This window comes from Cantharellus anzutake (genome assembly GCF_015039405.1).
Source record: "Cantharellus anzutake strain C23 chromosome Unknown EI90scaffold_93, whole genome shotgun sequence".
In the NCBI taxonomy this organism is placed as follows: Eukaryota; Fungi; Basidiomycota; class Agaricomycetes; order Cantharellales; family Hydnaceae; genus Cantharellus; species Cantharellus anzutake.
The window spans coordinates 1-63,194 of record NW_024067043.1 but is presented as its reverse complement, the minus strand read 5'-3'; the positions used below and the strand labels follow the sequence as shown (position 1 = coordinate 63,194).

General features: G+C 47.8%; 9 protein-coding genes across 9 annotated transcripts; 5 read left to right on the top strand and 4 right to left on the bottom strand.

Moving 5' to 3' along the window:
• Positions 1-11,258: 11,258 nt before the first annotated feature.
• Positions 11,259-11,532, top strand: EI90DRAFT_3132801 (uncharacterized protein; the record flags this gene model as incomplete). The annotated part of the gene is made up of 2 exons (XM_039064506.1): positions 11,259-11,315; positions 11,368-11,532. The coding sequence occupies 2 exons, from the start codon at positions 11,259-11,261 to the stop codon at positions 11,530-11,532; spliced, it is 222 nt and encodes a 73-aa protein (XP_038909942.1).
• A 21,784-nt stretch (positions 11,533-33,316) lies between these two features.
• On the bottom strand, positions 33,317-35,233 carry EI90DRAFT_2978655 (UDP-glucose dehydrogenase; the record flags this gene model as incomplete). The annotated part of the gene is made up of 8 exons (XM_039055946.1): positions 33,317-33,349; positions 33,409-33,605; positions 33,666-33,729; positions 33,791-33,913; positions 33,970-34,293; positions 34,354-34,696; positions 34,751-35,042; positions 35,185-35,233. The coding sequence occupies 8 exons, from the start codon at positions 35,231-35,233 to the stop codon at positions 33,317-33,319; spliced, it is 1,425 nt and encodes a 474-aa protein (XP_038909941.1).
• On the top strand, positions 35,232-37,375 carry EI90DRAFT_3147262 (uncharacterized protein; the record flags this gene model as incomplete). The annotated part of the gene is made up of 4 exons (XM_039065513.1): positions 35,232-35,234; positions 36,755-36,881; positions 36,941-37,169; positions 37,231-37,375. 4 exons carry the CDS (start codon positions 35,232-35,234, stop codon positions 37,373-37,375), a joined length of 504 nt encoding a protein of 167 aa, XP_038909940.1.
• A 5,790-nt stretch (positions 37,376-43,165) lies between these two features.
• Positions 43,166-44,779, top strand: EI90DRAFT_2978650 (putative alanine transaminase; the record flags this gene model as incomplete). The annotated part of the gene is made up of 3 exons (XM_039055945.1): positions 43,166-43,390; positions 43,447-43,618; positions 43,672-44,779. The coding sequence occupies 3 exons, from the start codon at positions 43,166-43,168 to the stop codon at positions 44,730-44,732; spliced, it is 1,458 nt and encodes a 485-aa protein (XP_038909939.1). The 3' UTR covers positions 44,733-44,779.
• Positions 44,773-46,957, bottom strand: EI90DRAFT_2978648 (uncharacterized protein; the record flags this gene model as incomplete). Its single annotated transcript, XM_039055944.1, has 13 exons — positions 46,718-46,957; positions 46,448-46,667; positions 46,364-46,395; positions 46,021-46,312; positions 45,802-45,965; positions 45,652-45,754; positions 45,473-45,599; positions 45,351-45,417; positions 45,276-45,295; positions 45,205-45,226; positions 45,040-45,151; positions 44,965-44,988; positions 44,773-44,900 (listed from the first exon to the last, which is right to left on the bottom strand). The coding sequence occupies exons 1-13, from the start codon at positions 46,946-46,948 to the stop codon at positions 44,773-44,775; spliced, it is 1,542 nt and encodes a 513-aa protein (XP_038909938.1). The 5' UTR covers positions 46,949-46,957.
• A 642-nt stretch (positions 46,958-47,599) lies between these two features.
• On the bottom strand, positions 47,600-54,638 carry EI90DRAFT_2978645 (uncharacterized protein; the record flags this gene model as incomplete). The annotated part of the gene is made up of 30 exons (XM_039055943.1): positions 47,600-48,102; positions 48,154-48,174; positions 48,230-48,306; positions 48,368-48,568; positions 48,624-48,659; positions 48,706-48,852; positions 48,904-49,212; positions 49,269-49,384; positions 49,435-49,589; positions 49,643-49,843; positions 49,896-49,982; positions 50,037-50,223; positions 50,272-50,551; positions 50,602-50,797; positions 50,847-51,038; positions 51,091-51,122; positions 51,176-51,432; positions 51,488-51,540; positions 51,591-52,674; positions 52,726-52,814; positions 52,873-52,897; positions 52,946-53,046; positions 53,096-53,421; positions 53,477-53,771; positions 53,821-53,912; positions 54,028-54,069; positions 54,123-54,195; positions 54,252-54,401; positions 54,458-54,477; positions 54,533-54,638. The coding sequence occupies 30 exons, from the start codon at positions 54,636-54,638 to the stop codon at positions 48,031-48,033; spliced, it is 5,022 nt and encodes a 1,673-aa protein (XP_038909937.1). The 3' UTR covers positions 47,600-48,030.
• A 1,095-nt stretch (positions 54,639-55,733) lies between these two features.
• On the top strand, positions 55,734-57,745 carry EI90DRAFT_3132793 (WD40-repeat-containing domain protein; the record flags this gene model as incomplete). Its single annotated transcript, XM_039064505.1, has 2 exons — positions 55,734-56,351; positions 56,405-57,745. 2 exons carry the CDS (start codon positions 55,734-55,736, stop codon positions 57,743-57,745), a joined length of 1,959 nt encoding a protein of 652 aa, XP_038909936.1.
• Positions 57,746-59,948: 2,203 nt separating this feature from the next.
• EI90DRAFT_3082549 (uncharacterized protein) lies at positions 59,949-60,934 on the bottom strand. The gene is made up of 2 exons (XM_039062016.1): positions 60,801-60,934; positions 59,949-60,145 (listed from the first exon to the last, which is right to left on the bottom strand). Exons 1-2 carry the CDS (start codon positions 60,869-60,871, stop codon positions 59,962-59,964), a joined length of 255 nt encoding a protein of 84 aa, XP_038909935.1. The 5' UTR covers positions 60,872-60,934; the 3' UTR covers positions 59,949-59,961.
• Positions 60,935-60,989: 55 nt separating this feature from the next.
• Positions 60,990-62,446, top strand: EI90DRAFT_2686114 (uncharacterized protein). Its single transcript, XM_039053467.1, has 4 exons — positions 60,990-61,109; positions 61,166-61,239; positions 61,330-61,531; positions 61,586-62,446. Exons 1-4 carry the CDS (start codon positions 61,000-61,002, stop codon positions 62,106-62,108), a joined length of 909 nt encoding a protein of 302 aa, XP_038909934.1. The 5' UTR covers positions 60,990-60,999; the 3' UTR covers positions 62,109-62,446.
• Positions 62,447-63,194: the final 748 nt, after the last annotated feature.

The window sequence follows — 63,194 nt, the reverse complement described above, 5'->3', positions numbered from 1 at the left end:
CCACCACCCAGATGAAATCGCAGAACGACCCCTCAACCCCCACCCGGGCCCGGAACTTGTAGATGGAGAAGAGGAGTACGAAGTTGAAAAGGTATTAGACTCCAAATGGCTATGCCGGAAACTCTGGTACCTGGTAAAATTCATGGGCTGGCCAAACTCGGAGAACCAGTGGCTCCAGCGGGACCACTTAACCCACACCCCCAACCGAATCGAGGAATTCCACAGAACGCACCCCCAAGCCCCAGGGAGAGAGAGGGAGAACCACCTGGCCACTTCGAGGCGAAGCGGCTTAAGGAGGGGGTGATGTCAGGGCACACCTGCCTGACCCGGCCCCACCTAACCCGGTGCCCCACCATCCACTCCTCCCAACCTCCCCCTCTTCCCCTTTTCTCCCTTCCCTTTCTTCTTCTCCTTCTTTTCTATTCTCTCTCCTCTTTATTCCTTTCTTATCACACGGACGACTTCCTTTGTATCAATGTACCATTGACCCGGCTGCAGTGTAACGTGCCCGAACCCGGACACACCAGACGACCCCCCACATACCGGATGCTCCTAGGACCTCTTACGGAGGTACCCGGACAGAGGTGGCTGTGCGCTTGGATGACGTGGCGCTTCCCACGTGGCCTTCAACCACATGTATATAAACACAGCCTAAGTGGGAACTGAGAAGCAACCTTCTTCTCACATTTCCCACTTTAGTCTCAGTGGCCAGGGACCCTTGTCTGCTTCGGGCCCGTTGTTACACATGCCCGCATCATACCTACCGGGCCCTCAGCCTCAGGTGATACACCCAGGCGCTCTCGACCCCGGGTCGGTCCCTGACATTATTCCCTTTGGCCTACAAGCTGTTTTTTGTTGAAGTTTTTTGTTTGTCTTCTTGTTTCCAGTAAGCTTTTCGGTCTCGCTGAGGGGAAGGTGTTGTGACCTTCGGTTACTTGGTGGGTGGGATCCCGATTGCTTATTCAGGGTTTTTTCCTAGGTTTCATTACCTTCGGTTGTTTCCTTGCTCTTTGTAACCTCTGTTCTTCTCCCTCTTGTCCCTCATTATCCTTGTTTTTCGTGTTATATCTCATTGAAACCAAGGTTTCTCGCATCTAAAATCATCTGGGAAAAATTCATGTCCAGGGAGACTTCTGTTACGGAGGCACTTGGATTTTCAGGTGTAACGGACGAATCTACAGCGAAAAGCATCTCAGTGGCAGGACCGAGTGCAGAGAAACAGAAAGATCAAGAGGGGACTACATCAATCTTCGATAAAGAACCCAAAGATGGACTTGAGAAAATTCTGAAAGAGGCGTCATCAACCAAAGATTATTGAAAGGTGCGACGAGAAGTACTTGAACTTATTGAACAGTTCAATCTACAGTTGGCAACAAAACTGTTCACATGTTTTGCTGTTTTGAAAAGACACACTCATACAGGCTTGGGAAAAATTCTGAAATTCCTGAGAAATTCATAGAAGATTCTCTGACATTTCAAAATGTTGCTTACATCAGCACAGGGTCATACACCCATTTATGGCAATGTAATTGTAAGATGAAATCAGCCATTGCATGTGAACAGTTTTGTTGCCTTGGCTTTCTTCATGCAGAAGCAGGGCTATACTTGACTCTGGTCACATGACTTTGTTTATTACACACAGGTATCAACAAAGTCACATGATTGGTTTGTTCCGCAGCATAAATACTGGCCCTTTTTTGATTCTTTCCCTCACACTCCGCCATGCACCCTCTTGCCCCTGCTACTTGTGAACACATCATTACTCTGCTACTCTCTGGCACCTCTGGGCACTCCATTCATAAGATTAATGGTGCTAGCATTGGAGCTATCTCAAAAATACGCTCTGCATATTGCCCTGATGCTGCCAAGTCCACTGGTGGTCATCCAACCAAGCTTACACCTGCCAACATCACCTATGCAAAGCGTCTCATTCGCATGCAGAAAGCTGATAATGCAGTCCAAGTGACCCAATCTCTTCAGGATGTCACAAGCCTCTCTGTCTCTCCCCAAACTGTTCGTCATCATCTTCGGAAGGCTGGTCTAAGGCCTGTGGTGAAGAAGAAGCGCCCATTTCTGAAACCAGCCCATCAGAAGGCAAGGATGCTGTGGGCTGAGAGGCACCAGGAGTACACTGTGGATGACTGGAAGAGGGTGGTGTGGTCTGATGAGACCAAAATCAATCGCCTTGGGTCAGATGGCAGGAAGTGGGTGTGGAAGGAGGCAGGAGAGGGTCTTACTGATAGGCAGGTTGAGGGAACATTGAAGTTTGGTGGTGGAAATGTGATGATGTGGGGTTGCATGCTGTGGGAGGGTGTTGGGTATGCCACTAGGATTGAAGGGAAGATGGATGCACAGCTTTACTGCTCCATTTTGGAAGATGAACTCCAGCAATCCCTCAAATTCTACAACAAAACCCCTGAGGACATTATCTTCCAACAGGATAATGACCCAAAGCACTGCAGCAAACTTGCTCAAAAGTGGTTCCAAGGTCATAACTACACTGTTATGAAGTGGCCAGCACAGTCCCCAGACCTGAACCTCATAGAGTATCTCTGGTGGCATGTGAAAAGGAGGTTGGCTGACTATGAAACTCCTGCAAGTGGTGTGGGGGAGCTCTGGGATCGTTGTCAGGTGGAATGGAAGAAGATACCAAAGGAGGTGTGTCAGAACTTGATAGAAAGTATGCCTAGAAGAGTACAAGCTGTAATTAAGGCAAAGGGGGGGTATACCAAGTATTAATATAGTAGAATTATTGCCTGCAACAAAACTGTTCACATGCAATGGGTGACTTCATCTGACAAGTACATTGCCATAAATGGGTATATGACCTTGGGCTGATGGAAGCAACATTTTGTGATGTCAGAGCATCTTCTATGAATTTCTCAGGAATTTCAGAATTTTTCCTAAGCCTGTATGAGTGTGTCTTTTCAAAACAGCAAAACATGTGAACAGTTTTGTTGCCCACTGTACATGACCAAAGGGAAGTCATCTTCTCATTTGTTGAACAACTTGAGAAAGGGAAAGGTGGAGCAAAGATTGATGATGAAGGAAAAGGAAAAGGATGAGACCCCACCGAAAGACCCAGGAAGCGCAAGCTTGAAGTTCCCCCAAGTCAGGATGATGGGAAGAGACGGAAGAGATGGACTTTCTTCCAGGATGCCGGTCTTGACCTCTCTGACGGTGATGAACCAGGAGGGAGCTCATCCAGGAGTTCCTCCGATTCCTCAGACGATGCAGATGTTACCTTCGCTGGCACCAAAAGGTCAGATCATCACAGGAATTACTGAAACCTTCCCCTGGTGATGCGAACCAATAAGATTTCCTGGAACATAAGAAAAAGGCCTTACGAAGGCTCAAAGGACAACTTAAGAAGCCCCAATTCCTGGAGTCTCTCTGGGAAGCAGTCTTGCTCAACAAATATGTCGACTTCAATAAGGTCCATGCGATCTGAGTTGACAGAGCCCCCGAAGAAGAAGTTGTACACATATCTGGACCCTTCAAGTTTATCTACGACCAAGCCGGATCTAAGAAGGCCATCCACGGACAAGGGGCATGGATCACAGCGTTTGACGCATATGCGGACACAGTCATATACATCTACTCATACTGGAAAGGGGAATTATGTACCTACAAGGAATATATCCATGACTTTTTTGAGAGTGGGGGACCCTACAAAGAACAATCTGTTATCGACTTTGACGTCATGTTCCGAAAAAGACTGGCCGAGGATGCAAGACTTACCCTCGACGATGTTGAGTCATGCCACCCTTTCTTCTATGGAGGCGGAAGTGGAGGAAAGGGAGTGAAAGGAGCTTTTTGGAAGCAAGGTAAAGTCGACAGGGAAATTTGTAGACGTTTCAATGCAGGCATTCCCCACCACAATTGCCGATACCGACATGTATGCAACAAGTGTGAGGGAGAACACTGAATTCAGGTCTGCTTGCCCTACAAAAGATGTCAAAAAGACAGAAAAGAATTGAGGAATGGAAGGCCATGATAAGAAACCCGTGATATCTCAGGGGTTTTATTTGGGGAAAGGAAGATCCAATCACTCCTTCCGTAACGTCCACACTTTTTCGGGAACCTCTTCTGTCTGTTCCTGTTGATGACTTTGTTCACTTTTTGGTATCCAAAACAATTGAGGAAAATCTGGATCTTTTCAAGATTGTAATGCCTGTGAAACCGGATAGGCTTGACAAATTATTGCAGCGTCACCCAAATCGCGAGCTGGTAGAGTCAGTGGTGTTGGGCTTTTGATCAGGTTTCTGGCCTTGCGTGCAGCCGGGTTTACTGATTTCATCGAAAAGGGGGCATGACAACCTGCATCAAGTGGAGGAAAAGGACGAGGAGAAAAAGACGTTTATGAGGACTCAATGTGATGTCGAGATGTCGTTAGGTCGTTATTCTCCATCATTTGGCTCATCTTTGCTCCCAGGGATGGTCACGCAGCCTTGTTTCACAGTACCTAAGCTGGGATTGGCCAAATTTCATCTTGTCAACAATCACACTGCTGGTAGTTTTTCCTTGAATGCAGCGATTGCCCTGGAAGATGGGTCTTTCAGACCTGACAATCTCCAAGATTTGGGAAAACAATTGCTTGCCTTTCATGCAAGTTTTGGTTGATCGCCAGCATGGTTGTTTAAGTCAGATGCAAGTTCAGCTTATAGACTACTGCTGTGCCATCCTAGATGGCAAACAAGACAGGTGATGTTGATCGATGGCGAATTTCATGTTGATCAATGTTGTGTTTTTGGGAACCATGCTTCAGGTGCAATTTGGTGCACATTTTATGCGCTCGTCCTTTGGATTGCCATTTATGAGAAAAGTATACCTGATCTTCTACATTATGTTGATGATGTTTTTTCTTTCGATGCCCAGGAAAGTCTTGAGCTCTATGCTCCTTATGAAGCTCAGTACCCAAGGAAGCAGGTCGCACTACTCAGACTTTTTGATGAGCTCGGAATACCGCATGAGAAGAGGAAACAGGAATTCGGAAAACAGCTTACTATAATAGGCCTCCACGTTTGCCTTGAGACAATGACGATTTCGATGCCTGACAATAAATGAAGGTCTTTGATCGGAGATGTGGAATCATTTCTAGTTGGGAAACTTTGTTGTCATCCACTGCAGGAATGGCAGTGGCTGTTAGGCTATTGCAACTGGGCATTAAATGCTTACCCCCTCCTAAGGCCCACACTTCAATCTTCATATGCTAAGATATGGGGTAAAAAACTGGCCTTGGCTCCTATTCGGCTGAATAAGTTGGTTGTTCAGGATTTATCTTGGTTTATCCAATGGATCGTGAGTTCACTGGGAGTCAACTTTTTGGGTGCCTGTTCATGGCAAGAACAAGACATGGATCTAGTCTTCTTGACCAATGCTTCGAATGTTGGCCTGGCCTTTTGGTCCCCGACTCTGGACCTAGCGTTTGTCGCATCGATCAAGGAGTCGGATCTCCGATTTGGGGACACCTTTTTCAACGAAGCTTTAGCAGTAGTCTCAGCAATCGAGTGGGCTGCTCACCTACCTGATAAACCGTGACGAATCCTTTTACGAACAGATTCGATGAATACCGTCAATATCTTTCACTCTTTGGCAGCACAACTGAACTATGTGTTATTGCTTTTCAAGGTGGTCGAGACTATGATGGACTTTGGATTAGATGTGCAAGTGGTCCACATCCAGGGTGACAAAAATACTGTCGCAGATGCTTTATCATGTCAACTGTTCGATACTGCCCAACGTTTGCATCCTGGGCTCAACATTGCTCTATTCAAACCCCAGCGGGAATCGCTGGGGGTCCTCCAGGAATGAATTCACTCTTGAGTGTTAGGGCACATCAGCCCAAGCGTGCCCCGTGGACAATGGATTGTCTTCGTAGTCAGCAAGCAATTTATTTGTCAAATGCTCTGGATGTGTCAACAAGATCAGCATATCAATCTGGTATTAATTCATACATCACCTTTTGTAACATCCATAACCATGACATTGATCCAACTCCTGAAACAATCAGTTTTTTCATTTGTTACATGGCAAAGCAGACCGGGAGGTCCGGTAATCCTATATCCATCCACATGATCATCTCATACCTATCAGGTATTGTTCATCATCTCCAACCTTTCTATCTGGGAGCCCGAGCCGTCAGGAGGCACCTGCTCGTTGTTGGGGTCCTTCATGGTGCAGAATGAACAGATGGGGAACCAATCAGGTGGAAGTTACCGATTGAATCACAGCACCTCCATCTTCTAAAGGAAATAGTAATAAAGGAATGTAACTAACCTCAGTCTCAGCTAATATGCGTGAAGAACTGAGGGAAAAGGAAATGAATTCAAATGAATGAATATATCCGTGGCCTGGCATGGGTTAGTCCGAAATAATATAAAAGAGGTGTTGTGACCAAGTAGTCATGCTAGTGCGGGAATGTGGCTGTCCGGGCGAGTTCCTCACTCGGATGTGGGAATGTGGCTGTACAAAAACTTGTCTGGCCTCCCATAGCACATGGTTCCTCCAACAAAATCTATGTAAGGCAACTCCTGTGCAGGCTGCATGCTTAGTAAAATCCTCCACATTATCCTCACATGCACCCTGGATATCTCCGGTGACTCGCATTGCACTCTAAATGAAACTATAAAGTATTTCAAGTAAGAGAGTGAGACCATGAATCATCTAAGTAACAACGTACCCAATCATACTCACACCCAATGTAAGCACATTTTTGCCCCACTGAAATCTCATTCTCAGATGGCGATTTACCACAGTAGCACCCACCAAAGATATCCTCCTCCCCAATAACCCATCGCTGCTGGCCAGATCTAGTGCTTCACTTTGTACTAAAATGAGCTTCAAGACAAGTCAGTATGTGGCATTAATGGAAAGAAGTTCAAGGGACTCACATCCAAAATCGTAGTTTACAGGGGATGCTGAACAAGTGCTGGGTTCATCCTCTGTGTCAGAGACCAGGTTGAGAGGAAGGAAAGTCTCCGTGGCAGAGGGCTTCGGCCTCAGCGACTTATGCCAAGAGCGCTGTGCCTAGTAACATGTCCGTGCCCTAACTTACTAACTGGCAACCAGAACTGAAGGGGGTTAACTCTAGTCGATTTTATTACTGAAGTGTAACCTATGTACAAGTTGGGTATATTGTCAGGGCACACACCCTGACTAGCCCGGACCCGGACCTGCATGTGCGCCTCCGCCCTGCACGCTCCGCACACCGCATGCTCCGGGCCCGGTTCCTACCCTTCATGTGACTTCCGGGTATCCCCGGAAGTTTTCGCCATATTGGGGCCACTGTGGGAAAGTGAGAAGTTAACCTTCTTCTCACTTTCTTACCCACAGTAGGCAAGTGTAGCCTACTTCCTATTTATCTATACACTTTCTTACCCACAGTAGAGTTATTGCCCAGGGCAGGGCTGTTCACAGATTAGGCTGTGGGCTATAGAGAGAGGGGTCATGGGGACCCGGGGTCCGTCCCCTGACATATATATAGTTACAGCGAAGATGGGTCCGCAAATGGCGGAGCCAAGCAGAGTGGAGCTAATGGGGTTAAACATTAGCCGACTGAATATTACCAACGAGTCAGGTTACGGGGTTAATGGAAAGGCAGGCGATAATCCAGAAACGGAAAGGAGGGATAGGCCCAAGGGTGGGCTCTGCAGGGCAGGCGAGTGTATTGCCCAACAGAGGTGGGAGTGCGCTAGCGGACGTCGGAGCTGTCCGGAAGTCTTCAGGGCTCCGTACTTAGGGAGGCATAGGTAATAAATTGAAAGGAGGGGGTGGTGACCATCGAGGGGTACCGAGGGGATTGCAGAATATGGGAGCTCCGAGGTTAGTGAAGAAGGAGCGGGGGTAGACCGGAGGGATCGGAGGGACCAGAAGTCGATGGCTGGGGATGGATATGACACTCTGGATCAGAGATGGGTTCACTAGCGGGTTCACTATCCTCCAATATTTGTAACATTATTCGCAAAAACACACCTGAAAACCACCCATGAAAACTGATGTGAAATGTGAGTTTTGAGGCCATTTTGAGGTCGGTTTTGAGGTCGGTTTTTTGAGGTCGATTTTTGGGGTCGGTTTTTTGGGGTCGGTTTTTGGGGTTGGTTTTTGAGGCCAGTTTTTGGCATCATTTTTTGGAGATTGCTGTCCAATGGAAAAATATGGGAAAAAAAATGAGATAAGTATGGAGCATATACAGTAACATTATTCACCAGGACACACCTGTAAACTGCACATGAAAAACCACATGAAAGTGAAATTTGTTGACTTTTAAGGTCATTTTTGAGGTTCATTTTTGAGGCCTGTTTTTGAGGCCCACTTTTTCAAGCATGTATGTTGCCTCTTTTTGAACTCAGGGTCCACATATTCTCTCCTGCCACACAACCGCATTTCCCATGCCTATGTTGTAGTTTAGCACATTGCCAATGTTGCTGATGTTGGCAACAACAATCTTATTCATTTTTTAGATATTTCCATCTGTAATTACAATACATCTACGGTATAGTGAGAGGGTAGGTGGGAAGGGGTACTGGGGCATGCAGACACAGCATCTCAACCAGGAGAGGTGCCATGTCGGGGGTGCACACTGAAACCAAACTGCATGTGTCAAAATGGATGCATCAAAACCGATGCACATGTGTCAAAACTGGTGTAGGCACTGAAACGGATGGTGTGGGGATGTGGGAGGATGCAGTGGGCAGGGGGAATAATGTGTTATTTCAGCAGGGAGGGTGGAAGGAACTGGGCTGGGGCTCTGGAATGACTTTGTGGGCATTGGGGACCATTACTGGATAAATCCTACACAGTGAGGGTGTCATATCCATCTATGGCCATCGTCCTCCACTACCTCCGATCCTTCCAGACTACCTCCACTCCTTTGTCACTAACCTCAGAGCCCCCATATTCCGCAATCACCTCCGACTCCCTTGATGGTCACCACCCCCTCAATTCAATATATTATCTACGCCTCCCTAAGTACAGAACCCCAAAGGCCTCCGGACAGCTCCGACATCCACTAGCACACTCCCGCCCCTGCTGGGCAATTCACTTGCTTGCCCTGCAAGTCTACCTTCGGGCCTATCCCTCCTTTCCATTTCTGGGTTATAGCCCGCCATTCTGCTAACCCCATAACCTGACTCATCGGTAATATTCAGTTGGCTAACGTTTAACTCCGTTAGCTCTGCTCCACTCAGTCCCACCATTCATGGGCCTGCCCTTGCTGTAACTATATATACATAACTTGTAGATAGGTTACACCCTAGTGATAAAATCGACTAGGGTTAATCCCCCTTTTTAGTTCTCGCTGCCAGTAAGTAGGCACGGACATGTGACTTGGCACAGCACTCCTGGTCTGAGTCGCTGAGGCTGAAGCCCTCCACCATGGAGACGTATCCATTGTCTTGCATCCAGTCTCTAACAGAGGGAATCATCATCTGGGAAGTGATGTTGTTAAATCTTACCTGAGTATGGGAGCTTCCTAAGTGTCTCCCAACATTGTTGTGTGTCAGGGACGCATCCGGGGTCGAGAGGGCCCGGGGGTAATATCCGGCACTGAGGCCGTCGCGGGGTGTGGAGCGGGTGTGCGTACTGGCGGGCCCGATCCGGGACAGTGGTCCCTGGCCACTCAGACTGAAGTGGAGAATATGTTATTATTATTAAAGGGGAAAACTATACTACTTACCTGAAGTGGAGAATATGAGAAGAAGGTTACTTCTTCGGTTCCCACTTCAGGTACATTTATGTACATGCGGCTTGAGTCACATGACAGGTGCCACGTCATCCTCGGAGGCAGCCGCAGGCATCCGGGTGTCCCCGTGGGGGATCCCGAGAGCGTCCGCTACATGTGCGCATGCTGGGCACAGCGGGAAGCCGTCCGGGGTGTGTGGGCCGGACGGGTCAATAGTACATCAATACAAAGGGGGGTGGTCCGTGTAGATAGAAAGAAATAAACAAGAAGAGGAAGATGAGAAGAATGAAATAAAGAAAGGGGAAAGAAGAGGGGAAGGAAAGGGGAGGAGAGGGAGGAAGGAGGGGGGAGGGGGATAGACAGCGGGGAGCGGGTGTGGTGTGGCCGGGTGGGCCCGGGTGGGCCCGGGTCAGGCGGGTGTGCCCTGACATTGTGGCACAAAGGATGTCACGAAAAAAGTTTGCAGGCACATGACTTCTCAACAGCAGAAGTTTCTGGGTTTGGTCGAACTAATTCTATTGAGTTGTCCATGATTCCAGTAACTAACTTTGTCAACAAGAATACCCACTTTCCACTGCCATGGGTTTGAATATAACACCCTACCATCCACACTTTATCTAGTTTTTTTCCCCTTATTTTTCTGTTGGACAGCAACCTCAAAAAAATAATTCCAAAAACCTGTCAGGGCAACCACACCTGACCATACAACCCCAGAACCACCTTCCCTGACTTCCCCCCACTTCCCTCATCCTCCCATCTTTACATACCTCTCACAACTACAGCCTGCACACAAACCTGTGGGAAAAATCATGTGGGTCAAGGTGAGCAACTTGCCTTAACCCATGTGACACCTTTTCCAAATCGTGGGAAGCTTCTACCCATAGTCACATTATGAACTGTACAGTACATTTTCCTTTTATAGCAGCCAAGCAGGGAATAGGGAAACTTACCCTTCTTCTCAACTCAATCCCCACTTAGGCAAGTTGTAGCTACCTTCCATAATACATGACAACTCAATCCCTGCTTAGTGAGTTTGAGATAGGATCCAGCACCTGGCTGCCTGGGACACTGCAAGTGTCCAGCTCTGAGGTAGGGCCACCCCCAGACAGAGGCCAGGCCCTGACAAAAATACCTCCCCCCACTGCCACAAGTTTGAATATAACACCCTACCATCCATACCTTATCTCTTTTTTTTTTCCTTATTTTTCCATTGGACAGCAATCTCCAAAAAATGACATCAAAAACTGGCCTCAAAAACTGACCTCAAAAATCAACCTCAAAAAACCAACCTCAAAAACCAACCTCAAAACTGACCTTGAAATGGCCTCAAAACTCACATTTCATGTCAGTTTTCATGGGCAGTTTTTCAGGTGTGTTTTTACAAATAATGTTACAGAATATGCTCCATAGATAAGGTATGGATGGTAGGGTGTTATATTCAAACCCATGGCAGTGAAAAGTGCATATTCTTGTTAACAAAGTTAGTTACTGGAATCATGGGTGACTCAATGAATTAGTTCAGCCAAACCCAGAAGCTTTCCAACATTGAGAAGTCACGTGTCCCAAAACTTTTTTCATGACATCTTTGTACCACAACAGTGTTGAGAGACACTTAGGAAGCTCCGGTATCCAGGTAAGATTAACAACATTACCCCCCAGATGATTATTCCCTCTCACTTGTCTAGTATGGTCCCCAACACCCACAAAGTCGTTCCAGAGCCCCAGCCCAGTTCCTTCCACCCTCCTTGCAAAGTAATGCCTCATTCTCCCTGCCCACCACATCCTCCCACATCCCTGCACCATCTGCTTCGGTTCCTACACCAGTTTTGAAGTGTGCACATTGGTTTTGACTAGGGCTCCTAGTGGATCAGATGATCAGTGGATATCTGCAACTGCATCCGAAAATTCACGGATCCGGTTTTGGATTTTCAGTGGATAATATCCGCGGTTTCTGATCCGCAGATCGGTGGATTATCGGCAGATTTATTGTCGCCTACTGTCCTAGATACCCCTCCTATGTTTCTATACTTTTTTCCAATTTTTCCAAGTCTTATTTGACCACCCAGGCCCGTTATTTCCAAATTAAGCATTTGACCTCCAATTTTTCCACCATTTTCCCCATATTTCCATCAGTTCTCCACCAATATGGAGAAATTTGGTGTTGTTAGAAAGCTCTCGTCAAGGACATTCTGACTAAATAAAATTTCGGAACATTTTATCTACAATCCATGGTTGATCTGCATATCTGTAGATTTCTAACTGCCAGATACGGATTTTGTTTCAAACCTCTAAACATCCGCAGATTCTGATCCAGATCCGATCTGCTAGGAGCCATAGTTTTGACACATGCATCTTAATTTCAGTGTGCACCCCCGATGTGGCACCTGAGATGCTGTGCCTATATGCCCCAATACCCTTCCCCACCCACCCTCTGCATCATCCTCATGCTGTCTGTCTCTGAGTCAATGCACCATGCTTGTCCAGCCATGCCTGCCCCCACCACCATCTTACTAGTTGTACTGTGAATGTGTTGTAATTTAAATTAAAAAATGAATAGGATCGTTGTTGGCAACATTGGCAATGCACTAAACTACAATGTAAGCATTGGAAATGAGGTTTCATGGCAGGAGAGAATATGAGATTGAAAAGAGGATACATACTCAAAAAAGTGGGCCTCAAAAACAAGTCTTAAAAATGGGTCTTAAAAATGGGCCTCAAAAATGACCTCAAAAGTCCACAAATTTCACTTTCATGCAGTTTTTCATGTGTGGTTTACAGGTGTGTCCTGGCGAATAATGTTACTGTATATGCTCCATACTCCAAGCCAGGGCTCCCTACATTGGCTTGGGGTCCATAGTTATGTGGTTCATATCTTTGAATGTTATAGTTCTGCAAAGCCCAGTAAGCCATAATTACATGATTGGTTACTCACTCAAAGACTACCTGAGAACTATGTGCATCTGAAATGGTGAGCATGGCAGACTGGCTGCTTGAGCCATTTGTGCATTTACTGGACAACTTCTGTAGCAATGGTGACATCTTCTCCCACCTCCCTTTCATTCTTGACATTTCCTCTGTGGATATTGCATAGTCTAGTGAGTAGTGAGCTAGATTGGTAGGGTGAGATAACTTCAAGTGTTCTTCCATATTGTATTCCACACAACTGTTTTGCATAATGGACATTCCACTGGCATGTTTGAGCATGGTGAGTGCGACATAGATTTGGATGTGGGTGCATATCTGAATGATGAAGTGGGTAGGTGGTTGCAATGAGAGGCATTGTCAGAACCGTGCGAATCTTCGCCGAAGGTAGCCGTAGGCGACCGAGCGTTGCCCGCTAGTGGAATAGGCGTCCTACACACGACCGAGCTTTAGCGAGGAATAAACCCCACCGATCTCGAGGCCGAGGCTACTTAGGCGAGCGAGCCGGGATTTCGGCTTCAACGACTCGAGGAGGAGCGTTGCGCCTCGTTCTCGACGCGGTCCCGATACTTAGAAGGTCAGAGGTCTCGCGGGGACAGAGGTAAGCTCTAGGGGGTAATTCTAGTTGATTTCGAACTACAGTACAGGCATTAGTTACAAGCCGTATATAAGCGCTAGGGAACTGAATAAGGAATAAGTCACCAGATCTCGCGGAGATTGCGGGCGGAGAAAAGAAACAGGAAAACAAACAAAGAGCACGTGCTCAAGACAGCGAAGGTCAAGCGTGACCTTCGCCACGAGATAACAAGGTGCGGCGAAACATGGAACAACGGGTCGCGGCGCTCTGCGCCGCTAGGTCGTTCAATGACAAGGAGGAAAGGTGTTGTGGAGAGGTGGCAGGAAGTGGCTAGACGGCGACGGGCGGCGAGCGGAGTGTGCGGGGAGTGTTCGGGCGTGGGAGAAGGTCAGGGAGGAGGTCGTCTGGCCCCGGGGAACGCCGGGTCGTGACAGGCATGTAGATCAATTTGATAAGGTTGGTGAGCCTTGATTATGAGTTTAAAGATGCATTGGCCAGAGGGACGAAGACAGAATCCACATGGTTGATCTGAGCACATCAATCGGCCATCATAAAGAATGTGTGCCTAGGGCTCCTAGCGGATTGGATAACACTCGGATATCCGCAGATTTATCCAAAAATCCGCGGATGCAGATTTGGCTTTTGACAGGATGATATCCGCAGTTTCTAATCTGCAGATCTATTGTCGCTACTGTTCTAGATACCCCTCCTATGTTTCTATATTTTCTTCCAATTTTTTCAAGTCTTATTTGACCACCCAGGCCTGTTATTCCCAAATTAGGCATTTGACCTCCAAGTTTTCCACCGTTCTCCCCATATTTCCATCAGTTCTCCACCAATATGGACAAATTTGGGATTGTTAGAAAGCTCTCGTCAAGGACAATTCTGGAGAAGTGCAACTTTGGAACATTTTATCTACAATCCGTGGTTGATCCGCATATCTGCGGATTCTGATCCAGATCTGATCTGATCCAATCCACTAGGAGCCATATGTGTGCCCCATGTGCACCAACATGCCAGATGGCTTATTGAAGTCCAAGGAGATGTTGCATAGGGGGCAGAGGTTGCCATGGATGTCAGAGATTGGTCGTTTGCTGTTCATGAATTCCCCAGCAAAACACACTACCATCTTCAGCTGATGTTAGCATCTGCAACTCATGACCAAACAAGTTCAGGCTTACCACCAGGGTTTCTGTAAGTGTCATATCCCAGAATCCCAACCCTGCACTCTCCCACCCCACTACACCTTCCTAACAACTTCATCATCCCCTACACCATACCTGCCTACTTCCCGATGTCACCCTCCACTCCATACTGTCTCAGCTCCAGCCTGGACTTTGGCATGTTCACCCTTAGCCACCCCTATCCTGGAAGCTCAGTCCTGAGTTGGAACATTTGGAACCTCCAGATTTGCTCCGACCTCCCAACGAACCTCTGACATCTTGTTATATACTTCTAAACCATTCCTCTTTCCATTTCATTTAGTGGAGTCACCCAACATTCTCCAGATATGTAATTCCGACTTTGGAGCTACCCGTATCCTCCAGTGACCCTGCTCTCATCATCTTAAATTAGTCATCTTCCATTTATAGTACAACTGTTGTCTTCTTTCCATTCAGTCAGCTAACTTCCCCTTACCCATTTCTCATTCCCATTTATCCCCTGGCCTTTTACTCTGCCCTCCTCAACCCAACACCTCGGTTCCCTGTTAAAGATATTGTTCAGAACCTTTTGGTACCTTTTGGTATCACTTGGACTTTGACTAGAGTCCTTCTCCTCCTCCCTCTATATATACCTGTAGATTAGAACCCGTTGTACCTCAGTTCTAATCTCAACTAAAACTTACCCCAAGTCCCCCTATGAGTGATTCCTGACCCCCTCCTACAAGATACCTCAGACATCTGAAATAAAGGACTAACTGAGATGTAATGGAGGTACAGCGCTCCCTCTGAGTCACTGAGGCCACATCCTTCTTAGAGCCTCTTGTAACATGCAGCAGACTCAGGCTTCCTGGAGAAGCTCCAGTTCACTACTGGAGCTCTTGGAACCCCTCTAGTTGAGCCCCATCTGCACTCAGACTCGTCTCTTGGGTTTTTGACAGTAAGGAAATGTAGAAGATACTTTCACCTTTGGTAGGTCATACATTCCTTAGAGTCCACAGGCACTCAACAGTGACAGTTTTTTTGAAGATAAATGTTGCACATCCAGCCACCGCATCTTGCTGGATAGTTGGATTAATAGGGTGAAGGTCCATTTCTAGTTTCCAGTCTTTCCATAGCCAATCCTCATCACCCTCACAGACTGTCTCTGTCAATTTTCAAAGTGGATATTTGAACCACAGCTAGGAATGGGGTGTTTTTGACAACAACAAGAGTCACTGCTGGATCCTCAATGCAAAGGCTGTCACCAACATCAGCAAAAAATTGTTATGCTCCTGAGTGTCAGGGCACACCTGCCTGACCCTGCTCCACCTGGCCCGGACCCACCTGATCCCGTCATCCTCCACCCAGTACCTCTACCCTCCCCCTACCCTGCTTCCTCCCTTCTCCCTTCTTTCTTCTTCTTCCTTTCTTCTTCCCTTCTTTCTTCCCTTCTTTCTTCTTTCATTACAAAGATGACTTTCCTTATATCAATGTACCATTGACCCAACTGCAATGTAACACGCCCGGACCCGGATGCACCGGGCAACTTCCCATGCACCGGATGCTCCTAGGATCTCTCGCAGAGATACCTGGATGGGCATGGCTGTGTCTGTAGATGATGTGGTGCCTCCCACATGGCCTCAACTGCATGTATATAAACATAGCCTAAGTGGGAACTGAGAAGTATCCTTCTTCTCACATTTCCCACTTCAGCCTGAGTGGCCAGGGATGTCTGTCTGCATTGGGCCTGCTGCCATGCATGCCTGCATCACACCCTACTGGGCCCTCAGCACTGGGCGATACACCCAGATGCTCTCGACCCTGGGTTGGTCCCTGACACTGAGTGCTCCAGAGTATGGAGAGCATGGAGAGAATCAGGAGGAGATTGGCTGGTCCAGGAACAGCTCACACTTCTACATTTCCTCTGGAGTTAGCCAGGTACTCCAAGGCACTCCCAGGAGGGCATGGAGCATTGCTTTGTGCACAAACATATTGTCAAAGACTGGATTTGGAATGAGTGAGAACAGCTCAGTGTTTCAGAGGGCTGTGGCCTCAGCGACTCAGCCAGGAGCACTGTGCCCACTAACATGTCAGTGCCCTAATTTACAGACTGGGAGTCTTCTGGAAAGGAGGGATAATGTCAGAGACCAGGTTGAGATGAAGGAGTGTCTCCATGGCAGAGGGCTTCGGCCTCAGCAACTTATGCCAGGAGCACTGTGCCAAGTAACACGTCCGTGCCCTAACTTACTAAACTGGCAACCAGAACTGAAGGGGGGTAAACTCTAGTCGATTTTATTACTGAGGTGTAACCTATGTACAAGTTGAGTATATATATAGTTACAACGAGGGCAGGCCCGCAAATGGTGGAGCCGAGCAGAGCGGAGCTAACGGGGTTAGACATTAGTCGATTGAATATTACTGACAAGTTGGGTTACGGGTTTAATGGAATGGTAGGCGTTAACCCAGAAACGGAAAGGAGGGATAGGCCTGAAGGTGGGCTTGCAGGGCAAGCGAGTGTATTGCCCAGCGGAGGTGGGAGTGCGCTAGTGGACATCGGAGCTGTCCGGAAGCCTTCAGGGCTCCATACTTAGGGAGGCGTAGGTAATAAATTGAAAGGAGGGGGTGGTGACCATCGAGGGGTACCGAGGAGATTGTGGAATACAGGAGCTCCGAGGTTAGTGAAGAAGGAGCGGAGGTAGACCGGAGGGATCAGAGGGAGTGGAAGTCGATGGCCGGGGATGGATATGACAGATAACTTTGGTTGATTTTCTAACTAGGGTACAGTTTTTCACCCCCCCAATGAGACCGATTTCACTAATCCACACCTCAGAGTTGCAAAACATCATTAAAAATTTCATTAAAATTGTAGAGTAACAAGAATGTGAATACCTGCCAACATGACCCAAAATTATGAACATGTTCTGTTGTGAAGTACATGTGTGAGAAGGCCTCCCAAATACCCTCAATGATATTGTGTGACATCATGTGACATTGTACAGCCATGGGCATCCGGGTGTCCCCATGGGGGATCCCGAGAGCATCCACTGCATGCGCACATGCTGGGCACAGCGGGAAGCCGTCCGGGGTGTGTGGGCCGGATGGGTCAATAGTACATTGATACAAAGGAAGGAGGTCCGTGTAGAATGAAGGAAATAAACAAGAAAAGGAAGATGAGAGGAATGAGATAAAGAAAGGAGAAGAAAGAGAGAAAGGAAAGGGGAAGAGAGGGAGGAAGGAGGAGGGAGAGGGATGGACAGCGGGGAGCGGGTGTGGTGTGGCCGGGTGGGTCCGGGTGGACCCAGGTTAGGCCAGTGTGCCCTGACAGGCCGCGCTGCTGGGTGGGTATGGGAATTTGGTCTGTGGGGACTGGGAATGTGTCTGGGAAAATGGGAAAAAATCATGGAAGGGTAGGAATAGTATATGAGGACGTGTATGATGTGGTTTGTGAAGTGGGGATGTGCTGGGATGGGGGAATTGCAATATTCAGTTTGTTTGTGCAGTACCAGCTGTGCCTGTCAAAAAACCTGTCGGTTATGGAAGAGGGGGTAAATGCGTGAGTCCGAATGCAGGCAGGGCTCAACTAGAGGGGGGTCCGAGGGCTCCAGTAGTGAACCGAAGCTTCTCAGGGAGCCCGGTTCTGCTGGATGGTACAAGAGGCTCTAAGGAGGACGCGGCCTCAGCGACTCGGAGGGAGCGCTGTGCCTCCGTTACGTCTCTGTTAGTCCTTGTATTTCTTATGTCTGAGGTGTCTTGTAGAACAGGGACAGGAATCACTCAGAGGGACTTTGGGTGGCATTTTAGTCGAGATTAGAACTGAGGAACTCCAGGTTCTAATCTACATGTATTTATTTAAAGGAGGATGGGGAGGACTTTAGTCAAAGCCCAAAATGACAAAATGGGGAAAACACCGAAAGGTACCGAATGATACCGAGAGGTACCGAAAGGTTCCGAACGATATCTAAAACGGGGAACCGAGGTGTCAGGCCAAGGAGGGCGGAGTTGGAGGCCGGAAAATGAATGGGGAAGACAAATGGATAAAGGGGGTTAGCCGACTGAATGGTAGTAAGAAGGTAGTCGTGCTAAGAATGGGAGATGACTAATAAGTGATAACGTGAGGGAGATCACCGAAGGATGCGGGTAGCTCCGAAAGCGGAGTTGCGTATCCGAAGGATGTTGGGTGACTCAAATAAATGAAATGGGTGGAGGAAGGGTTTAAGGGCATGTCACGGGATGTCGGAGGTCCGTCAGGATATCGGAGCAAATCCAGGATCTCCGAATGTTCCAACTCAGGACCGAGGTTCCGGGATGGGAGTGGCCAAGGTTCGGTGTGCCGCAACCAGACCAGAGCTGAGACAGTCAGGAGGGAAGGTGACTTGGAGAGTGGGGAGGCAAGGTGTAGGGGATGGTGAAGTTGTTAGGAAGGTGTGATGTGGTGGGAGTACGCGGGGTCGGGATTCCGGGATATGACAGTGCCCACCTACAACAGACACTCCTCCCACAAAAGTGGTTCTGCCAAGATCATAACATTGTCCTTTACCTCCTACCATCCCACTGTACCCATGCCCTTCAGCCCCTGGATGTAGTGTTATTCTCACTGCTGAAGAATGCATGGGCAAAAGCAGTTCTGAATGCAGAGTTTATTGGTCAGAATGTCATGAAGGATAATTTCCTCCAAATCTATGGAGAAGCTCACCTGCAAGCCCCCACAGTGGAGAACATTTGCAAGTCATTTGAAAAGACCGGAATATGGTCACTGTAGGAGAAATAATATTTGGAGAATAAAACAATGATGTATCAGAATAGTCAACAATCAGCCAACAAGTTCAAATGTTTAACAGATCTCATGATCTTTATGAGACTGGATGCACATTAGAAACTCATTGTAATTATCCGCACCCATGTAGCATACAAGCATGCCTAGAACCTGGCATAGGTGTAGGGAAATATAATATTCAAAGAATATATCCCTACAACAAGAAAATAGCACATAGATGGCAGAATAAGAGGGAACAATGGAAAGGAAATGTGAATATCTCGGGAACCAAAAAGCCTTTGACTGTAATCTTTTTACCATCTAAAAGGACTGTTTCTTAACTCTATCTACGGTTTTGTTTCATTCTAAAAGCTTCAAAACTGACGAAGATATAGCTCAAATGGCGAAACACCTTATAATTCAGATATATTTATTTGCTAATTCTTACAAAAAAGTAATGTGACTCAAGGGAAATATATTGACGCCCGGAAGTCTGGCGGACCGAATACCATATGGCAGAGTATTCCCCGGCGCAGACAGACACTTTTTGATCACATCAGAAGAGGAGAAAATGCTAAAAAACTGGATCTTGTATATTTTCCCATGATTCATCAAAACTTTTTGATTTTAAGCTCAAATAAATCGGAACAAAGGAATGGTTGATGATCTGAATCTCGGATCATAAGCATGAAGTGAAAAGTCCACGGAACTTTTAATTAATTGGGAAGGCTCTAGAACATTGGTAATGATGCAGCTCCACAAAAAGGGGGTGAATTAGAGAACAGTCTAGAAAGTTCCTTTATAGCTGAGTCATTTCTAAAGATAAGCGTTCGTAATTAAGGCGGTGTAAAGCATAGCTTTATCACTGCAAGGCCCTGCTAAGATCAGCCCGAAAGACAAAGAACTGAATTACTTATTGCTGAGTCATGTCCTAAGTCCATTATTAAGCTTGCACAGCCCAAGTGCCCATATCATTCTAGAACTATTGTTAGACACTGGTCTGGGGTTGGCACCGAAGGTCACCGTTAGTGGGCCACTATAGGCCGCAATGGCTGTGATGCCGTGAACAAGGCCCGAGGGTAGGGCATTTGGCCTCAGCGACTCTAAAGGAGCGCTGTGCCCCCTAGCTGTCTCTTGGCCCTCATTTCAGACTTACTGGGGTTGCCTTGCTGGGGTCAGGACTTGGGGGTCGTGGTCAAATCGATATTAGAGCTAAGGTACAATAAAGTATCATACAGGATATATATAGGGAGAAAGAATGAATAGAAGCGGACCCGGGCCGAAGGCTGAAGGGTCCAGAAGCAAACATGAGTAAGGAGCGGGGTTGGCCGCATAGCGGCCGGCAATGACTGAGGGTCAAAACAAACAATAATAGATAAATAAAGGAAGGAGCATAGGGCCGCAATAGCGGTGATGGTATCGTAGCGGTGCTGGACTCGGAGTTGGGCCAGAGTCAGGCATGGGAATGGTAGCGGCCCTGTAGGGACCAAGTGGGTGGGGTAGAGGAGTCACACTGGGCATGGTGCCGGAGGTGGACTTGGGGCAGGAAGGTTGGAGGGGAGTGAGCAGGGAGTCCTCAGGGAGGATAGGGCTGAGGTCAGGGCTTGCGCTCATGCTCGCATAGCGGGAATGGGCTCGGGCAGCATTGGGATGGGTGGCTAACGGGCTGGAATGCACGGCTGTGACAACTATCTATAATACAAATGTAGCACATGTAACTAGTGTGAGGCGTGGGAGTAGAGAGATCTCTGAAAAGCATAAAAGGCCACCGCTTCTGCCCCCTCTCAAACCTCAGGTAGAAATATAAGTTAAATTCTCCTCACCAGTGGTTGGTTCATTTGCTCCAAAAGATAAAAGCAAATATTAGTTGTTAGCTAATATAAAACTAACACATCACTCTAAGCGTGAGTTAGGGTCAGTTAGACACAGCTGAAAAAAAGTGTCATAGTGAGAATTAGTGAGAATTTGGTGGAGGGACTTCTTAATTGAATAATCTCTCAGTAATATTTAGTTATCACACCACAGGAGAAAAGTGAGCAATCCTGAACCTGCTAGATAACTAGCATGCACTCTAAGCAATAGAAAGAGCAGTTTGGTCACTCCTGTATTGAGTAACATTTATTGTGGAATTATTTTATTAGTAGTTTTTCTTCAGTAAATTATCAGGAAAATCATGTCCTACTGAAAAGTGGTATTTTTAGGTGTAATATTGACTAGAAATTATAGTAAAGTCAATATAGAATTTTATCCATAGACGATCTACTGTATATGTCAGGTGAGATCATTGGGGGGTGTTTATTGTTGTTTATACAGTGAACAATTATATATTTGGCAACCAAAACATGGTCAGTAAGCAAATCAGCACAAACTCTAATATCGTTATTGGACGTAGGAAACTGGTTACATAAGGTGATCCAGCTCCACTCCTTCACCACTTAACCCAAATGTCATCACCACAAAGATGATGCTCCCTAGTACAGTCACATCATTGGACACATCAGCAGCAGTACCACTTACACTTTCATCACCAATCAAGAAGGGGATGGAACTGCTTCATAGTGCACAGGAAAGAGAACATTGTTGCAGGGACAAGTCTGTGCATGGTAAAAAAATCAGATTCTGCAGGATTTGCCCACCAACATGCACTACATATCCGCTGATGCTCCTGATGCTCATTCTATCACTATCCAACACTCCATACACTCACTCCTTATTTTTCCATATTTTCCCCATCATTCCCAACAACCCCAAGCAAAATTCCCATGCCCAACCACACTGCCAATTTCACCCCTCTCCAGACCTCCATACCCACACATACAACCCAGCCATTTTTCTACCCATTAGTGATGCTCTGCCTTCCTACTTCACCCATGGAGCATTTCCCAGAATGGCAACCCCATACTCAGATGGTTCAGCCTGGAGTAGAGTCTCACATGGTCTTGACAGCACCTGTCAATGGCCACATCTCAAGAACTACTGCACCAAATGGGACGAATAAGGGCTCGTTGGAAAGCTGGAGACGAGGAGGTTGCTGACGGGAGGATAGGCGGGCGCTGTGGCGAAGTGTTGCGGAGTTAACTTTCACAATTCCCATTTCGTTCGGACCTGTTATCATATATTCCCCATTCATTCATATTTCTTTTATTGTTTCTTTGTTCCCAATTGGATATTCATTATTTACGGTTGCCTAATGGCCCGTTTACATTCCCCCATTCCATTCATTCCATTTCCAACTCATATAAAATAGATAATAGCTTGTACATAACAAGTTAATACTGAATAGACCCGTGAAGGACTAAAGAAAAGTTACATCCAAGTGGCAAAGATGCCATCCACGACTCTAACGTCTCCCCTGAGTTAGTTGCTAACATCTGAGATCTCTTTCCTCATAACCCTCAGCCTTGACATCCAAGAGAGATGTAGGTGAGTGTTGAGTTGAGGCTCTAACAGACCCACTAGTGCCCCAGGACCCAAAAACCCAAGCCTCCATCACACCTGCAGACACTACCGCCCTCCCCCCTTTCTCTGTCTCAAGTCTAGATGATGTAATGGGTCTATCCAACTAGACTCACAACTCAGGTCTGGGGGGGTAGGTCTCTCTCTATCTAGTCAGGGTAGGTATGGGTCCTTTGAGTACGGTGCTGATACTCTGTCTAACCTCTAACTAACTGTACAGTTGTCACGGAAGAGTCTGATACAAATATAAAAGGAAAGTCACATGCGTGAATGAATGAAAATGGTAAGGAAAATAAAGAACAAGTCATATCTCCTCAACCACTCCACCAAATCCGACGATCTTGGACTCGTCAGAACCACTTCTACCACCTCTACAACTCCTATTATTACCCCGACTCACCAATCCTAATCCCTGATGCAGTAAAGGGTGAAGTGTGCAATGAGGCTTGCTTTAGCCTGCACGGACCTGTCCCCACAACAACAATAGTGTCAGGGCACAGCCCTTGACCCCACTCACCCTCAGACACCCTCACCCTTTCCCTAACCACCCTCTCCCCACATTTCCCCATTCCCCCTATCCTTCCCCCCACTGTTTCACACAATGATGCACATGCGCGAACCCGTGGGAACATTCTGGGCAAGCAGCTCGCCCAGAACTTTCCCACAGGTCACACCCGTTATGGAAAGTCGGCAGCAAGCGGGAACTGTATAGTTCCTAGGGTCCTTTTGTGTCGGCCTCACAGGGGGCTGAGAAGCTTACCCTTCTTCTCAGCTTATTCCCTGTGAAGGCTGAGGCTAGTCCCCTCAGCAACTTCGAGGAGTTAGCAGCTGGGGAGAGCACCCCAGCTTCCACACCCAACCTCACCCTCCAGCCACTCCCAGCTGGGGTCCGGATCCTGACAGGTAGACCCATTACAACGTCTACACCATGAGAGCACACAACCTGTCCCAATGGTTGATGACAATGGAACATCAACTATGTGAGAGCCATCTCAAGGGCCAGCAACCCCCCAGTCCTGACTTGTCCCTGGCTGCATCTGGAATTGCCCTGGCACAGAGAACACAGATCAGCTACCACACATGTGTCAGATTGATCCAGATTTGGACACACCAGGTGTGGCCCTCAGCCCTGAAGATGTATTCACAGAGTTCATCTCTCACTCAACAATGTCAGCATTGCTCAGCCCTACTCGACTACCAAACCAGGTGTTATGGAAATGGGCTTAGATTCTTATAGACCATGCACACAGGTAAGACACTTTCTCAATTCTCTTCACTTTGTTCTTTGTCAAACCCCATGCCAAGCTTTCCCACTGGGTTTTGGTGCTGGCTGGGGGATTTGTTGAGTTTCAAGGGACTTCCCTTGACCATTGTGACTTTTATATTAGATAGTTAGAAGTTGTCATATCCTGGAATCCCGACCCCACACTCTCCCACCTCATCACACCTTCCTAACAACTTCATCATCCCCTACACCATAACTCTCCACTCCCCAAGTCACCTTCCTCCCCAACTGTCTCAGCTCCAGCCTGGTTTGCAGCACACCTCACCTTGGCCACTCCCATCCTGGAAGCTCGGTCCCAAGTCGGAACATTCAGAGACTCCAGATTTGCTCTGACCTCCCTGTCATATCCATACAATCCTGACCTCTGCTCCGGGCTCCCAGAACTCCGAAACTGACTCTGGAGCCCTACTTCCCTTCCATCACCTTCTCCTTGCCGACTCCCAAGATGTTACGGGGATGGGGGAAATTCCCCATTCCTGTCAGGGCTCGGTCCTCGATCGGGGACAGCCTGACCTCAGTCCTAAGTGTGCGCGGTGTCCCGGGTGGTTGGGCGCTAGACCCTGTCCTCAGCTCCTCAAACTCACTGAAGGGACTAAGCGGGGATTGAGTTGTCATGTATTACAGAGGGTAACTACAACTTGCCTAAGCGGGGATTGAGTTGAGAAGAAGGGTAAGTTTCCCTATTCCCCGCTTGGCTACTATAAAAAGGAAGTGTACTGTACAGTTCATAACGTGACTCCGGGTAGAAGCCGAGCATGTTCCCGCGACTCGGAAAAGGTGTCACATGGGTTAAGGCGAGTTGCTTGCCTTAACCCATGTGATTTTTCCCGCGGGCTCACATGCGGGCTGAAGTTGTGAGAGGTATGTAGGGATGGGGAGGTCTGGGAAGTGGGGGAAGTCTGGGAAGGTGGTTCTGGGGTGTGGTTGGGTGCCCTGACAGCGGGGTCAGGGGTCGATCCCTGACAATTCCTCGATCCGTTCTTATAGTGGGAAGGCGAGAGTCATGTCTAGTTTGTACCATAACTGGAAGTGTAATCGATGAGTGATCCCAGTCTGACCTGGGAGTGGGCGATCGAATTCCCATCGATCGCGATGGGTGATGTAGTGAGCTATTAAGGGATTGATGATTGATAGTCGGAGATATCAGGACAGATGGGTCAGCCATGGATACTTGGCGCTCCTCAATGGAGCATACCGTGTGCGAGGTCGCGACTGGTGAGATGGGTGAGAGCTTCGCGTAGTTGCCATCGGGTACTTGGCGTTCGCAGTGCGAACGTACCGGTAGCGGTGAAGGAGCGGAGCTGGATCACCTTATGTAACCAGTTTCCTACGTCCAATAACGATATTAGAGTTTGTGCTGATTTGCGTACTGACCGTGTTTTGGTTGCCAAATATATGATTGTTCACTGTCTAAACAACAATAAACACCCCCCAACGATCTCACCTGATGTATAGATCGTCTACGGATAAAATTCTATATTGACTTTACTATGATTTCTAGTCAATATTACACCTATATTTACCACTTTTCAGTAGGATGTGATTTTCCTGATAATTTACTGAAGGAAAACTGCTAATAAAATAATTCCGCAATAAATGTTACTCAATACAGGAGTGACCAAACTGCTCTTTCTATCGCTTAGAGTGCGTGCTAGTTATCTAGCAGGTTCAGGATCGCTCACTTTTCTCCTGTGGTGTGATAACCAAGTATTGCTGAGAGATTATTCAATTAAGAAGTCCCTCCACCAAATTCTCACTAATTCTCACTATGACACTTTTGTTCAGCTGTGTCTAACTGACCCTAACTCACGCTTAGAGTGACGTGTTAGTTTTATATTAGCTAACAACTAATATTTGCTTTTATCTTTTGGAGCAAACGAACCAACCACTGGTGAGGAGAATTAAACTTTTATTTCTACCTGAGGTTTGAGAGGGGGCAGAAGCGGTGGCCTTTTATGCTTTTCAGAGGCCTCTCTACTCCCACGCCTCGCACTAGTTACATGTGCTACATTTGTATTATAGATAGTTCTAGAATGATATAGGGGCTTGGGCTGTGTAAGCTTAATAATGGACTTAGGACATGACTCAGCAATAAGTAATTCATTTCTTTGTCTTTTGGGCCGATCTCAGCGGGATCTTGTAGCGCTGAAGCTATGCTCTACACCGCCTTAATTACGAACGGTTATCTTTAGAAATGACTCGGCTATAAAGGAACTTTCTAGACTGTTCTCTAATTGACCCCTTTTTGTGAAGCCACATCATTACTAATGTTCTAGAGCCTTCCCAATTAATTAACTGATCCGCGGACTTCTGAATCACTTCATGCTTATGATCCGAGATCCAGATCATCAATCATTCCTTTGTTCCGATTTATTTGGGCTTAAAATCAAAAAGTTTTGATGAATCATGGGAAAATATACAAGATCCGGTTTTTTAGCATTTTCTCCTCTTCTGATGCGATCAAAAACTGTCCGCCCGCGCCGGGGAATACTCTATCATATGGTATTCGGTCCGCCAGACTCCCGGGCGCCAATATATTTCCCTTGAGTCACATTACCTTTTGTAAGAATTAGCAAATAAATATATATGAATTATAAGGTGTTTCGCCGTTTGAGCGATATCTCCGTCAGTTTTGAAGCTTTTAGAATGAAACAAAATCGTGGATAAAGTTAAGAAACAGTCCTTCCAGATGGTAAAAAGATTACAGTCAAAAGTTTACTGGTTCCCGAGATATTTACATTTCTTTCCCAATGTTCCTTCTTATTCTGCCGTCTATGTGCTATTTTCTTGTTGTAGGGATATATTCTTTGAATATTACACCTATGTCAAGTTCTAGGCATGATTGTAGTAGATTAAATCTCATACTACATGGGTGTAGATATTTTATAATGATCTTCTAATGTCTGTCCAGTCTCATAAAGATCATGAGATCTGTTAAACGTCTGAACTTGTCACCTGTTCGTTGACTATTCTGATAGATCATTGTTTTATTCTTTGAATATTATTTCTCCTACAGCGGGTTGATATCATAGGCGTGCAATGAGGGCTGATTATTAGGGCCTTCGGTGACTTGGCGTTCCCAAAGGGAACGTACCGTTGGCGGGGACATATGATGACTGGCAAAGGAAGAAACAGACGGTGGATGGGTGGCTACTTGGCGTTCGCGTAGCGAACGTGCTGGCATCGAGGGTAAGTGGGCCTCATAGTGTTCACGATCACCATGATCGTGATGGGACGTCGTATGTTGAGTACTGGGGGGAGAGCGGAGTGATGAAGACCCATAGGGTACAGGTTCAATAGGACGATACACACGTTGAGAGTCTTCGACTCTCGACTTCGAGTTCTCGCGGCGAGGGCCGTTAGAGGACTCGATATAACCAGACTTATAAGACATATTGAGAGTTGTACAGTCACACAGGTTCAGTTGAGTCACAGGGAGGGTTGTTACAGAAGACGGTACACGAGACAGTTGTAGAGCAGTTGTTAGTTAGCGGGAACCGCCTTTGGCGGTTTCCATACATGACGCGTGACTATCTACAAATGGTAAGGTCACGGGAAATCCCGCGAAACACAAACAACCTCGGCCAGCACCAAAACCCCAATGGGGAAAGCTTTGCACAAGGGGGGGGAAAGGGGTAGAACGGGTAAGGAGGATAGGGTAGCGGGATAGAGGACAGAAAGGAGAAAGAGGGGAGGAGCGATAGAGAGGGGAAGTCTTTGACCATGCGACGGATATGGTCGTTGGAGACTCCGTATCTGTAACACAAGAGGTTATCCCACCTCCGGCTCCAACACCACCTTCAGTCTGACTCTGGAACATTCCAGGTCTGACCTCAACCTCGACACCTTCCAGACGAGTACGCAACACCTATGCTCCCGACTCCAGACCTCCACTCTGGAATCCCATTCATGTCTCCGTCTCTGGTCTTAGCTCCAACCTCGGACTTTGACCCACCTCCGCTTATACCCATTGTATTGGTTAGCTCATTCCATTTAATTATGTTTGCCAATATTCCGGAGTTTAACTTCCGAGTTCGGACTTTCCGGACTTATGTTGGACCTTGCAACTATTGCATTGCTCCATTCAATTCCGCTATACTCCCTCATTCCTATTTGGGCTGCTGCTTCTTTTCTATTCAGTCAGCTGGCCATTCCCCACTCCCATCCTCCCTCCTTCCTCCTTGGGCCTTGGCCCTTCACTCCTCCTTTGGGAAACACCATTGAGTCAAACCCTTGACCCTCGGTGTTGTCCCTCCTTTCAGCTCCCTTTTTCTCCTTTCGGAGTACCCTCGCTCCTTTTGATTCCGGACCCCTCCTTATATACAATGTACATAGTAACTTGTAACCTCAGTCCGAAATCGACCTGAAATGCCCCCAAGAGACTTTCCCTCTGCTAGATCTGAAATTAGGGACCCCTAGGACAACCAGCAATGGCACAGCACTCCACCTGAGTCGCTGAGGCCGAGGTCCTTCCACACTAAGTCTCCGATTCCACTCCGGAGTCATCTGAATCTGCCCGTTCTAACACTCCCAACAGATCTCTGACATCCCATGACATACCTCTAAACCATTCCCCCTTCCATTTCATTTATTGGAGTCACCCAACATCCTTCGGATACATAACTCCACCTTTGGAGCTACCTGCATCCTCCAGTGATCCCACTCACATCATCACAAATTAGTCACCTTCCATTTATAGTATGACTGTTGTCTTCTTTCCATTCAGTTGGCTAACTTCCTCTTACCCATTTCTCGTTCCCATTCATCCCCCAGCCTTTTACTCTGCCCTTCTCGACCCAACACCTCAGTCCCCTGTTAAGGATATCGTTCGGGACCTTTCGGTACCTTTCGGTATCATTTGGCACCTTTCGGTGTTTTCCATTATCACTCAGACTTTGACTAAAGTCCTTCCCCTTCCTCCATATATAAATACTTGTAGATTAGAACCTGTTGTATGCCAGTTCTAATCTCAACTAAAAGTTACCCCAAGTCCCCCTATGAGTGAATCCCAACCTCTTCCTACAAGATACCTCAGACACATGAAATATAAGGACTAACTGAGACGTAACGGAGGCACAGCGCTCCCTCCAAGTCGCTGAGGCCACATCCTTCTTAGAGCCTCTTGTACCACCCAGCAGACCTGGGCTTCCTGGAGAAGCTTTGGTCCACTACCGGAGCTCTCAGATCCCCTCTAATTGAGCCCCACCTGCATTCAGACTCACGCACTTTCCCCTTCGTTCGGGGTTCTTGACAGAAGTCAGATGATATGTATGGCAAATGCTGAGATTGTCAGGGGACGACTCCCAGGTCCCCATGACCCTCCCCTATGGTCCACAGCCTCTGGTGTAACCAGCCCTATCCAGGGCACAACCTACTGTGGGTAAGAAGATGAGAAGGAAGCTAACTTCTCATCTTCCCACAGTGGCCACCATATCAGGAAAACTTCCGGGGATACCCGGAAGTCACATGAACCGGGCCCAGAGCATGCGGCACGTGGAGTGTGTGCGCATGCAGGAAGCATGGCAGGTGGATGTGGGTCCGGATGTGGGTCCGGGTCTGGGCTAGTCAGGGTGTGTGCCCTGACAGAGATGTCTTTCCTTATCAAATACATAATCCCCAAAACCTTGTACCACAATTGTAACTGCCACCCTTGTGCCACCACTGTGAACCTTCCCTGCAACATCTGAATCGATGTCTACATCGATATTCCTACAATCTGTGAGAAAACCTCAATGGCCTGGTGAGTGCTCAGACACCAGACCTCACTCTTCCTGCTCCCACCCCCACTGGGTGGTTGAGCTCCTGTCTGCTGTGAACATGTGAGTTGGACATAGTGGGGAGTCGCCTGAAGTGCCCAGGCCAGGCATGTCATAAGCACACTGCAGGTGGGTCAATGGTACATTGATACAGAGAAAGGTCATCCATGTAGAATAAAGAGAAAATAAAGAGAAAGTGAAATAAATGAAGAGGAAGTGAAATGGGGAGAGAAAGAAAGAGGAAGGGGGGAGGAGGTAGGAGAGGACTGGGTGGTGGGGTACCAGGTGAAGTGGGGCCGGGTGGGGCTGGGTCAGGCAGGTGCGCCCTGACAAGACAGTAACTAGCCAACTAACTAATAACTGGTAGAAGTGGATCAAAGATGATAGAAGATCAGAAGCGGAAAAGAAGAAGAACCTGATGGGGATACAGGCCATGTGGCGCTGCGCCACTTATGCTAGCGACCTGAAGATGTGCCCTGACAGAAGGGGGGATAACTCTAGTTGATTTTATCACTAGGTGTCATGGCCATGCATTCCGGCCGGTTCCCCACCCATCCCGATGCCACCCAAGCCCATTACCGCTATGCAAGCATGAGCGCAAGCCCCGACCTCAGCCCTACCCTCCATGAGGACTCCCTGCTCACTCCCCCGCTTGCCCCTAGGCTCCCCTACACTTGGCCGACTCCCCCACTGCTGCACCAACCTCCCCACCCTGAGTCTGCCTCCAGCACCGTGCCCAGCGCGACTCCCCTACCCTGCCCACTTGGCCCCTACAGGGCCACTATCATCCCCGCACCCGACTCCAGCCCAACTCCGAGTCCAGTGCCGCTACGATACCATCGCTGCTATCGCGGCCCTATGCACTTTCCTTTATTTATCTGTTATTGTTTGTTTTGACCCTCGGTCATTGCCGGCTGCTATGCGGCCAACCCCGCTCCTTATTCTTGTTTGCTTCCAGACCCTTCGGCCTCCAGCCCGGGTCCGCTTCCATTCATTTCTTCCTCCTATATATATCCTGTATGATACTTTATTGTACCTTAGCTCTAATATCAATGTGACCACGACCCCTAAGTCCTGACCCCAACAAGGCAACCCCAGTGAGTCTGAAATATGGTGTAACGGGTCTATCGATCTAGACTTGTGACCCAGGTCTGGGGGGTAGGTCTCTCTCTATCTCTCAGGTAGGATGGTCCTTGGGAGTACGGTGCTGATAACCCTCTCTACCTCTAACTAACCATCTGTACAGTTGTCATGGAAGAGTCCAATACAAATATAAAAGGAAAGTCACATGCGTGAATGAATGAAAATAGTAAGGAAATAAAGAAAAAGTCATATCTCCTCAACCACTCCACCAAATCCGACGATCTTAGACTCGTCAGAACCACATCCACAGTCTCTACAACTCCTACTATTACCACGACTCACCAATCCTAGTCCCTGATGCAGTAGGGGGTGAAATGTGTGATAAGGGTTGGTTTGACCTGCATGGACTTGTCCCCACAACAACGGGGTTAGTGGAATGGTGGGCTATTATAACCCAGAAATGGAAAGGAGGGATAGGCCCAAAGGTACACTTGCAGGGCAAGCAAGTGAATTGCCCAGCAGGGGTGGGAGTGTGCTAGCAGACATCGGAGCTGTCCGGAAGCCTTCAGGGTTCCATACTTAGGGAGGTGTAGGTAATATATTGAATTAAGGGGGTGGTGACCATCGAGGGAGTCAGAGGTGATTGTGGAATACGGGGGCTCCGAGGTTAGTGACAAAGGAGCAGAGGTAGTCTGGAAGGATCAGAGGTAGTGGAGGACAATGGCCGTAGATGGATATGACACTGGGCTGAAGGCCAAAGGGTCCGGAAGCAAAAGGGAACAAAGAGCAGGGTTGGCTGCACAGCGGCTGGCAATGACCAAGGGTCAAAACAAACAATAACAGATAAATATGCAAAGGAGTGTAGGGCCACAATAGCAATGGTAGCAGTGCCGGACTCGGAGTTGGGCCGGAGTCAGGCATGGGGATGATAGTGGCCCAGTGAGGGCCAAGTGGGCAGGTAGAAGGAGTCACGCTGGGCACAGTGCCAGAGGCAGACTCGGGGTGGGAAGGCTGGTGTGGCTGGAGGGGAGTCAGCCAGGTGCAGGGGAGCCTAGGGGCAAGCAGGGGGTGAGCAGGGGGTCCTCAAGGAGAATAGGGATGAGTGTCAGGGACGGCTCGAGGAAGGCAGGGGTAGCGGCGTGACGCTCGGCGCTAGCGGCCTGGGCAGCGGCGGGGCGGTGAGACCGTATAGTGGATAGCCCTTACTCGGGCTTATGTCCCTGTGTGGCTTCTTAGGCTAAAGCGAGAAATGTATTGTTATTAGGGTGGGAAGCCAGACTAAACTAGGGTACTTGCCTGAAGCAGGAAATGAGAAGAAGGTTACTTCTTCGGTCCTGCTTCAGCTTAGTTTATATACATGTGTGAATGGGTCACATGGGGTTGCCACATCACCCTCGGACGAAGCCGGGTTACTGCGGGTGGTTCCGCAGTCGATCCCGAGTGTTGGAGGGGAAGTACAAGTGCAAGTGCACAGCGCATCCGGCGTTGTGGTGCCCCTACGGGGTGCTCAGCATTGGATGCATCCGTGCTACAAGGGTAGGAAAGAAAGAGAGGTCATCTGTATAAAGATAGAAAAAGAGAAGAAGGAAAGAAGAGAGAATGAGGGAATGAGACAAAAGGGAAAGGAGGTGGCGGCGGCGGCGGCGGCGGCAGCGTGCCCTGACAATGAGGGTCGGAGCTCGTGCTCACACTCACACAGCAGGACAGGCTCAGGCGGCATCAGGATGGGTGGGAACGGGCCGGAATGCACAGCCATGACACTGTGCACACTGAGTTTGCAATCCAGCAGACTGGAGTTCAATTCCCAGTATGTCCAACTTTTAGGTTTCCCTAAAAGACCACATGTACAAATTCCAACAGCAGACAGCTGGGTTACTGCTGAAATATTGTGTGTGCTCATCAAGTTAGGCATAGTGATGATTAGATCCTTGGCTGTGGGTTTGAGGTGTTTGCACACTATATGCATGTGCAGCCTCTATGATAATAGAGCGGTGAATAATATCCTTTTTTGGTGGTGCCATTGGGACACGGTGATTTTTTTCCTAAATCGCAAATCACATGTTTTGCCTAATTCCCACTACTCCGTAGCGGGTCCTACATTTTTTTCTCCCAAACTCAATTGTCCTATGCACAGGGTCCTGTATGACCCCCAAACCCAGGGTCCATTCTCTGCCCCATACAGTTCTATTCCGCTTGCTGCATGGCTGCAGTGTAAATTACGTGGTCCTGAACTTATCAGAGTATGCGGTGGATTTACAGAGCGAGAGTGAATCTCGGGCTTCATCAGTAACGTTGAGAGTGAACATGCATGCGAGGTAAGAGTAGCGGGATCTGCCGCTTTAGGCGGCGTTCCCCAGTTATATATCCATCAAGATTTGACGCGCAAATTTTTTTGACGGTTGCTGTAATTTGCGCAATCACAGCGAAATTGCAGATAAACTTCGGAAATTTTGCAAGACGACTGGGTAGGAGTCTGGCTTCAACCATGAGCTGTATTTTGGGCCGTTTGCGGCGTTAGAATTCATTCATTCAGAACCCTTCATTTGCTAAAATTTATTCATATCATGTTAACGACGGAACTTTGTCCTCCGTCCTCATCTATACAGGGAGAATACATCACGGGTGAGGATATCCATGCACGAAACGGAATTTTGGTTCGATTAAAGGCGTTCACCACGCCCGATAATGCTGACCTGTGCACGTACGATCCAGATCAGTTGCACCACCCATCACCACACTATATCAACCATACCTTGAAACCGATCTTGCGCAGCTCTTCCCCGTTCACGACAAGTCTGCCGTCAAATACAAAGGCTGGTTTCTTCATCTGACTGAACACCCCAGCCCAGTCAATCTGTTTGAATTCGGGCCATTCAGTCGCAATCACTACGGCCTCTACATTCTGCGTCGCTTCAGTGACAGAATGCGTGATGTTAATGTGCTTCTGAACTGATGGGATTCACGTAACCTAAGGTTCGAATCATATTCACGTATCAATCACACACTTACTGTCTGCGAGCTTCAGAGACGGAGATGCTTCCTGCAAGTCCATCCAGATTTGAGACTCCTCGACCTTGCGAAAACAATCTGTGGGTGGTACACCGATGTATCGAATGAATCATTCCACAACTCACCTTTGGATCGTAGATGTTAACGTGTGCATTCTCAGACAAGAAATCTCGTATAAGTGTGATGGCGGCTGACTCCCGAGTGTCTCCAGTATCGGCTTTGAAAGCAAACCCGAGCACCGCAATGCGCTGTTAACGCATCAGAAGGACAGCTTGCCACCTAAACCAAAGCGTGAACACATTACCTTTCCAGTGATGGTATTAAAGAGGGTATCCACCACGCGCTTCGAGAAACGACGCTTCTGGTATTCGTTCATCTCAACGACCTGACGCCAGTACACGGCAACTTCTGTCAGATGAAGTGATTCGCTCAGATAAACCAAGTTAAGGATGTCTTTTTGGAAGCAGCTTCCACCGAACCCAACGGATGCACGCAGGAACTTTGGTCCAACACGACTGTCTTTGCCAACTGCATGTGCGACCTCGTCAATATTGGCACCAGTAGCCTCGCAAATGGCAGACAATGCATTGATAGAAGAAATCCTTTGAGCAAGCATCGCATTGGCGGCCTATAATAAATAGTCAATCAATCAAGGAAACATGTCTGCATCCCGCAATCCTGAACGAACTAGCTTCGATAACTCAGAAGACCATAGGCCAACGGTCAAGATTCGGGATTTGGGGACCCAGTGAGCATAGATCCCGGCAAGCGACTCACACGCACTCAGACCCTCGGGAGACTGGAGTGAGCCAATAAGCACCCGGTCGGGGTTCAATAGATCCTGAATAGCAGTTCCTTCAGCCAAAAACTCGGGGTTGGAGAGAATGTCGAATCGGCAGTCAGGCTTGGAATTCGCTTCGAGGATTGTTCGCATGGACTCTGCCGTCCGGCAAGGAACGGTGGACTTTTCTACGACAATCTTAGAGGAAGTGGAGACGCGGGCAATTTGACGGGTTGCTAATTCCACGTAACTGAAGGGCGCATCTGTCAAAAGGACTTTCCAGACGCTGCAGAAACAAACTCACTTGAGGTCGGCAGCAAAGCCGGCCCCAACACCAGACTTCTTGGTTGGGGTGTTGACACTCACAAAGATCAACTCGGCCTCGAGAATAGCTTTGTCAACATCCGTGGAGAAAAACAGGTTTCGACCGCGGGCCTGACGGACAACGTCCTCAAGACCAGGCTCATAGATAGGGAGACAAAAATCGGTGGAGTTCCACGCGTCGATGCGAGCTTGGTTGAAATCCACGATCGTGACTTGAATATGAGGACACTTTAAGGCAATTACAGAACAGGTGGGTCCGCCAACATATCCAGCTACACGTAAGATAGTATATAAAAACAATAAACGCGAGACTCAAGCGCAAACACGAAGTGATGGCAATACCTCCTGTAACCACGAACGGCGAGGATCATGAATGAAGTAAGCTTGGGCAATACCATAAACTAGGCGGACGACGCGCCCACTGACCGAGACAGCAGATTTTAGTAATTTTGAGGGGCGCCATGGTGCTGTGTCAGTAGCAATTAAGAGAAGGGGGACTCGCTGGGAGGTTCTTGGCAATTATTTATGTAAGAAGCGACGATGAGTTTGCTTCCGACCAAAAAAGTGGCCCGATCAACAAATCGAGCGAGCCCGTCAACGGTTGCTCTCGTGGGGATGATCTCGTTGATCAAGACTGGGACCATGCAATTATGTAGAGTACTCTCTGAACAATTGTATCATGCATGTTAATAGTCACAGATTATTAACACATGCATTCTAGGATGAAACATACACCAAGATGTGTGTACAATTAATTTAAAATCAAAAGGTACAGCCATAAAAGAACCACCCAACAGATAAGAGAAACGTACCCAACACAACAGATGTGCAGCATGCTTTGGAAGCTCAGGCCAATCCGAAATGGTGTCATTGACGAAGCCAGAACAAGACTTTTTTATCCTCGCAACACCGGAATTAATGAGGGTGACCTCACCTGAACTACACATTGAATATTTGACAGCATATTACGTGGAATTCAGATCAAATCCCATTTATACTGGGACTTTTGAATCGTACGCACCGACCATTCATTGCAGTTTAACCCGACGACTTGCGAATCAGAGGATGAATAATTAACAGCTTGAAAACAGGACTAGCGGTACTTGCCATGGAATCTGGCGCAGTCCCTGGGGACATTGGTGATGAAGTCGGGGTAACATCGGCGCGATCATCAGAACGCACGACAGGTACCGAAGTTATTGAAACCTCTGGACCCCCGCCACTGATAGACCATTGGAAACAATCCGGATGCTCTGTCTCTGCAAGTTTGTGATCGGTAATAGGGTACAAGGCATTGCTCTTGACAGGAACGAGTCCAGCAGGAGGAACACCGTTCAGGGAGATGGGTGAAAGGGAAGGTCCCCCGGAAGACAGGCCAGTGGGTTGGTCTTGATAACTCGTATCTGCGTATAACCTAAGCACAAGATAACGGAAGCTGAGGACGCTCCTACTGTGCAGCGAGCCCGGTGGATAATGGTGAAAATACAAATTTTCAACTTCGCTTAGCGTTTGACGGGTCTGTATGAAGAACTAGCATCAACTTCCTTTGGTCAACCCAATATAGCACTCACCCACCCATGATCAACCTTCAGCCGAGCGTACTGCAGCCTCATCCGAAGCTCATGACTCCACTGATTGCCGTTTGTCAGTAGCAAGCAAAGCGGATGCCCAAAAATGAATTACAATCCGTAAACGTTCGCTCACATCAGCGTCGCTCCCAGATAGTAGTCGAGAGGGTTCCCGGTTGTTCACGGACGCCATGTGTGAGTAAGCACACTGCGTGGTTACGGTGTGGCCAATGCCAGGAGCGAACTGGATTTATGGCAGGCAATGATTCTGAATCTACAAACACACACACGTGACGGTGTCCACGCAACCTCCACTGCCTCTCAACCACAAGGTAGCTACGCCACAATGGTAGGGTTGACCAACTTACGTCCCACCGTTTTAGGCTTATATCTGGTTGCTAACGATATTTACTCAGTCAACCCCTTCCCGTCGACGACTGATCCGGGACTTCAAAAAACTCTCGTCCGATCCACCTCAGGGAATATCAGGCGCCCCTTGCAATGACAACCTCATGCTATGGAACGCAGTGATATTCGGACCAGGTAGCCTTTTCTAACGCTAGGTCTAACTTAGCGTACGACTCGCTCATGATTCAGCTCAGTGGACACTCCTTTCGAGGATGGAACCTTTAAGTTGCTTTTGACGTTCGACGAATCCTATCCCAACAAACCCCCCACCGTTAAATTTCTGTCAAAAATGTTCCATCCGAACGTTTATGCGAATGGAGAACTTTGTCTCGATATCCTTCAGAATCGCTGGTCGCCTACCTACGACGTGGCCGCGATACTAACTAGCATCCAAAGTTTGCTTCATGACCCCAATCCCAATAGGTATAGTTGGTTGTTGGTTGTTGGTTGGTTTTGGCATAAATGGCTCATTGAGCACTTGCAGCCCAGCCAATGCAGAAGCAGCACAGTTGTACCGCGAAAATATGAAGGAATACGTGAGACGAGTGAAGGCGACGGTAGAAGAGTCATGGCTGGATGCTGGGGAGGTGGTGGATGACGATGAAGGGACTGTTGAAGGACAGTCCTGAACATCTTTTCGCAATTTTCTGACACTAATATCGGAGGAGGGATAGCTTTCCAACTTCTCCAAGCCCCTTGGAGTCAATGGGGTATTCAAGCTTAAATGTTGTTTTTAACTCAATCCAACGATCGCAGACTTGTTTGTCACGTACGTATAATACGATCCCACAGCGCCTTAGCTCTATGAACATTGAGCGACCTGGGGTTTAAGTACAAGATTGAGTAACCACTGGTGAAGAAGGGGAAGGTGGCGGGTAACGCAAGATGCAAGCAAAGTCGAGCAAAGAACAGAGAGAGGTTACAAACGGATAGGAAAGAACCGAAAAATGAAAAAGAGTAAAGACTACCACTGAACTCGTAAATATACGGGATCCTACCCACCAAAGGTAACCGAAGGTCACAACACAGTAAGACCGAATACTTACATTCGGAATTGAAAGGTCGGACTATTACTTAACAAAAACAAAAAGTCAGAAAAGACGAAAAAGAAAATAAGACTGAGATAAAAGGAAAATGCAAAGATGGCATTGAAGCCGAAGGCATTGAAACCAAAGGCACGGAGGCCGAAACGTCCAACAGGACGCAAACAAAGAAAAGAATACAACGTACCGATACAAAAGGACAGCCAAAACAACCCTAGAAACAACCGAGATATGATAAGAAAAACAAACTGAGCATACACCAGAATCAGCATTTGAAAGGCGATAAGTATATATGCCGTACGCGAGGTCAAAAGAGTTTCCGGTGTGCGGCGGACAGGATGAAACCAAAATGCTAGAACCCGAGGCACACGTACCTCCATTACATAAATCCCAAAATTTCACCACTAGAAATGGCTGCTGCGCCGCCCCGACATTGCCTGTGCCCAGACTTTGCATCCACATATGGTTCCTATCCCATAACATAAATGATTGAATATTTATTCTGTGATAATTACTCGATCGCGAACTCAGCTCCATGTCAGTGAACTATGTATTCAACAATGTACCTAGATTGCAAACTATCGTACATGACATCGTTAGTAGATCAGAATGTCGCTCTCACTTCAGCATCACATCAGTGAAGTAAGGGTGGCGTAAGATGAACAAAATGCGGGATGTTATGTTTGAGCATTGAGGTCCAAGTGCATAGTGCACAAGGCCAAAGCAATCAAAGTGTGCACCAAAGCGTGCAAGGCGTGGCAATTGAACGAAGAAGAATAAAAGAATATAATATTCTGTCCACACCACCTTGATCCCATAGTGGCTGAAAGCCACTCTCTTAGGTAGCTGTTGAAAACATATTCTCCTGTTTTTGGTGAATCCTAAAACAATAATATTCCTGCTGGGCAGGAGGACATTGCTTGCCATAGCGGCAAGCCTGCCTTCCTTGGAAGACTTGCTCTTCCTCCGGAACTCCGGGATTGGGGGTTCATCGGGAGGGGAAGAGCATATGAGGGCTGGAACAGTTCCGGATCCGGGGAGGATGATAGGAGCCTGTGACGGCTCAGGGCTTGTTGAAGCGCCACGCGCTTCTGTGGGCTTGCAGTCTACAAGTGCCAGACTGCTGTCAACCTTGGTTGAGAGGTGGTCATTTGGACCTAACATTCGAGATGGAAGGAGCCGGGAGTTTAACACTCCCAGAGAAGATTGAAACACAGGGCACTTCCGTGAGTTGGCAGTCCACAAGCGCCAGACTGCCATTAAGTTGGCCTGAAACCGACGTAGGACGTGTCACCTGCGTCGTCCCTAGGCATACAGATGACGCTTGTTGCCCAGGAACAGTGGTAGAGACTACTGGACAGTTTAACCTGGAAAGGTCAAGCGCGTGGGTGCTCAGTGTGCTGGCACCCAGCCTGGGCTGGCAAGCGCTTCTCCCCACTTAGAATTGGTGGAGAGGTGGCCGTAGGAATCGCCACTGGCCTCAGAACGAGAGGAAAGGGTCAGAAAAAGTCGAAGCACGGCGGCGCTTTGGTCAGCTGGCACTCAGCAGATGCTGAGGTGCCTTTATTCCCATGTAGAACCAGTGGGGATGGCCATATAGACCATCTTTGGAGGAGATTGGGGTGTGCAGAAAATGAAGAAATAACACAAGTTCTATCTAGCCTTAACACCAATCCCTCTTCCCAGTCCCTTGCGTCTGCTGAACGGGGGCAGGAAAAGGAGCAACGTGACATTACTGGAGAAAAGCGCACATGTGAGTGACTGAGAGGGTGAGAAAAAAAACAAACAATATAAAGAGGGTGGGAAAAAGGCTAAGGAATACCAGACTCTGGGGGTCGGCAAATGAGGGAAGAGGTCTGAGAAAATAAAAATGTCACGTGATTCCCGAAATATGGCCATGGTGCTCACCTCAAAGCCACTCCATTTAACCACACAACTTCTATTAAGTGTTGTATAATTATTACCTGATAATAATATTAAAATGCATATGTGGTATGGGAACTCACTTCGAAACAGGTTTATACATAACTACAGTATGTTGGAAATGCACGCGCTTTTCTCATGCATCAGGGAGATTCTCAGAAATCTGAGTGACCAAAACCTGCTTTCACACCCATAGAGCAATTGTGCCAATTTTGAAGCGAGTTGAAGTAGTGGAAAGGTACATTCCACTGCTCTGAAGCTGAGATGGATGTGGGCCCTAACTCTGCACAACATATGTCTGTACTCATATAAAGACTGCACTGAAAAATATTCCAATGCCACTATAATACCCCTTGAAAGTTTCAGGCCTTCACATGCTGTAATCACTAAGTTATGGGGGGATGCAACAAAATACAGCCTCATGCACCGGGAATAACTTTTGAACCGAGTAGAATTTCAAAAATCTGAGTGACCAAAAGTTAGGCAGATAACACATCTACCAACATGCCAAAATTCGAGCAAAATGGAGGGGGTTGAAGGTACATTTGAAACTCACCTTTCCCAGAATGCCTGGATAGGTGCAAATATGGATCACGTGTCAGGCTTCACTGATGCATGCTTGCCCAACTTGACTTTGACATCTAGGTCTCTTGCTGCTTTGGCTAGGCATACATTGGGCTCAAGACTCAACCCTCCCATATCCCCTTCCTAGTTCCCCAAATGCCAAGGGATAGAGCTGCTTGGAAGTATTCCAAAAAGGTTTCTTCTCCCAAAACCCGACAGATCAACAAAGCTCAGAGGACTAGTTTGGCTAAATGACAAACAGATCATGTATTAAGTGAGAATGCATTTCCAGGACTATCAACTCGAAGTCGCCCAACCTTTGGACCTATTCCATGACTGTCTGGCCACTATCGCTGTAAGGGATTAACCTTACTTCACTATAATTCCGATTATAGTGATATTTATATTATGTTGCATTGCTATAATTCCCATTATAGTGATGTTGTTCTTTCTTTATTTATTTGTGCCGAGATATGTAAATTACATATATATACCTCGGAGTAGTTGTAAAGGCCCAGTAGCCTTTTACCTCTACCCCGTTGAATATACAGCTCATTAAAGCTTATGTTTAGACGGACCTACTGAGGCCTGAGGCGAACGGGGGAATGGAACGTTACCGTCCCCAAAATAGTAAGCAACCTTTCAATCGCTGTCACCGCTTGTTAGCATGCAGTCTCATGGGGCTAGACTAGCTGGGAAACAGTCAGGGGAACCAGCAGAGGAAAATGTGAGCAAAAATGTGCCCCAGTTCAAAGGCACGAAATTCTTGAATCCATCACTCCCACTGCTGAGCTGCTATCACCATCATCAGCAAAAAATTGTTATGCTCCTGAGTGCTCCGGAGTATGGGGAGCACTGGGAGAATCAGGAGGAGATTGGCCGGTCCAGGAACAGTTCATTTCCTCCGGAGTTGGTCAGGTACTCCAGGGCACTCCCAGGAGGGCATGGAGCATTGCTTTGTGCACAAACATATCCAGTAAATACAATTTAATGCTTCAAAATGTATAGGGGTGAGAAGCTTCTGGGAGCTCCTGGAGCATTTGAAAATGAAAAGGAAAAAAAAAGAGGGAAGACTCCCCATGAATACCTCCTACCACAAGACTAACACAACAAGACACTACTTAACATTTAGATCAAACACTATACTATACATCAAGGACACTGAGACTCACCAATACACAGTCAAAATTTATGGCCTGATATATGATTAATCTGGCAACTTAATCACTTTCGGACTTGCAGAATATGGAGGTGGGGGAAATGGGGGAGAATGAGGGGGGAAATGAGGGGGGAAATGAGGGGGGAATATAGAGGGAAATGAGGAAAATTTGAAAAATAGGGACTTCTAAAAAGTTGAAAAAATAATTAGGGGAAAAATCAAAAAAATTCAGGAACTGTAGTGCCTTTGAAGTGCTTTCAGGATATATAATTATTTGCGAAATTGAGGAAGAAATGATGGAGAAAAATGGAAAATACTTTCGGAGACCGGAGAAATAATGAGAACTGAATTGATGGGAAAGTCTGAAAATTGAATGGGAAAGTGAGGGGAAGCCTTGTAGCATTGTTATTTTCTGCTGTTCTAATTTTTCCTGATTCTTCTTGGTCTCACTCCCAGCTGCTCCTGGATACTCCTGGATACTCCTGGAAGCTCCTGGGAGGGTCTAGGAGCAGCTAATGGAAAATACTTTTGGGGACCCAAGAAATAATGAGAACTGAATTGAAGGGAAAGTCTGAAAATTGAATAGGAAAGTGAGGGGAAGCCTTGTAGCATTGTTATTTTCTGCTGTTGTGATTTTTCCCGATTCTTCTTGGTCTCATTCCCAGCTGCTCCTCAATACTCCTGGAAGCTCCTGAAAGCTCCTGGGAGGGTCCAGGAGCAGCTGGGAGTGAGACCAAGAACAATCAGGAAAAATCACAACAGCAGAAAATAACAATGCTACAAGGCTTCCCCTCACTTTCCTATTCAATTTTCAGACTTTCCCATCAATTCAGTTCTCATTACTTCTCGGGTCTCCAAAAGTATTTTCCATTTTTCTCCATCATTTCTTCCTCAATTTCGCAAATAATTATATGTCCTGAAAGCACTTTAAAGGCACTATAGTTCCTGAATTTCTTTTTGATTTTTTTCCCTAAATTTTTTTTTTCAACTTTTTAGAGACCAAAATTTTCCTCCCACTGCTCCTGGCACATTGTATACTCCTCACCACTCCCAGCCACTCCTGAACCCCCTCCCAGGAGAACACTATTGGCTCCAGGAGTGCCCAATCTGCTGTTTTGTCTCCCACATGCTCCAGCCACTCCTGATGCTCCGGAGCATAACAGACTTTTGCTGATGATCCAATCCAAATGTCCCTCCCAGCACCTGCACAGACAAAGTCTATTTACCTTTCCAATTCTTTGGGGGGGGGACAATTAATCGCTTGCAGAAAGACAAAAGAAACCTGACAAAGGCTGCTCATCGGATGGAGATTGTGCTTAGATCACGCATGGCTCAAAAACTCATTTATGTATTCATTTTTGCATGTAGATAACCACCGATCGATATTGTATTATTGTTCCCTGAGTTTTAACGTAGCTTGCAACCTAAAGATGAGGTCTTGGGAGAGGGGGGACGGTGCGGCCACGATCGAGCCATGTTTCGCTTATGTAAGCGTCACAAGGTCACAGCCTTGTTGCCGACCCCCACAGACTCCTTCCCCGAAGGGCAACGTAAGTTGCGGCTAAACCTCGGAGAAATCATGTGAGCGACTGGGAAGGAGTCTGCAGCTGACTGTGTGAACAAACTGCATGTTGGTACAAAGATACCTTGGGCGGCCTGGCTCCGTCCAGCTCTTCCGGTCAATACCGCTGCGTGATCAGGCTCGCTTCTTGGTGGTACCTCCATCTAGTATGCACTCACCCTCCGCGTTGACCTTGGGATCCGTAAATCCCGCTCTCCTCGGTGTCCAGTATGCAGTTCGAGGAGAGTTGGCGATCAAAGCCGAGGTCTACCGTGTCAGAATAAAGAACCATCCAAACGATCACGGTCTCCCATTCGACAAAATCGTTCCTTCCAACATAGGAAATCCTCAGCAGCCAGGTCTTGATCAGAAGCCATTGACCTTTGGACGACAGGTACATCTGTTGCGTGGCTTTCGATCTGAACCTTCGACTCAACCTTTGATTCCAAGATCGCTTCGCTTCTGGAGTACCCGGAGCTAATTGAGACAGGGAAGCGCCTCTTCCCTTCCGATGTCCTTCGTCGCGCAAAGGAGCTTTATGAAGAGATCGGCTCCATCGGAGCGTACTCGCATAGTCAGGGTATACCCTATATCCGTCGAAGCGTTTCACAATTCATTGAAAGTGAGCAATAATCTCTGCGCCCCTTTAATCATTTATCTATCCCTTGGTGTTAGAACGCGACGGATACCCATCCGATCCCTCCCACATTTTCCTGACCGCTGGCGCGTCTGCCGGAGTGTCACTTGTTCTTAACATACTGGTAGCCAGTCACCAGACAGGGATAATGATTCCTATTCCGCAATATCCACTATATTCTGCCACCCTCGCACAACAATCGGGTGTTCCTGTACCGTACTTCCTCGACGAGTCAAAAGGATGGTCCACCGATCCACAAGACGTTGATCAAGCTGCTGTCAATGCCAAGGCCGAAGGCATCAATGTCAGAGCCATTGTCATCATCAATCCGGGGAACCCAACTGGAGCTCTTCTCGATCAACGTACTATGGAAGCGATCGTCAAAGTTTGCGAGAAGCATAATCTTGTTCTTCTCGCTGATGAAGTCTATCAATCCAATCTCCACGACTCCCAGAATCATCCCTTTACTTCCTTCAAGAAGGTAGTGAGGGACATGAAGTCTCCCGTTGCACTGATCTCATTCCATTCCATCTCGAAAGGCGTCACTGGGGAGTGTGGGCGTCGTGGCGGCTATTTCGAGTGTACCAATGTACCCGAAGATGTAATCGCGCTGATTTATAAGATGGCCAGCGTAGGGTTATGTCCTCCTGTTAGCGGTCAGATTGGAGTAGAATGTCTTGTTCGTCCTCCGGTTGATGGAGATGATTCTTATCCTCTTTGGAAGAAGGAGACAGACGCCATTCACGCGGCTCTTGCTTACCGTACCAAGCTTATGGCCCAACGTTTGAACGATCTTCCAGGAGTGTCATGTGTTGAATCTCCGGGAGCACTCTACCTTTTCCCCCGTCTTCACCTTCCCGACAAAGCTATCGCGGAGGCCAAAGCAGCTGGAAAAGCTCCTGACACCTTTTATGCACTTGCTTTGCTGGACGAAACTGGGATTTGTGCAGTCTCTGGGGATGGTTTCGGCCAGAAGGAGGGTGAAGCTCATTTAAGATTGACATGCTTGTGCGCGGGAGTGGAACAGTACATCGAAAAATTGGAGAAGTTCCAACGCGGTTTTTGGAGGAAGTATGGTGGAAAACAAGCATCGCAGTAAAAATACGATAAAGTGATCAGAACGATTGGGATGATTGGAATCACCCGTTTCCTTCAACTGCATTACTTTTGTGCTTAGGAATGAAAGTCCAGTTTTCAGGCACAGGACCCAAGAACATTTCAGAAATTTTGATCCAATCGGTGACCTGGGTGCTGGCAAGTAACGTCTCTACAAGAAAAGTAATAAGCGCAACGACACTACTCGCAGAGTGTCCTCAAAAATTGACTGATACCTAGTTCGTTTCTGCCTCGAAACCCTGCATGGAATTGATTAATTGGTGCCTGCTTCTGGACGAAATCCCACCTACTAGGGGGCCGGTCATTGATTCGACCGGGCATTACTTCCAGTAGGCCCACAGGAATATAGCGATGCTGGAAGGATAAGGCTTCACAAAGAAATCGACGAGTTGTATTTACACCCTGTACTAAAGGAGTCAGATCTGTTACGGAAATTAGTATATGCGACAATGAACCATTGTGTCCGATCCCCAATGACTGCACTCATACGTTAGCGGCGTACGAGTGTTGATAAATCTGGGCGCACTTAAGACCATGATCGACATACTGGATCACGGGATATTCAACAACACGCCAAGTTCGCCCGCAAGGAGAATCTTACCTGCCGGATCAAATCAAGACGCTCCCTAGCACTGATGTCCCATTCTCGGCGCTCCTTTATCTCGGTGCTGTACATTGGGATGAAATTCCTCGGATGGTGGCACCAAGACAACAACAACGCACAACAGCCAGGGCTTGATTAACGCCCCTCGGCCAATCATCACCCCATCTATTCCATATTTCTCCAGACAATCCCAGTATGCCTGTGAGGAGAAAACATCTCCGCCGCCAAAAATGGGGATCGGGGAAACTGTTAAACGCATCATCAATTTCACGATCGCAGGTACAGTCATGGGACACACAATCATTGTCCTTTGTATGTTCGCGGAGCGCTTCCACGCACTCTCTGATATAATTCCAGTCTGCCATCTTAGTATACCGTTGCTGCCGCGTCCGGCCATGTATCTGATCACAAGATAAGCATGCTTTCTGTTGTTATACACGACACTTACAGTCATAGCACTGACCCCCCACCCGCCGACGCGTGACATTAGTTTGTGAGTTGTATTTTTCCCATCTTTGACCCCAGTGCGAGCTTTGATAGTAAGCGGGATAGCCCCAATGGAATGATTCATCGCCCTAATTATTTTCCCCAGTTTTCCGGGCGCATCAAGAACTGGGACAACAAAGATTGGAACCGTTTTTTCGCAGGGACAGATGAATGAATTTACGTGCCGCACCCGCTCCAGTTTGGAAGACTAAGTCGATGGGACATCCACAGTTGACATCTATAAAATCGATGCCGGGATTTTCACCACTTCCTAGCTCTTCGGCTAGCACCTCAGCACATCTTGCCAAGGGCACCGCTTTGCTTCCCGCAACCTGAACACCGAACACCCTCTCGCTGGGATGGCGACGAACCAACGACCATTCTTCCCGGGAGCCTTGAAGCAAAGAACCCGATAGTACCATCTCAGAACATGTAATGTCCGCTCCCAGTGAGACTGCTAGGCGTCTGAAGGGCTAAATGAAATGAACGGGTGAAACATTCCCAGATTGTATAGTTATACAAACCAAATTCCCAACAGTGGTTAAAGGCGCTAGGTCTGCCGGCGACGTGAATGAAACCACAAGATGCTTGATGTGAATTTTGCCTACAAGTTAACCCCGTCCAGTTGAGTCTTGTTTTCTCCCTTGGTTTGAAAGGTACATCCGGTGTATCACTTGATTCGGCGGTAGTTGTGAGCAGATTCTGCTTGAATGATTGGGCACTTGCCGCCTCGGACGCATCGTTCAGCTGCTTATCGGAGGCGTCGATGGCAGGGGTGGCGGTTTCTTCTGGCTGTTTAAAATAACCATCCGCTTTGGGCGTGGAGAACTTCGGGATCGTAAATAAGCCATTAGCAAGTGAGGGAGCGAGGAACATGCCTGTCGCGATCGTAACGACTTAAAGAGAGATGCGCCCACGGTATTGATTTCTTCAATGCTGGCTCTCGCGCTTGTGACGAGAGAGCCAGCTTCAGCGAAAGGCAGTAAACCCTCCCTATCCATCGCTTTTTCGACGTGTCCTCCCAGAAAACGGCATTTGTATCCATACGGGCACCGTCCCTTCTCAACGAACAAGGGACAACTTATATCAGAACCGATGGATGCATCCATTGCTTGGAGTTTCTCAGGTTCTGGTTTAGGATCGATTACAATGAGCCTAACCAATGGAGGACCCACAAGGGAAATTTGGATTGGCCAGCGAATATCTGGAGGCTTCGCTATCATGTACTTCTCCATATCGTGAGAGTTCTTGCAACTGGTTGTGTGTCAAAAAAGGGTTATAGCAGTGATATTGCCCGTGATATATACGTGGTATATACCTTGTGCTGAATGGGCATCGCTCATCTCTGGCGATAAAAATGCAGAGGTCCACCTCGTCGTGGATGCGGAGTTGGGGTCGACCTTTATTCATACCACCACTTTTCTTGAAGCCCTGGCTTCTTGCCAGTGCTCGTTTCTGTGCACCACTAAGGCGCTGTCGTTTGGTGGGAGACCCATCGGCCTGATCGATAGGCTGTTGGTTTGTTTTCGATTCAGGGGAATCATCACCGATTGTAACTACAAGTTCATCGTGAATTATGTATCTAAATGAAAAGCTGTTAGCAAACAAAGCACGGCTTGTACTTGATGTGGGGCTTGCTCTTGTTTTATGGGTGCAACACCATTTTGCGTTGTGGAAGCCATCATCCAAAGGAAGTATGTAGTAAGAGTGTCGCCGATGTGACTCAACGGATCCAACTCCACATATAATTGTAGAACGCACAAGGATTATCGCTCCCTCATTGCTAACGTCATATGGCTTACTTCAACCTACTGCAGAAGGAGCCCGAAGCTACCGGAGATTTCTTCATCAGGCAACATAAACACCGCACAGAACGAGCCCAGAATTCGCGCTTGGAGTTCTCACTCATCATGCTTGTGCAAAGACATGCTCCTCAACGACCCGATTCGCAGGGGACGCAGTCCACTCACACTGCGGCCCAACCCGTAGCAAAGCGCGATGGTCAATGTTGACGCTTAACGCTTCTCTCATCCAGATCCTTGCCTCGTAGAAACCTTTGAATTGCTATTTGGAGGTATATCGTGACCAGCCAGCGCAAATCGAAGCGCACTCAAATCAACCGTAGCAGTAAGCAGTAGATGAGATCTCCTGATCCTTTATCCAGTTCACCGCTAGTTGCGACCCCCGGCATCTAAATGTGGCTGCACAATGCCACTAGGTGATGCTCGCAGAGCGCCGCGAAATAAAACTCGTGCTCCGCGTTCTGTGATAGGGCGTTAGATAAATCACGTACGGAAGGTAATGACACCCTCACATGCAATTGAACAAGGTTGTGCTATGCCTTTCGTGAGATTCATCCGATCGTTCGACTCGAATCCAGGACTACTCACCGCGATTTCGTGGGCTAAGATGAAGTACCAAGCAATACGTGGTTCCCTCTTAATTCCTTCTATTACCATTGCATCATCTAATAGTTGATGGAAATCAGGATCATTTTGGGTTGAAGCGTTGGGCTCAAATGTACGAACGCCATGCCTCAAAGTATCTGACGTTGAGGAAAATAGATCCCCCTCTATTGAATGCGATTGTGGGCCCACTTGAATCGTAGAAGAGTGAGATGCTGCGGAGAGGTATCTTATACACGTCTTGCAAGAGGGGACCTATGACCTCCCCAAATCTCCGGATAGTCTCGCTTTTTGACTCTACCAGTTGGTGCGACTCTGGGATATCTTAGGAGTTCGAATGAGATGATTTGTATGTGTCCATCGGGCCCAGTTAGCCTACCTCTCTCGACATAAATTTTGAATCCATTCCAGGTATCTGCTCGCGCATTAAGCTTACTCGCTAGCCTGTTACAATCACTCACCGACAACTTCGAGATTGGTGGCATGGGAGATGTCGCAGTATGCCCCGCCCGCATCAACTTCTTTAATTTGTGACATCTGCTCTCTACTTTGTATAATGCTACTATGCTCTTGCCTGCAAGCCGATATTGCCAGTGAGACATTTCGCTCTGCACGAAGTATTAGGGTCCCGGCAATGATTGCATTCAGAGTACTCCTACCGATGTCTTGTGTTGGCGTTACAAACTTCTGGGGAGTCTGGGTCTGATTTGCAGCTTGCGCGTGGGCTGGCCAAGGTTTTGATCCAGAGGATGAACCAATCTGTAACTCCTTCATCTTGTTTTTTAGGTGAGAGAATACTGATTTGTTGGGGTGTTCCACAGTAGGCGTGGTGTTACCGGCTGCGCGTTCCGGTGCGATCTGATCTGGGGATGCCCCAGGCCGAACGGGGCCTCTAGAAACAATGGAATTGGAGCCCTCCTGTAACCCCTTTTCTAATATCGGACGCTGCTGCTTCAAGATACGATCCACTATCACGTTTTGACAGCACTCAGTACCAATTCGAGATAAGTAATGAATTGATTACCATTATACCCTCTCCGTTTCAAGGCCCTTAGCTCCGTGGACAACACAGTCATGAACAACATGCTGTCATTAATTCGGTGCTGGCGAAGCAATGTTCGACATAGAGCATGCGCGAGCCTAAAACACGGGCTAAGTGGGGCCGGTCAGGTGATTCTGCGGTATCTTACTCATAATAGTCTAGTTCCACGTTATCCGCGAGGTAGAGGATGACCGGTCCATTTTTCGGCCTTTTTGCTCCAGCGCTTGCCGTGCGGACTTTTTGGTATGCCGATCCCGACAGTGAAAGCGTGCCTTTAATCTTTAACGAGCGTACTGGCTCGACCTGGTCAGAGGATTGAGTTTTGGTGCCTAGAAAAACAACAAATTTGTATACACCTGGAAATTGAGGCTTTGTTTCAACCAATCAAATTTGATAACTAGTGAGGGCCCTTTTTGATCATGAAGGAAGAGTGGTAATCGTTCAAGCACTAAGTTGCGGATTTCCTGAGCGCGTGTGCTCTTAACCCCTCCCCCGACAGCATTCATTTCCTCTTTCACGGATGCTGACAACAAAGACACCCCTAGCTCCTTGTACATCTGCAGAAAGCAAGATGAGTAGGCACAGTAGGAGATATTGACAGTATATTACGGCTTCTATTATATCATCCTGGGGGGCTGCCCATACAGGGAATTCACGAAACAGTCGATACGCTGCGTTGTCATCAACTATGACGAGCTATCGAAATGGGAATTGAATCTGCCGGCAGTCACGAAAATAGGGGCTAGTCACCTCACTTGATTGTACCAAGCTATACTCCAGGCCTCCTTCAGTCTCGTCATCGCTTTCATCCAGCTTGGGACTGGAAGATCTAGACGGCCTCGATCCCATGAGACACTTTTCGGACGCCAATCTCCGTCTTATTAATCGATCCAGGTTGTTAATTTCGAGGCCAAGGCGCCGCAACTCGTCCATATACCTGGTTACCCCTAAGTATCAGGTAGTAGAACCCAATGAAACGACTTACTGCTCCACCCCTCCACAATACGAGTGGAAGAGAACGGGATCATCTAGAAGTTTTGCAGCTATTTGAGCTGCAGTCGGGAACTTTTGAGTCCCACATAACTGGAGAAATTTGTTGGCAATATCTCCGAAGTCCACAAACTGAAATATTCTGGATAAGACCTTGCGATCTGGCTGTCCGACAAAGCATTCGGAAGGCCGAAGATGTCTTAATGCTTGATCCCCATCCAAATACGGGACAACTGGGTAGTCGCCCAACTGATGTCGCTGATATGGAGAAAAATCTGGGACAGAAGTGAGAAGCCCAGATTCTCGACGAGCCACGTATACTCACTGCTAACAACAGTGGACAAATACTCAAATATTAAGCGACCTTCGGCCTGACTATGGGGTGGCGCAGACCGCAAGGCAACCAAAACTTGCTCGCTTGATGGGCTATCCCGCAGCTTGAAATGCGTCTTCGAATAATGCTTCCATTCCGGTCGTATTACAGGGAAGCCTAAAACAGAGCAACTGCTCTCGGAAAAAACCTTGATAACGAAGTGAGCGAGGTGACCACTGTAAGCCAAGATCCCTCACTTGAGTTGGAGTGGAAAAGCCTTGAGATCCGTCAGGGGCAATGGAGGGGACGAAGGCTACCGAAGCGAATATTTCTGGGTCATATGTACTTGCATACGCGACATAAAAATTTTGGATGAAGTATGTCAGAGCTGCATCCCGATGAGGTCCCCCATCCACTGCCAGCGGTAACAAGATTTCAGCACTGGGTTTCTAAACCCATGATCAAAATATGCACCAGGTAAGCAGTAAGCGAATTACGGACCTCCTGAAGCCCAAGGCTGAACATGAACTTGGCTGAGAAGGCAGACACGATCAGCGTGGTATGACGGCACCTAACGACAATTTACCTTCCCGAGAGCTGGAATGCCATTTCTCCCCTTGCCAATCTAATATCGGAAGCCCTAGTAGTCTTAGTGTATCGGAAGGCACATACAGCTCTCGCGCTAGACAACGGCGAGATGCATCGAGAGATCGTTCAGATGGAACTGCCAAGAAGACCCTCGTTTGTGCCAGCTTATTGAGCTCTTCCACAGTAAGATATTCCTTGACGCTAACGAGGTAGCTGATAAGCTTCGGAATGGACCAATTGCCAGACGCCATCTCCCTTATCAGCGCAACATGAAAAGGTTGATGCAATAATGGAGGCATTTAGAAGGCACCTTGTGAAGATCAATTGAAGTTCCACACGTTTCCGAATACCTAGTGCTTCCAGCTGAAGAGTGCACATTAATGACATAAAAAGTTCTACGCATGGAAACGCACCATTCGCAGCTTGTCACCCTTTATGGACCCCTGAACATCAATGATAGGGAGATCGGGGAACATGTCGACATTAGGGAGATAGGCCTCATCTGGCTTCTTCATTCCTAACTTGGTGGGGATACAGGTCGTGTTCTTGAGCAGGTTCACAATATCGGTCTGATCGGGCCCAGAGACTGATGACCACTGTTTTGAAAGAACATTTAGTGCTAATTCCGCAAATGTAGGGCATTGGGTGATCCGCGATTGGAGAGGTGCATTGTCAACCATGGTAGATATATGAACCAAATGTGCCATCCACATCTTAATAGTCAATTCTGTCCAAGGAAAAACTTCCCTAATTCGTCCAGATTTTATGGCTTTTGAAATGGTAGCTGGCAAGCAATGGTCAGGGAGGGGTGTGTTGAGTGGAATTCCGCTTTTGAGGTTTAGGTATGTTTGGATCACAGAAAGTTGAATTAGCCGCTCGGGAGCGTCTTTTTCTGCAGCGATGAAGAGCGTCGCAGATTCAAGTAATCGGCGCGTAAGCATCGTTTCTTGATTTGAGGGAAAGAAGGAGTGTGGGCAGTCGAGCCGCCAGTTCAGACAGCTGATTGTTTCCTGTTCCGACAACGGACGGGACTCCAACTCGTGAATTATATCATCGAACCCTATCTTCCTAATAGGCGCCGGCAGTGTGTCCAATAAATTTGGGGCACTTCCTAGTGCACCTCTTGTTATCGTTGACACACCCTTGATGAAACCTTCGAAAGCTTTGTCAGGCCGGCGGACCTCTCCCGACGGTTTAATCCCAGCAGAGGACAGGACAGGAAGTGAAAGATCCGAGGAGCTAGACAAAAAGGCTCTTTGAAGTTCCTTGGATACCTGTGGTGCAGGGGTCGACTCGTGGAAATTGAAGAAACGCAGGATGTGCTGGAACTTTTTGTCCACGAAGTCACGGCTCTCGGACGCCGCTGCCGCCTCATTTTGAAGTTGAAGAATGTTCCAGTGCTCGCCGATGGCCGCAAGCTCCAGTTCATAAATAGCGCGACACAAAAACCCGCCCACGTATAGGAGTTCCCTATTCCAGATCGACACCATGGGATCGCTAAAGTCTGTTTAACACCTCCATTTAAAACGGCTCGGTAAAACGACGTACATAAAGTCAATAGCTTCTCTTTCCACTGTCGGGATGAAGCGAGACGCATGATGACCACCCATCCCAGTGCTCTGAGCCGTGGAGTGACCCTGCATATATTAAGGAGAATCAGGACATACGGATCCATTAAGGCAACCACTTTCTCACAATGAAAACCCGAGAAGTATTCCTACTGTAATTTCGGTATTAGCACGTCGCAGAAACTTACATGGATGCATACCCCTCTAAATCGCCGCGGAGGCCACTGAAAATGCCAAATGAGTCCAATGCTGAACCATCAGAATCTACAGGATGACTGGCATCGTGTGCTTCTTTCCCTGTCTAAAAAACTATCAATCAGTGCTCAAAGAATGATGCACACCCAACCTACATAGATAATCTGATATAAACAACGGCTTGGAGCTTTTTTCTTTGTGGCTCGTTCCACTTCCGCCGATTCTTTCCGGGGAAGTGTAATAGCGATTTCAGCTGAATATATCTGAACATGGATAGAGGAGACACAAGTCTCCATTAAATCTTCTTCAATATTAGGGGTTGGAGGCTGAGGCGAGCTTCGAACAGCTTTCGCATGCTTCCATGCAGTAAAGAATGATGTGAAAAAGCCCTGTTCTGACGCTACGGCTGATGGGAGAGGAGAGGGTTTATCAAACCCAGTATTGTATACCCATCGCAATACATCAGCATGAACAGCTACATCTATGGATGTGCGGTGTGAGCTTCCCTCAGACCGCCAAACTAAAAAACCATTTACCTGTAGAGCGGACACCTTTGACTAGCATAAAGGATCTTGGCGATCGTGCCTTCAAATAGGGAGGCAACGCGTGTGATTTCGGAGGGGAAAGTACCTTGGACAGTTTGAAGAGACGGTGCTCATCAAAATAGAGGGATATCTCAGATATGGAATTTGTGAATGTCAGGCTGGTGCAGAAAAAGCGAGCCATATCCACTGGCCTGCCTGGCAATGATCCAGGGTCCCTGAGATCCATCTGGATAGACGTCCACCCTGCAGAAGGCCCGCTTTGATGAACACCAGTCCGAACGTGAAGCTTCCGTTGGTATAAGAGTAAGCATTGGAGACAGAAGGGGCTTTCTCACTTGATCCTTCCCGTCCTTCCAGTAGAAAACCATATATTTATCGCCGGAGGCGACAAGCGGCGTCTCAGTAACCGAGAACAATGAATAGAACCCTATGGAGTAGCGTCGCCTTCCCGAAGTCTCCATGCTTTGAAATTGGCCCACGGACCTACGCCCTATAGATCGCCGTTGAACCAAGCTATCGGCTCCAGACTTGTGGAAATTCACGCACATATGCCCCAATCTTATCCTCGTCAGGATTACCTTCAGCTGGATGGATGCAAGCGAGTCAACGACATGCCGCCCAAGAAGAAAGTCCGCACCAATCTTCTTGAGTCGATTCCAGTCGTCCGTTTCAAAAGGTCTCCCATCATTCTTCACGATCCACTTGTTTACCTGCGATACGCGTCGCAGGACCTCCTCCATGCGCAGAAAGAAAATAAAGGACTCACAATAGCAGTTGTGAGGTCGGGCAGTTCTGGATTCGTGTTCCCCAAGTCTGTAGTGCCAACTGGTGCTTCTGATTTGTCGTGTGAAGACAACTTGAAATTAGGGGTTTGAAAGTAGATCTCTACGCGTTTGGCATTGGCATCATCCGCATTCTTGAGCACGAGTCAGCCTTCGAACCCCATCCATATCGGCCGGGAACAACGGTTACCTGGAGCAATTCACGAAAGACTGGAAGAATAATCTGGGGGATGCGCCAACCGTTCGGAAGAGACCCTTGCCGTACCTGTATATTCTCCCGGATAACGGGCGAGTATCTTATCTATTAGGGCCCTCTGGTTGACAGTGACAACATCGTCTTCCCCGGCCGCCAACGCCCTGTGGACATCCATTGTGCCGGTGGTAGATGCGAATGGAATAACGTTGTGAATTGTTGAAACTACATACAATGATTTATTATGGCTGTGTCACAATTGATTTGCATGCGCATGTCGATCATGGCCCCTGCGAAGACGACACCAGTGTAGAATATTTATCCATCCATGCCAGCGGATACCAAGAGCCGAGACAACATCTCAAATCCTCCATCTAGTGCTTGTTGCATCAGCTCACAATTGGTGATTTACTGCAATAGGTTTAACTGCATCGGTCATGCTATCCGCTCGTAAGTTGTAACAAAGGGTTTGAAAATAATTGCTTGAACGATCACCTGCTGGCGCTCATCATACCTTAGTCTGAACATGGAAAAGGGTTACTTACATGTAAGCGCTTGTCCACGGCACCAAGCGGTAGGCAGGTGACCAGCCTCCAGCTCCATCATATGCATATCAAATACTTGGTAACGTTATGTAACATTTACGTCACGCCCTTCAGTTCCACCTTGACGAGCGGCCCTTGCAAAGCAATCTTGACACCCTTGAGCGAAACATGACACTTCCTGGGACAACCTCCAAAATTCACTTTCCTGTCAAGGTATGAGTGAGCATAAAGCACATATGTAGTGAGCGCGTCAACGAATATCCCTAGGCCCCTGTCACAACTCAACCAAACGCCACAAAGGCAATGTCAGTGGAGAGTGGGATCGAGGATAGGAACAAGGTGTTGCGGCTCCGTGGAGGGTGTATCCCTTGTCCAAGTAAATGGTGCTAGCTCATTGGCCATATGAGAAATGTCTGATTATACTCTCCCTTTCCTCTTCCAGATGGGGGTTGGTGCTACATCATTCCTATCCCCTGCTGCTGTTGAAACAACGGATTGCAGTATCTCATCGGCAATTCGAAGATCGTATATACATAGTTACTCCGCAACATGTATGCACATTAACTATGCAATGCGACCTCACAAGGATCTCCCTGACATAAACACAGCCCGCAGTTGAAAATTCAATTGAGCCGCAATCGGTTGCGATGCAATTGGGACGCGCACTTTCAGTTTGCGTCCAAACAAGGACAAATACGTGTCGACGAACTTTCCTCTGCTCGTACATCATGTCATCATTGACTCCCGACGTTGCACTGTTCAACCGACAAAAGGAGAACCAGCAGCCAAAGACAAAAGATCATACAAAGCGTTTCGTAGGAAGTAACACACCTCGAATACCCCTCAGTCCTTCCAAACAGCCGACGCCATCCAATGTCGTTGATGATTTGACTGTTGATTTGAAGAATCTCAGCGTCGCACAATCGCAGCATAGATCAAGAGTCCACCCATTTCCTTCCGCTTCTACTTCCCTTTCTGCGTCTTCATCAGTCATAGGCGGCGATTCTGTTCAATCGTCGTGTAAAGGCGGCTCTGAGCCCAAGCCGCGAGCCTACAAACCGATTGACGACTACCGCTCTCCTGTGCAGCTTCTCACCCGAGACCCCGACTGGTCTGCTCTTGCTCCTCAAACCCAGCATGGGATGCTTGGTATCGGTAACATGCCTCTCAACTTGACTAATGTTGTGAAGCATGATTGGCGAGGCCTGAAAGCCGAGGTTTCTGAAGCTACACTGGTCCAAGCTAAAGAGATATCAAAGAGCGTGGAGTCTTTTCCCAGGCTGAAAACCCTTGATGCTGAGGTGGAAGTGCCTCCCAATGGCAAGCAGCCCCTGCGTGTTGGAATTGTAAGTTTGAGCTATGTTACCGTGTCCCTATTTGCATTCAAGTTTCTCGAAAGGATGATCGGTTTGTACATGAGCGCGGAGAGGATGGTGCATTTTCTGGTCATACTCTGGCCCATGCCGCAATGGATTCTCCCTCTGAAGACGTAATGCATGATGATCGGTTGAGGGAAGCCCTTGATATCAAGCCAGCTACAGAACGGATCCTTCAATTCACAAAAACCGCCCCCCGCCCCCGAGAAGACCCTACGATTGCCATGCAGCGCGAACTCGTGAAACCTCTCTATGCCAGACCTGGTGCTCTCGGAACCTCGAATGGGGTATACACTAATATGACCCGGCGGATCCCAACTGCAGCTGAAAGAATCTTGGACGCCCCAGGAATGATTAACGATTATTATCTCAATCTCATTGCGTGGTCATGTACAAATCTCGTTGGTGTCGCGCTGCGCGAGTCCGTGTACATTTGGAATGCGGAAACAAACGAGACCGAGATTCTCAGCACCTGTGAGAATGAAAATGGATACGTCTCCTCAGTCGACTTCTCGAGTGATGGGTCGTATTCAGGTATCGGTCTTGATTCTGGCGAGGTTGAGATATGGGACGTGGAAACTAAGCAAAAGCTGCGAACCATGTCTGGCCATCAAGGCCAGGTATCGGTTCTCAGCTGGAACCACCACATCATATCCTCGGGGTGTGCAGACGGGAGTATATGGCATCATGACGTAAGGATCGCAAATCACAAGGTCATGGAACTGTTGGGGCATACCGGTGAGGTGTGTGGGCTAAAGTGGAGGCAAGATGGCGAAGCCCTTGCGAGTGGAGCCAACGATAACGTCGTGAACTGCTGGGATCCACGCGTAGGAACCGCAGGAAGCAATAGTCGTGGGCAGCCAAAATGGTCAAAGTCTGTCCACACGGCTGCTGTGAAGGTATTGTTTGATGTTTCTTACAATTATTCTCAACTCAAATCGCTACAGGCCATCGCATGGGCCCCATGGAATATGAATATCCTCGCGTCCGGCGGAGGAACAAGTGATTGCAAGATCAATGTTTGGTCTGCATCGACCGGCTCCCGGTTACATTCATTGACAACGCCTGCTCAAGTAACATCTGTTCACTTCAGTCCTCACTCCAAGGAGATCTTCAGTACACACGGTTTCCCGACCAATGCCATCATGCTCCACTCTTACCCCGCACTTGAGAAAATCACGGAGATACGAGATGCTCACGATGCTCGTATTCTCAATTCGGCTGTCAGTCCAAATGGTGACTTCATCGTTACCAATTCTGGTGATGAAAATATCAAGTTCTGGAGAATTTGGGAACTTCCGGTCAAGAAGCACAAAAAGAAGCAGAACGTTCAACTAGAGAATGGCCTGCAATCTATTCGTTAACAAGGACATTGGGTCCCTTGCACAACACATCCGCTTGTATGTACAAATGACGGTAACCAAACATGCCGTACCTGTGTTGCGCACGGGAAGCTGCATGAACGATTTGACAATTCTATTCTCCGTATCGACCCATTATATGACAATGTGTCACGGGATTCCCTGATTCACATTGCTGAGAACGAGGACCTCGACGAATCATGGTGTGTAATGAGTGGACCTCTGAAGTTCTTGGTAACAAGACCAACCCTCTCATCAGGCTAAAAATGTCAGCCCCCTGCGTCGTTCAGATGCAGTAGCTTCAAGCTCGAGTTGGGAATCGGACTCCTTGACACTGTCACCCACAGAGACAGCTCCGTCTTGGCACGATCCACTGAATGATGCTCAGCTTGACCCGACACCTTCAAATTTGGAAACTCTAGTAAAATGCAGTCAATGCGCTTATCTTGGACCGTCCGTTTGCTCCTTTCGCCAAGTCTAGAGAACTTGTTACTGATTTGACTAGGTTATCTTCATTTCCACTTCGCTTGAATGGTATCGGTCACCTCAAGACTTGTATGAAGCACACCAAACGAAGAGTTGACTCGAAGTTAGGACACGAGTTGCCCCGAGTCATTAACGCCTCTCCCATTTCTTGGGAAGAATTGCTGACGGAGATACGTTCCCAGTCCCAGGAGCGTATTGACATCGATCGTCACTTCATGCTCAGCCCCTCGCATCCAAGTGCATCTGGTGATACATTTCTAGAACGCGCGAATGCTCTGATGGTGGAGGTGAAGCAAGCTGCCGGTTATCGGTTCAAGTGAGTCTTGGATTTGTTTCATTTCATTCAATGTGACTCAATGAGGTGGAAGCTATAAGCGCCGTCAAGACAGCACGGTACCGACACGGAAGTCAAGTTCTTTCACCTATTATTGCGCACAACTTGAAGGGGAACAAACCAAGCATACTCCCCATCCGGATGAAAAACGAAGACGCCCTAAGAAGCTGCCGAAGATACCACGATTCGTCTGCAACGGCTGGGCTACACTTACTGTAACGGACAGCACACCCTGCATTTTTCGGCTAAAGCTTACCCACGCTTTCGCCCACGTCCCATGTTTTACGAACCGACCCGCAGGGGCTGGCGCCGTGAGTGGACACCCTGTCCCGAGATCGAAAGAGCAGCCTGCGGTGGAGATACTGCAGCCTCAAAAACCCGAATACGATGTATCAGCACCCGACGTGTCACCCAATTCCCAGTCCCCTTCTACCAGCACCGCAACAGACGTAGCGAAGGCACAGGAGGAGGCACGCCCCTCATCGTCATCAGATGAAGAACCCGACACAACTGTCGGCTGTAGCATGTCTACGTTTGGAGAATATGCCGGGAGTCTAACCTCGGTACAAGCCTCCAACGTTCCCGAGAAGGTGCGATGCTTTGTCCTTCCCGCCGACATCGAACTGACACCACACCCAGGTTTGTTTTCCACCGGAGTATCTCGCGGAAGTGAAGCGATGCACGGAAGTTCTTTTCGCTGAAGCAGAACGTGATGGAGGGCTTCTTGTGGATGAGGCGCAGGCACTAGGGAATATATTCAACAGCATTACATCACTCGCGCTGGGAATCGAAGGTAAGAACGGACGCGTGAGCTGATGTCAACTTTAATTGCAGTTGGGCATTTGCACTATAATCAGTTATTACATTCCTCAGGTATCGAAGGTCGAAGGCTAAGTTGAAAGTCCATCTCAAGTTTCTGAAGTGTAATCAGACCTTTGGAGGACACATGCTGCAGCCGTTTCTTCCCGTTAAAGAGAGGCTGGTCACCTGCCTACTGCAGCCGGACGGACTGTGACGTTCTGACTTCCCCATTTTTGCATCGCTGAATCCATCTTACGAACTTGTGCATTAACGGACCCTCAATGGCGTGTGCTGTCGAAAGTCGCTCAGTCACTAGCACGCGGTCAACTTGTGATTCGCCTGTCGTCACACTGACATCGGATAAATTCCGGATTAAAAAAAGTATTGTTTACTGGGGCAGAATGGAAGTGAGAAGCTACCCTCCTCAACTTGTTGCAAAAGTGGTATATAGCACATCGCCTTGCTGCTCCAGAAAGGGTTAGCCAAAATGTTCTCGTCTCCCTTGCTCTCCAGTTGATAACTCATGGAGTCAAATGGCACGGCAATGCCTTTTGTTGTAGAGCACACGTATCAAATATGGTTTACCTTCAATTTCCCCTCACCAGTATGTGGACTGATGCCACGTGGCCAGGGCAAGTGCATATCGTGAGAGTTGTGATATTTCGTTTCGCAGAAGCGTCGTGAAAAGACAATACAGTATGGAATTATCCCGAGCGTTTCGCAATAAGTACACTCGATAATATGAAGCAAGTAGTATAGTGATGTCGACACCTGATGCGCGACTTAAAACCGCTTCAAGGTGCGGAAGTGTTGAAGTCACGAGTCACCGGAACCTTCCGGGGCATTCTGGATTATTGTGGGGAATCGCTAGAATATTCCCGCTTAGTCTGTGCTTGCGTACGCGCGCTTGCGCAGTTACTTATTTTACGTATATCATCATTGTAATACATTTCGTGTATGTATAAATACGCACGGACGTGCGATGAGCAAATATTATCAGAAAGTTTTCTAGCTTACCTCTGGTCTCGCGAGTACTGTACCCGCACGACCAATTACCGGCTGAGGCTCCGAGTGTGACACAAAATAGTCAACCAGCTTCTCCTTGTGACGTGTGACAAGCAACCGGAAGAGGTGGCAAGGTTGGTGTGACACCAGCCACAGTGGCGCTGGAAATGTCCAACTGGCAAATTTTCGTTTTGATACATTTTACACCCAAAAAACTACTTCCTTGCAGACGGCTTTTGTTTTCATTGAATTTAATTCGATTTCACACAGCCACTTAGGCGCCAAAAAAAAATGGTGTGACAAGGATCATTCAACCGGAACGTCAGTGTGATGCGTGACAACAGCCCACTTACAGCCGAACCGGAAGGTGCTTGTGGGTACAGTATAACCGCTGAAGTAAGCGGATTGCCTTATCAGGAATCCCTACATTACAACAGGAAGGATGTGGTTGGTACCACAAGCCACCAATACTGGAAGGTGTGTGGGTGGGTGAGTAATGGCATGACGTGGATTAGGAACGGATGTGGAATACCAGAAGGCCCAGCTCATCAGAGACCTCAGGAGCACCGAAGTCAGGCGCCTAGTTATGCAACGAACTGAATTAGATGTCACATGAATTGAGCATATTTGAATGGAATATTCTTCCTCGAATCACTGGATAATGGCCTCAACACGACCTGCTCAATCCCGCCCCTCGACACCTAGGTTTTGGGCGCCAGCTGCAGATAATGCCACATATAGGTGATGTCAGGGACTACCCTCTTGCATTCATCAACCTAAGTCCCAATCCCCTCTAGAGATTTGCTGCTCTTTGAGGAGCGTTTAAAGGTCAATGTGGCTCGCTTGAGGAGAAAAAAGCGAAAATATCAAAGTCTGTCATTTTTCCGCAACCATTGTTATCTGGATAGGCTCGCTGAGGCGCACCCAGTCCTTCTTGTCCACTTAATTTTTTGTATTTTAGTGCTCGCCTCCGATACCTTGTTTTCTACCCATTTTGTCACTTGGCCGATTAATACGCTGCTTCAGGAGCTTCCTCTGGACAACCACCCACATATCGTGGTTTCCCCTTACATTACTCAATCGGCGTTTCTAATCGCACTTACCACCCTCATCCTCTTCTACGCGAGCGGGTTATATGCAGAGAAGATAAGCTATGCTAATAGGTATGCTTAGATCTGCCATTGGAGCTACCAATTTATGGCTTGGAAATGGACCAGATACGTCCCCCATGCCAACCGTGCCCTGAGATCCTTCAACATGTATTTCAACGTGCGAACGCCTCCCCCAACGCTCCCATGGCCATTCAACCGGTTTATAAAACCAGCTCCTGAACCCCCTGCGACTTCGCTGGCATCCCCCAGCGGCACGCGGCATGGGAGGGGCTCGACCACTATTGCTCCAATCCCACCGTCTACAAACCCCCGAGGAGAGCTCATTTTTTCGTCACGCGTAGACAGACAGTTTAGGGAAGCCTACGAGAGGCATCGGGCTGCATTTGAAAGGAAACGAGACGAAAAGGCATTAGCAGAGGCCGCAGCCGCTGCATCTGCCCGATTGTGGGGATGGCTTCCGGGAGCAAGAGGAAAGGCGCCGGCATCTTCATCATCTCGTCCAACAGCCAGTCATGACACCCGGAGTCCTCCTACATCACGGAGCCCCACTCCGGTTTCTGGAAGTTCAAAACCCCCAACACCCTCACCTTCGCCTATTTCCCGCGCAGGACGCCCCCAAACGGACTGATGATGACGCAGTCGCAGACAGTGACCCAATAATGTAGGCAGTAAATGGATGCGTATTTTTCGCATACGTCATTGTTGGCGCTCTGGCTCAATTGTGACGGGGTCCGCAAGCAGTAGGTCTGGCCCCATGCGTGGAAACGTCCCAGCCTGCCTGAGCTTCCCAATTCCAGGGCGACAGTCCCGCGCTTGGGGTTCAATCCTTCTCGCAACCTGCGTAATAAGAAGCGATTCCAGAGTTGCTTCCTTGCTTCCTGCTGTTGGGCTCTTGGATGTTTGACCACTCAAACTCTAACTAATTGATTCAAGGGGCAGATTCCAACTTCAATCGATTGTTAGACCTGTAGAAGCATAATATTGAAACCAAGGAGTAACAAAAGTCCAAGAGCTAAGTCGTAGGAGGGTGATTTCCACTTCAAACCAATTGCGGAACTGCAGCACACACGGCGAAAATTGACACCATCAGCTGTGACCCTCATTTGAATTTGAATCGATGTTTTGGTTGGCGACGTACGTGGGAGCAACCTGATGTTTCCGCACGCAATTTTCTCTCAAAATCAAATTTAATTATTATGTCCAAGCTCCTCACCATGTGCGTAGTACTGCGTACATGTAGACATTACTGCTTCCGTCATTGCGCGTAGGTACTATCTCATGTGGCTCCGAAGATAGCTGACCAACTACATGTCAGAATTCTTTGGTAAAGGGCTGTCGGTATAATACGCGACTCGTTACTCTCTGAATCAGACCTTTGTGGGCCTGAACGGTACCATTATTAAACCAAAGCGCCAACTCTCACGCGATGTCGAGGCTGCTGAGTTGGTGGGAGAATACTCTCCTGGATAGCTCGTCGAAGCCACCAGGCACCGAATCTGGCGCTGGTCAGGTTCTCGGCAGCTGGGTCAGTCAACAGCAGAGACTGGACAAGCACCAAAAGTCGGGGCATCGCATTACCATAACCAGAAGCTTCTCTGAGTTGTTGTTGTCAAGCGGCAAATATTCAAGGGCCCAATTATGTAAGTAACATTGATCTGAGGATTGACCCTGTTTCTCAGTGCTCACGGTGATTCCTGGGTCCCTAATGAGCGAA

Bases quoted from the DNA above. Each gene is read 5' to 3' on its own strand.
- EI90DRAFT_3082549 (XM_039062016.1), bottom strand. From the start codon at position 60,871: ATGCCATTACTCACCCACCCACACACCTTCCAGTATTGGTGGCTTGTG. The intron at 60,146-60,800 runs GTAATGTAGGGA...AGCGGTTTTAAG, and splicing joins CCAACCACATCCTTCCTGTT to TCGCGCATCAGGTGTCGACA.
- EI90DRAFT_2686114 (XM_039053467.1), top strand. From the start codon at position 61,000: ATGGAATATTCTTCCTCGAATCACTGGATAATGGCCTCAACACGACCT. The intron at 61,240-61,329 runs GTCTGTCATTTT...TTTGTATTTTAG, and splicing joins AAAAAAGCGAAAATATCAAA to TGCTCGCCTCCGATACCTTG. The intron at 61,532-61,585 runs GTATGCTTAGAT...GAAATGGACCAG, and splicing joins AAGATAAGCTATGCTAATAG to ATACGTCCCCCATGCCAACC.